Genomic DNA, 72,089 nt, shown 5'->3' with positions numbered 1-72,089 from the left:
TCTTTACCCAATTAAAAATTAAAGAACTCTGAATCTATGTATGACATGTAACCCCCACTTTGAGATGTCCCATCTTTTCAGGTAGAACCAGTGTACACCTTTCATGTGTCTGTGACACAAAGCTCCATGCTTACTCTCAAGGCCCATCAGAAGAACATGAGAAAGTAGTTTGAGGAGAAGGAGAAAGAAGTTTAGTAGATTGGCAGCAAATGAGGGGATGGAGACCCTTGTCAAAATGCCATCATCCTCCTTATAAGTAGAAGAGAGAGCCTGTGAAGGGAGGGTTTTCGGCTTTAGGTTATTTAACCACAGTTAATGATTTCTGATGTCCATCTCTGAGAATATAGTCCTGTGACCTCCACTTCCTGGGTGGTGGCCCATTCCTCCATCTGGACATCCAGACATTTCAGCTGAGTCATCTATTCTAGCACAAAGAGCAAAAGACACCCCCAAACACTCCAGATCACTGGCCTAAAGCAGGGATGCAAGTTTTAGTTTTCAAAAAGGGTAGGGGATGTTTTATAGGGATAGAGAATATTTTTGCCAGTTTTTCTCCTCTGTTACATGTTAATTTGTGATTTTACCTGTAATTCTTATCTCCATGAATATATAAAACTAAACTGTAACCAATTGCCTGGTTTTCATTTCCTCAGGATTGAGGAAATCTTAAGATTATGTAGCTCTGAGCCATGATCATGTTAGTGAAGAGAAATAGGTTAGGTTAAAGGATGAATAGTTAAAAGACTGTGTGAGTAACCTTCCCACCACTTGGCTTAGCAACATTATTTTTCCTTGACTACACCAACCCACAGGAACTGAGCAAACAGTCTAAGGGAGTAATAACCCTGGAAGAAAGATGGTTTCCCATTGTTAAAGTAGAGGTAACGTTGAAGTTGCTGGTGATTAAGTTCTAGATAAAGATGTAATCCACAAGATGCCTTTTCTTTGTAACTTTCTGTAAAAACTGCTGTTTTTGTAACTAAGGCAAAATAGATTTGAGAACCCACTCTCAGTGTTCTCCAGATTTGCGGACTTTCCTGTCATCAAAACTTGCTCAGACCCTCTCTGTCTCTATATCTGGCTGCAGTGACAGGTGGACAAGCCACTTCCAGTTCAGCAACAGTAATTTATGTCCAACTAAGAATAAATCTATTTAAGTTATTTTACAGAGTTTATTTCTTTCCATTAACATTCAGGAGTAAGTGTCTTTCTACATTGCTGTTTTTGTTCTGGCCTGTTGTGTAATTGCTTGTGCATTTGTTGTTTGTGCATGGTGCATATTCACCATGGGATGGGGAGTTCTTCTCACTACAAAAATGAATGTCCTCCTAAAATTCCAGAAAAACACTGTGGGGAGAAAAAGCTCTTGCCCCAATAAAGTCTGCTAAAAAAAATCACTGACCTGGGGCAGATTTATTAATGGGAGGAAGATGATAACAATTTTATTTAACGTATATACACAGGAACCCTCAGAATGATGATTCAGCTCCTCAGTGAGGTACAAAGGTTTTTCAAGAATAGAGCCTTTAACACTGAAAAACAGGTTTTGGGAAGAAGAGAGGAAGAGGGTTAACTATCTAGCAAAAGGACTATCTATCACTTGTCATGTAAGTGAAACCTTATAGGCAGCAACCCTCAGAGAGAATAGATAGTAAATTGTGAGAGGCAGACAGGCTGAATTCCTCATGGACCTTCCAACTCAGGGTAAGGTGTTCAGTCAGGGTAATGTCTACATGACTATCCTTACATGGGGAAATCAGCAGTGCAGGAGAGCTGAGGTCATCAACTAGTAGCTTAGGTTAGAGAAGCTGAGATACCTGTCTGAGGAGATTAGACTTTCTCTCCCCCCCTCTTCTGGTTACACCATTATCTGGCCATCTCAGATGTTCCATAACCCTATGTCCTGTGCTTACCCTTTACTCAACCTTCCTGGGGGCTGTAATCTCCCCTCTGTCACTGTTAACCTTGACTGCTGACTACTGACTGCTGTGCATTCTTGCACATATAGTCTGTTATGCACCAAATAAAAAGATTTTGTGATTCAGGACAGACCTGCATTGTTGTTATGCTGCCACCAAGCACAAGAAACAATGTATGCCCTTACAGGCTTCTGATTTTATGTACTAAGTTTGGTGTAAGTTTCATTATTTCCTCAGTGCCATCTCCCTTGCTGACCACTGTCCCAGGTTGAGGTCCACCAGATGCCTAATGGTAAATTTTATCTTTTCAGACCTTTAAGGTGTCAGAATCTGGTAATCTTTTCTAGGTTGGGAAAGGATATGCCTATACAGAGGTGAATGCCCTCCCTTTGCAAAGTCAGCTTGGTGATGTTGCTTATGTCTAGGAGACTTACAGCAGCTGTCTCAAAGTGTGTCAAAAAATATATTTTTTGAGTAAAATATTTCTTATTTCCTTCAACACTAAAAAGTATACAATTTTATTTATATATTTTCATTAAACAGTAAAAACTATGGCATTTGGGAGTACATATTTATGTGGTAAAGAAAATTCAGAGAATGATTGCTATGAAATCCATTTGGCAAAATATCCAATCAATGTTCTTTAATTATGTCAAGGTCCAGCTAAGGAAATATTAGAAACTATAAGAGGCTAAGGAAAAATAACAAATACATACAACATGGGAGTCTGAATGAGATACTGTAAACAAACATTGTCATGAAGAAAAGAGCTGATGAAATGTGAATTTCCACATTCTAATATTTTATTGTGAACCAAAATAAAATCTTAAGGCTTCCTCCCTGCAGTCCACTGCCAGGACAACCTACCTCTTGGCCAAGCAGTTCCCCTGAGTTGCTAGTCATGAGAAAGGAGATAAAACATGCCTCATAATGACCCCTTCCTTATTAGAGATGCCTTTTGTGACTCATTATGCAACCTGTTAATGAGCTATTAATGACTTTAAGGCTATGTCAGACATATCTGCAGGTCCTCAATATATACAAGAAGCATAAGTATATACATACATAGCAAACCACTTGAGTCTGGGTATATGCCTTGTAGCTTGTTACAGATCTTGATGAATGAACAGATCCTTATCTTAACTCAGCATTCCTTTTCACTGACTCCTGGTCTATTAGACAAAGTACCTCTTTGAGTCAATTGCCTGCTAAAGAATCCTTAAACCCACCTACAACCTGTGGGACCCCCCACTGAGATGTCCCACCCTTTTGGATCAAAGCATTGTATGCCTTCCATGTATCAATTTATGATTTACCTATAGTTACTGCCTCCCTAAAATGTATAAAGCCACACTATAACCCCACTACAGCCAGTCTGCTCACTCAAGGCTTCTTGGGTGTGGCTCTAGGTCATGGTCCTCAAATTTGGCTCAGAATAAACCTCTTTAAATTGTTTTACAGAATATAGCTTCCTTTTTATTGACATTAAGGTTATGTAAAATGTCAAAATTAAGAGAAATTGGGCAAGGGCTACAGGGGAATTCTGTACAGTAATTTTATAACATTTCTGCATGTTTAACAGTAAAGTAGTCCAAATGAAAGTTAAAAATTTTTAGGCTATGCTAATCTTTGCTCTGACACATGTGTGGTGATCAGGGACTACAGGCAGACTCTTCAGTGCTGCCATACTCTATTATTTTTATGTGTTGGCCATTTTATGAATGCTTTCACAGCTATTTTATTTGCAACTATCATTTTGTCATGTTTATGTGTTATGCTGCATTTTGTGATACAGCAAGACATCAACAACTATTTATTGTTTTTTTCAAAAGCTCTGCTATTCCCCTAGTAGTGATGAGTCAATTAGCCCCCTAAAAATAGAAAGTATCTGAACAAATGTCCCCTGGTGCTAGATCAGGTAGTCAGCTAGGTGTGAGGAAGGGGAGAGGGAACAGGGAGTCAGTCATGGCTTCAAGAGCAGTCCTTGAACAAACAGCTCCAAGGAGAAAAAGGAGCCATCAATGTCCCAGGGTTGCACAGACACAAAGCAATCTCCCCTGCTCATTCTATCACAGTTGTAAAATAGTAACATTGCAGTTTACACTCTGGTGGAAAACAGGAGACACTAAGAACAGAAGGAACACTGACCGTCCAGCCTTTAAAATCAGTTCTTGTTCGGGGCTCAGCATGGCTGCTCTTTTGGAACACACCAGGTGGACGGAAGAGTGTGCTCTGCTTCTGCACAAGCCCCTCCTGGGTCTGTCTGCATCACTTGGTCACCTGACAACTGAGTGCACATCCTGAAACTCTTTTCTGTGACTTCAGCAATAACCTTTACGTCAGTGACATGAGCAAAGAATTACTTTCTTTGTGTTGTATCATTTTGAGTAACTTCTTTTCTTTTAAGTTTTATAAAACAAAATAAAAGAAATTGACCAAGAAAGATATGTAAAGCTATAAATGTCTGTTATATTGATAATCACAGAAATACATCTAGACAAAAATAAGAAAGAAACATTTTTAGGCAAATTATTATGCAACTATAAATTGAAGAGTCATATTTCAGGGATTTCATATAATTTATTGTATTTTTTTAATAGCTTCTAGCACATTTCAGAGTGAAAATGGGATATAGTATGTAAAGTCTCAAGCCTGATGCAAGGGATAGCTGCACACTTGACTATGACAGACCAGTGACAGTTCACAACCTTAGGACTCTTACTATTAACAACTCTTGAGGGGGTTCAATGTTGCCTGCTGCACAGAAAGCCAATTAGAGAGACAATGAGGATTGTCAAGGGAAAAAGGATTTATTTCAGAAGATGCATCAACTGGGACGGGGAGGCATAGGCTATTTCAAATCCACCTTCTTGATTAACAGGGTCAGGGGGGTTTTATGGAGGTGAAAATGAGTTATGCAAAAGGGGAGTGAACCCCATTACATGTTAGGGGTGGAGTACAGGGCACGCAAGCACAGTGAGGAATCATGCTAGTACACATGTCCCTTGAACATAAAATGGTGGACAAATCCCTGCTCAGGCAGGAATTGTAGTATTATAATGAGCTAGGCGTTAATATTGTTCATCCTTTCAGCCTCATCCACAGGCTTAGTGGTCCTTGGGCATAATCTGTGGTAGCATACGGCTCATTTTGTCATAATGTCTTTCTCTGGACAAATGGGTAGTGAAAAATATTGCAGTTATCTCAGGACTCAAGGAGGTTCTGCTGCTCCTGAGAAAAAACTCAAAAACAATTGTGTCAGTTGACAGAAAGTTACAAGATTCTGCTCAGCAATTCTTACTGAGAGCTGTTTGTCTCTGCTTTCTCTGAAACTACAGCTGCTGGGCTACTGGTACTGAGATAGCGCTCACTGTCACAGTCCTGTCAATTCAAGGTCACTTCAATGTCTACCTTAGTTGGACTACTTTGGAATATGTGGGAGTTAAGATACTTGAGAATTATAAAATTTTGGTTTATAAAGCTGATTACATTACTAACTAATGTATCAGTGTGCCACTGATTTCTCTGCTATCCGGAGAGTTGGATGTCATAACAAGGACTCACACTTAGGCTTCTCACTCTCAAACCTGAGGCCTCAATCCTGAATGTACCAGGTACTGATGTTAGTGATGATGGTAATATCTAGCAATTTCCAAGAACAGTGAGCCAGGATAGAGCTTCACTTATATTAACATATTTGCTCAGGCAAATGAACAAACTAAGGGACTAAGAGTGAAGTGACTCACCCAATGACGTCCATAAGCAATGGAGCAGCTGGTTTGAGACCCACATCATGTGTGCCTCTGGGAAAGAAGGTGAAAACAACAAAATACCTGCTGAATGCAGACCATATTTAATGGCAAAAGGAAAAAAAGAAATAGTGAACATGGTCAGTCCTTCAAAGGTATTCAGAATATCATTCCATTATCATCTGTGTTATTAAATTATTTTAATGTTAACATGCTATTTTAAAGACTACAAGAGCATGTGGTATTATTTTAGGATAAGTCATGTCCTTAATTTACCACAAGGTGAGAGAATGATGTCAATCAAGGTGGCCCCATAGTAACACTGACCAGATGTCTAGATGGAATCTGAAAATAATCACTTGGGACTTTTCTTTTTTTTTTTTTTTTTTTAATGCAGAGAATATTTTATTACTTGCTCGGGCTGAGGGATGCACATATATATATATATAAAGTTATAAATATATAAACTTTGCATATATATATGGAAAGTTTTGACGAGCTGTATACTCAAGATCAGTACATCTCATACATATCATTTTTAAAAATGATCACACATAATATTTCACCATTTTAAAAGTTCAGCATTATTTCAAATGTTTCAATTTCATGTATAAATGTGGAAACATGCAATAATTACCATTAATAGTGATCATATAACAATTTTAGCTGGAAAATAAGTAATATATGTTTTTATTCTACATGCTGTAGCTATTTTTTTGTTTATTTTGATTTCCCCTATCCATTCTGATCATGGTTTTTGCTTCTGATCTGAAACTTGTCTAAAATAGGGCTAACTTAAGGACAAAAATTGGAAATTGTGCCAAATAGAGAAATGCATTTATAGATTTCTTTTTCCTGTGAAGACAGATCAGCAGGTCAAAGGAAAATGGGTAGAAATATAAATGTCTGAGATTCGGTTGCAAATGTCTGAGTGCAGTGCCTGAGGTATTAATTATTTGGTGAATCAAGAGAGACTCCTGGTGAGACCTGTGCCTGGAGAACTCACAGAAGAACAGTAAGTTGGGTGATGACTGCAACGGAGCTCCCTGCCTGAAGGAAGAACAGCTACAGACTTGGAAGACACCTGCTCCAAGAGCCCCTCTCCATTCTCAACATTCAGCTAACTCTAAGTAAGACAGTGAATGCCCAGGGCACAGAGCCCAGAAATAAGAGGGCTGAGATTCAAACTCTAATCCATTGAACTTCAAGTGTGTGATCTTCACATCACTAAGTAGCCTTTGAAACTGAGGGAGAGGGTGGAAATAATTAAAAACCAATTATATATTAATGGGAAAATATAAAGATAAGTTCATTTAAGAGCTGAACAATTCATCATGGGCATACACAAAGCTGAATGTTTTAGTGAAATCTGTTGGAACTTAGAGAAGATTCACTGAGTACAGCTCTGAATGCTCAGGGCCTGCATGTACTTCTACACTCAGAGGAACTCAGCCATCACCAGGGAAGCCATAACAAAGCTCAGATTACAGAGAGGTAGTTTTGGGGGGTAGGGTTCTCTTTAATTTCTGAACATAAATAATTAGCATTTTGAAGTGACAGGACGTCAGCTTATGATACCAAATGATGCTGTGTTATACAAGAAGCTCCACACTGGTAAGAAGTCTGGTTGTACCACATATAATTGCCCAAAGAGACCAATTCATTGAAACAAACAGCTACTGAGCATCTTTCCTGCTGCAAATTATATGCATTATAAATTAGCAAATCAATATGACAGGTTTTCTTAAAATAAAACATAGTATGTATTGATAATGATAGTAACTGCTTTGCCTTTATTTTGTCATTTTTTTAATCACACTTAATTATAGTTAATATATCAAGTGCTTACTATTTACTGGGCACCATGCTGAATGAATATAGCATAGATCATATATTGTTGTCCGAAAAATATTCTGTTAGATTCATTAATTCAGTGCCAAGGAGAGGGACTTTAAAGGCTATCTTACAACCCAAATATCACTACCTAATTCATTTTTAACTTATCTTCTCTCTTTAAGGTTTTTCCACAGGACTTTCCTGATCTCTTTCCTCAATCTTTCCTTGATTCTACTTGATGGTTTCTACTGAGGAAGTAGAAACCATCAAAAAAGGAGCTCACTTGTCTCACGTGTGCTCTGACCCACCTTCTACTATGGTCAGTGAACTGGTCATGTTCATGCAAAATGTTAGCCTCCTCCCTTTCACACTGGTTTCTACGCTTTCTTCCTCTTTCTCAGAGGCCATCTTTCTGGAAGTTTCCTTCTTTTCTCATTCATCATCAATTCTCTGTTTGTACTGAATTATTCCCTTGAATAGGTAAACATCTTAGTATACAATATCAACAGCAACATAAACTCTACTTTAATATCACATGTTCTTCTAGCTACACTCAATTTTTTTGCTCCTCCTTCCAAGAAATCCCTAAAATTTTGTATTCAATTCATCTTGTCTTCTTCCTCTCCCTTTATTTATTTTTATTAAATCATAGCTGTGCACATTAATGCAATTATGGGGTACAATGTGCTGGTTTTATATATCATTTGCAATATTTTCATCAAACTGGTTAACATAGCCTTTACTGTATTTTCTTAGTTATTGTGTTAAGACATTTATACTCTGCACTTCGTATAGCTTTCATATGAAAGCTATAACCCAACTATGGCCTCTCCCTTTATTTTGCCATGAATACTTTTAAGCTCATCTCCATTGAAATTCTCTTACTAAAGTCATAAATGATCTCCATGTTGCCAAATACAATGATCACATTTCACTTCTCATTTTAATCCAAGCACAAATGCACTTTTGTAGGTGAATATGTCTTCTTTCCTTTAACACTTTCTTTACTTGTGTCTCAAATATTACTTCTTCTTACCTCCTCAAACCCTATTTTCATATTTACTTTTTATTTGACCCCAGCTGAGGTCTCAGGTCTTAGTCTACAACCCTTCCTCTTATGTAACTAATTTCAAATAACCTTGCATCTTTAAATGTTTTATTCTTCCAAGAATGCCAGATTTATCCTTTAAGTTCAGAACTCTAATTTGAATTCCGGTTGACTTGCCATATGACTTAAAAATCTGCCAAGCATTTGAAAATGGTTTAAATAACTGAATTCCTTTTATTATTATTATTTTTTTTTTGAGACAGAGTCTCCCTCTGTTGTCCTTGGTAGAGTGCCATACTTCACAGCAACCTCAAACTCTTGGGTTCAGGTGATCACTAGCTGGTACTAAAGGTGCCTGCCACCATACCTGGATAATTTTTCTATTTTTAGTAAAGATGGAGTCTCATTCTTACTCAAGCAATCAACCCACCTCAGTCTTCCAGATTGCTAGGATTATAGGCATAAGCCACCCAAGCCCAGCTGATAACTGAATTGTTGATTCTCCTACCTTCCACTGTACAAGTTTTCCAAACCTCTGTATATAAATATTTCATTTCCATTCACTTAAGTCCAAACCAGTGAGTTATCCTTCATTCCACATTTGTTCCCACCATACATCAAATGCATGCCCTAAATCCTTTCTGGTCTTCACCTACTCCAAAATTTTTTTTCACATTTTTGATACCTTCTGAGTTTCTTTCCTATATCCACGTTTGCTCCTATTTCGATACTACACACTAGACACAGGGATCATTTTTGAAGCATACATCTCATCATGTTACACCTCTATTGAAAAATTTGCACAGACTTTCCCTTTCACTCACCCACACTCAAAGTACCTACAGGTTCTGTTGTTGCATCATATTGAGCTATGGAACTTGAAGTTTCTGGCCAACGACATCACCAAACCTTCCATGCTGTTATTACACTCTTGTGGGATGTGACACAGTGGTGTTCCTGTTCCTTGAAGCTAAATACCAGAATCTATTCCCTGTAAGTAGCTGTGTTATGTCAGACTTCTACATATTCATACCAGTTCTGTTGCATTCATCCACAACATGTTGTAGCTTAGTACACAGCTGCTGTGCTCAGCTCCACAGACTCAAAGATATTCATAGAACTTACTGTCTATAGGTGTTAATCTTATACTAAAAAGGGTATTAAATTGTGTGATTTATCTTCTTTGCCACATGTGGATTGGCATTGACTTACTTTATTGCTATGAAAGTAAGAGCAGAATTTTTGCCTACAAAAATTTGATAACTTTTAGAGGGTTTTTATTTTGTGTTTAATCATGAGTAAATTGTGAAGGAGACCTGGTTCAGAATGAGAGGTTACTGTGAACACTAATGTTTGTTATTTCCCTCTTGAGACAAGAACCTTGAACAGATTAATTTTTTAACTTCATAATAAATCATTTTTTGATACTTCAAAAGAACAAAAAGGCTTCTATGTAACAGTGAAATATCTTCCCCTTATCTCTTTAGAATCAGAAATCCAGACAGGATAAATTAAAAAATTACCAGGAGTAGGTGTACTTTGATAGATGACTAAATAATCTCCAGAGCACATGGAGTAAGTCTTAGTAATCCTTAACCTCATAGCATTGAACTTCTAAGCATCATTTGTTACTTTCTGACCAGAGGAGCAACAGGCAAATATCTTTTTAAATGCCCCCATGACATCCTTGTTTCTTAGGCTGTAGATCAAAGGATTAAGCATGGGTGTGACAATGGTATAGAAAGCAGACACAACCTTGTCCTGCTCAGGGGTGTGGAATGACTGGGGCAGCACATATGTGTAGAAGGCAGCCCCATAGAAAATGCTGACCACAGTCAAGTGGGAGGAGCAGGTGGTAAAGGCCTTCTTGCGGCCTTCCGCAGAGCGCATGCGGTGGACAGTCAACAGGATGAGTGAGTAGGAGGTGGAGATGATGGAGATGGGGATGAGCAGCATGAGCACACAGCAGATATACATCAGTGTTTCATACAGGGATGTGTCAGCACAAGCCAGTTTGAGAACAGCAGGGATCTCACAAAAGAAATGGTTGATGCTGCGGGAGCCACAGTAGGGGACGTTCATAGTAATGGGGGTAAGCAGAAACCCATCAAGGGAGCCACCAAACCAGGCACCAGCAGCCAACAACAGACACACCTTGCGATTCATCAGGACTGGGTACCTAAGTGGGTTACAGACAGCCACATAGCGGTCATAGGCCATGAGGCCCAGTAGGAAGAACTCTGAGCCAATCATGGTCAAGTAGAGGAAGATCTGAATGCCACAGGCCACAAAGGAAATGGTTTTCTCTTTAGAAACCATGTCTACCAAGAGCTTGGGGACAGTGGTACATATGAAAAGGGTGTCCATAATGGACAACTGGCTGAGCAGAAAGTACATGGGGGTGTGGAGGCGAGAGTCCACCTGGATCAAGAATATCATGCCTAGATTTGCAGTGACAGCCACTACAAAAATAGCAAAGATAACTGTAAATACAATCCCTGTGGCCTTATTGTTCACCAGAAGCCCCAGGAGGATAAAGTTGGAGGATGAACTTGTGTTCCTCATTGATATTACCTCTGACGGCTTCAGGAACGCAGGAGGACACAAAGATCAGACATCAAGAGAACACAGTCAAGATGGAAAAAGTCTACAGTGGAGGCCATACACTAGAGGGTGCTCATCAGAATGAGATTTTCCAGAGTAAAATCTAGGGAAAAGCAAACAGATCAACGAACACATTAGAAAGCAGTAACTTTGGCTCTGTTTCTTCTTGTCAAAAAATACCCCTTTTAATATTGTATCTGTGTACATGCTGCTATAAGTTATATTAGCTGCATAATAAAAGAGTTGCATGCTATACCAGGAGTAGAGTAGTAGATTTTTGACCATATCTGTTCTATTTGTTTTGTGTCTCTTATATCCAGAAGGTTGTCCCATCCGTAGCTGAGCTAAGTAAATACTGGTTGGAGAAGATGATTGATTCATCAATTTACTGAATGGCTAAGGTGAGTAAAATAAATAACTAAAGAAATAAAGTGTTACTACATGAGTTGGGCCTTCTTGGATGAAATGTTCTACAGGCAAAATGGGGACCAAAGACCTCATTCTTGGCAACAGAAAACACCCTCAGATAAAAGGGGGAAAATAAGAAAGTAAGCTGAGTGAGGCAGAAGAAAGATAAGTCATCTAGTTTACCTTTAAATTAGCCACTGCTAAGTTTATTATCTGAGGAGGTTCCCTGCTTTTCCTAGAACTCTGGCCTATGGGGGATACAGCTTAGAAACGTCCCTGCTGGGTCTGTGAACACTGAAGAAAATAATGGTCATAGAAGATACTGTGCCAAAACCTGTCAAGATACATTAACTAGGCTGCTTCATGCCCAGTAAACAGCCAAAGCAAATACCCATTGTATTTGGCTGGGGCAGAGATCAAGGGAATAGCTCAAGCCCTGAAATATGGGTAGGAGGGCTTATATCCCTAATTGCAGAGGAAGACCCTCTGTGATGGTGATGAGAGGAAAATTTCTTTCTCCCACCAATCCTTCAGAGGAGATTGACACCAGTGGCATTTTACTCCATAGTGCATTAGAGGATATTAGCATCTCCCTAAGAATCTGTCTGTCTGTGACTGCAGATAGGAGGCTGCCCTCACACAAAAATAAGGTTCCAGATTTCTTAAGACTGCTCATATCTTTAAGGTTAATGATTACAGAAACAGTAGGAGCTGAGCTGATATGCTCACTCAGAGAAATGGCTGGTCTTTGTTCCCTTCCTCAGCTTACCCTTTGGGTTAATGAGAAAATAGCCTTTAATAAAAGGTGAGTGGAACTGACATTTGGGGCCACCATTAGAATCCCACAGGTGGGTAGTGGTCCTCTGTGTTCCTACCTTTGAAAATTCTATTCTGTGTGTCTTGTCTTTCTCTTTCTTCTCATTTCTAACTTTATATTTCTTCAGTCATTTGATGCCAGGACCCTGCCCCTGGGGAGGGACCCCAGCAATGTCCCTTATATTTTCATTCTTCTTTCTTGTTGAGAGTACCTAAAGTTGGCTCTCTCACTGTTGCTTGCACTTTTGTGTTAGCCTCCTAGCATATCTTTCTTAAAATAGCTTTTACTTTTATTCTTTATTCCCTAACTTATATTCAAATAGCTTTCAGAACTAAATTCTTAAAAATCAGTATATGTGACTAAGCTGATCCCTGCATTGCTCCCCATTGCCTCTGTGGGTTTGGGAAATGGGCCAGAGGAGTTAAAAATAAAATATTGGGAAATTTATCACATTAGAAGCTTGTATCTGAAAAACAGAAAGGGAGTGCATAATCTAATATATCCTCTTAAAGAAATGGAAAAAGAAGATCAATTCAATTCCAAACCTACTAGAAGAAAAGAAATAACCAAAATTAAATCAGAAATAAATGAAATTGAAAACAAGAGAATCAATCAGAAAATTAATAAAACAAAAAGTTGATTGAGTGGAGAGCAAGATGGCGGCCGAGTAACAGCTTCCTTGCATCTGGGCACTGTGAGTCTGGGGATATAAGACTCCAGCCATCTCTGGCTGGTGGAATCTGCCTATAATCATCTCTTTGAGGGTACAGGGAGTTAGTGAGAGACTTCTGGACCCCAAGAGGAGGTCAAAAACAGTGGAAAACTGGCAAGTAATTGCGTGTGTTCAATCAGTCTAATCCTGCCGACAGCTGTAAGTGAAGTAGCAGAGAGACTGCAAAGTGGAAAGGCCTTACCTGTGAACTGTTTTGGTGTTTTTGGACTTGGAACTCAGTTGAACTGCCTTGGGGAGAGCTTGAGCAAGAGTGTGGAGAACTTTGGGCATTGTCTAGGACCCCAGACTGAGCCGCTGAGCCAGATGGACAGAGCTAATAGTGTTTGGCTGTGGGCTGCAGGGAGCCATTGTGAGAGAACTGTCCCAACAAGGTCCGCCCTCAGGGTTGCAGAGCAAGGATCAGGCGGGAGCTAGTAACCTAATGACTGAGCCTAAAGGCAGGGACTGAGCCACCTTACAGCCCTACCCTTCAGGGGCAGTGTGAGACCAGTTTTGGCACACTGGGTAAGTGGATAGCCACTTCAGCAGTGATTCCAGCGACAAGGACTTTCCTGGGAAAGTTTTTGCATAGCAAGTTTAGAAGCTTAAAGTGCCTTTTAAGAGGGCTAAAGAGAGACTTAGGGTGTCTACCCTCTGGGGTTTGAGAAATCAGCGGAGGCCTCCAGTTGTATCAGCATTGTAATTAATATCTCATACCCCAGAAGACCACCTGTTGCCCAGACAATATTCAACAAGATATATATATATATACTGCTTTTTTATGTGTGTGTTGTTTTGTTTTTTTTTTATTTTGATGTTGTTGTTGTTTTGTTTTTTAATTTCAACCTTTTCCGTACAGAGTTTTTTCTTTTCTTTCTCCATTTGTCTAGTTTAAATACAATATCCCATTGCTGCCTTTTTCAATAATTAGAACTTCATCTTTGCTTGTGTTTCTAGCCCTATTAGGTTTTTCACCCAATTTTATCTCATAAAGTTTTCTGTTTGCTTGTCTTGGTTTGATTTATAGCATTTTTGTCTTTCCTCTCTACTTGGTGGAGGTGGGGTACTGTGTCTGATCAGGTTAGCAAAGAGGTGCTGACCTCAAGGGAACCACCCAACCGGGCACCCCCAGAGGGTGGGGTTTTTTAAGGTTGTGTCAAAGTACCCTACTGTATACCTATATTTCTCTGTCTCCCTCTTTCTGTGCCTCTATTATTTTTGTCAATATTCCTTTTACCCACCCCCTCTACTTTCTCTATTTTTTAACTTCTTTTTTTTATTTTTTTATTAAATCATAGCTGTGTACATCAATATTTCTTTTCATTCTTTCCTTCTTTCTTTCATCCCTTCTTGCTTTTCTTTTTTTTTTCTTTTTTTTCTTTTTATTAAATCATAGCTGTGTCCACAATTAATATGATCACGGGGCACCATACACTTGGTTCATAGATCGTTTGACACATTTTCATCACACTAGTTAACATAGATTTCATAGCATTTTCCTAGTCATTTTGCTAAGACCTTTACATTCCACATTTACTAGGATTCACATATACCCGTGCAAGATGCACCGCAGGTGCAATCCAATTAATACCCCTCCCTCCAACCACATCCCCTCTTCCTCCCCTCCCTTTCCCCCTTCTCCCCGTTCTTAGGTTGTAACTGGGTTATAGCTTTCATGCTTTTCAACCTTCTCATACCTCTGGTCCTATACCAAAAGAACTCATCAAAACCTTAGTCCACAGGCATGGGAACTTAAAGAGGCAAGATGAAGTGAAAGGAAAATTAGAGCAAGGAAACAGATAAAAGAAATCACTCAGGAGGAAGAATCTGCAGAAAACTCCAGGCAACATGAAGAACCAGTCCAGAACAACCCCTTCAAGAGACCATGAGGTAGCTACTGCAGAGGATTCCACCTATAAAGAAATGTTAGGAATGACAGAAAGGGAATTTAGAATACACATGATGAAAACAATGAAGGAAATGATGGAAACAATGAAGGAAACTGCTAATAAAGTGGAAAATAACCAAAAGGAAATCCAAAAGCAGAATCAAATAAGAGATGAACAATATGAAGAATATAAAAAGGATACAGCAGAGCTGAAGGAACTGAAACAGTCAATTAGGGAACTTAAAGATGCAATGGAAAGCATCAGCAACAGGTTAGACCATGCAGAAGAAAGAATTTCAGAGGTGGAAGACAAAGTTCTTGAGATAACTCAGATAGTAAAAGAGGCAGAAAAGAAGAGAGAGAAAGCAATACATTCACTGTCAGAATTATGGGACCTTATGAAGCATTTTAACATATGAGTTATAGGAATCCCACAAGGGGAAGAAGAATGCCCCCAGAGGAATGGAAGCCATACTAGAGAATGTTATATAAGAAAATTTCCCAAATATCACCAAAGATTCTGACACACTGCTTTCAGAGGGATATTGGACCCCAGGTTGCCTCAACTCTAACCAAGCTTCTCCAAGACACATTGTGATGAACCTTTCCAAAGTCAAGACAAAAGAAAAGATTCTGCAAGCTGCCAGGAGTAAGCACCAGTTGACCTACAGGGGCAAATCCATCAGAGTGACTGCAGACTTCTCTAATGAAACTTTCCAAGCAAGAAGAAAATGGTCATCTACCTTTAATCTACTTAAACAGAACAATTTCCAGCCAGAATTTTATACCCTGCTAAGCAAGCTTTTAAATTGACAGAGAAATCAAATCATTTACAGATATACAAACATCAAGGAAATTCGCCACAACAAGACCAGCTCTACAGGAAATACTTCAACCTGTTCTACACACTAATCCATCACAATGGATCAGCAGCAATGGATCAAAGTAAAAACTCAGAACTTAAAGGACCTAACCTCCACAGTGATGAAAAAGATAAAACTAAGCAATGGACTCTCACAAAATAAGATGAATAGAACACTACCACACTTATCAATTATCTCAAGAAATGTTAATGGCTTGAATTCCCCACTGAAGAGACATAGATTGGCTGACTGGATTAAAAAACACAAGCCATCCATTTGCTGTCTGCAAGAAACACACCTGGCTTCAAAAGACAAATTAAAACTCCGAGTCAAGGATTGGAAGACAGTTTTTCAGGCAAATGGAATTCAGAAGAAAAGAGGAGTTGCAATCCTATTTTCAGATACATGTGGATTTGAAGCAACTAAAATCAAAAAGACAAAGATGGTCACTTTATATTGGTCAAGGGAAAAATACAACAAGAAGATGTTTCAATTCTAAATATTTATGTACCCAATTTAAATGCTCCCAGATTCTTTTTTATTTATGTATTTATTTATTAAATCATAGCTCTGTACATTAGTATGATCATGGGGCACCATATACTTGGTTCATAGACCGTTTGACACATTTGCATCACACTAGTTAACTTGAAACAGACCTTACTCAGTCTGAGCGATATGATACCCGACAATACCATAATAACAGGGGACTTTAACACTCCTCTTACAGAGCTGGACAGATCCTCTAAACATAAATTAAACAAAGATACAAGAGATTTAAATGAGACCCTTCAAAAACAGTGCTTGATAGACACATATGGAGCACTCCATACCAAAGATAAAGAATACTCATTCTTCTCATCACCCCATGGAACATTCTCCAAAATTGATCATATGCTGGCAAACAAAACAAGTATAAACAGAATCAAAAGAATTGAAATTTTTCCTTATATTTTTCCAGACCATAAGGCACTAAGGGTGGAACTCAACTCTAACAAAAACATTCGACCCCACACAAAGAAATGGAAATTAAACAATCTTCTGTTGAATAACAGATGGGTGCAGGAAGAAATAGAACAGGAAATCATTAACTTCCTTGAGCATAACAACAATGAAGACACAAGCTACCAAAACCCGTGGGATACTGCAAAAGTAGATTTCAGAGGAAAATTTACTGCTTTAGATGCCTACATTCGAAAAACAGAAAGAGAGCACATAAACAAACTCACAAGACATTATGGAGTTCAAAAAGAAGAAAAATCTAAGCCTAATGTCAGTAGAAGAAAAGAAATATCCAAAATCAAATCAGAGATTAATGAAATTGAAAACAAAACAATCATTCCAAAAATTAATGAAACAAGGAGTTGGTTTTTGAAAAAATAAAAAGAGAGATAAACCATTGGCCAGACTAACGAGAAATAGAAAAGTAAAATCTCTAGTAACCTCAATCAGAAATTATAAAGGGGAAATAACAACTGATCCCACAGAGATACAAGAGATCATCTCTGAATACTACCAGAAACTCTATGCCCAGAAATTTGACAATGTGAAGGAAATGGATCAATATTTGGAATCACACTCTCTCCCTAGACTTAGTCAGAAAGAAATAGAGCTCCTGAACAGACCAATTTCAAGCACTGAGATTAAAGAAACAATAAAAAATTTTCCAACCTAAAAATGCCCTGGTCCAGATGGCTTCACTCCAGACTTCTATCAAACCTTCAAGGAAGAGCTTATTCCTGTATTGCAGAAATTATTCCAAAAAATTGAGGAAGAAGGAATCGTTCCCAACACATTCTATGAAGCAAACGTCAGCCTGATACCAAAACCAGGAAAACACCCAACCAAAAAGGAGAATTTCAGACCAATCTCACTCATAAATACAGATGCAAAAATTCTCAACAAAATCCTGCCAATAGATTACAGCTTATCATCAAAAAAGTCATACATCGTGATCAAGTAGGTTTCATCCCAGGGATGCAAGGCTGGTATAAAATATGCAAGTCCATAAACATTATCCACCATATTAACAGAGGCAAAAATAAAGATCACATGATCCTCTCAATAGATGCAGAAAAAGCATTTGATAAAATCCAGCATCCTTTTCGAATTAGAACACTGAAGAGTATAGGCATAGGTGGCACATTTCTAAAACTGATTGAAGCTATCTATGACAAACCCACAGTTAATATTTTACTGAATGGAGCAAAACTGAAAGTTCTTCCTCTTAGAACTGGAACCAGACAAGGTTGTCCTCTGTCACCTTTACTATTCAACATAGTGCTGGAAGTTCTAGCCAATACAATTAGGCAAGACAGGAAAATAAAGGGAATCCAAATGGGAGCAGAGGAGGTCAAACTCTCCCTGTTTGCTGACGACATGATCTTATACTTAGAGAATCCCAAAGACTCAAACACAAGACTCCTAGAAGTCATCAAAAAATACAGTAATGTTTCAGGATATAAAATCAATGTCCACAACTCAGTGGACTTTGTATACACCAATAACAGTCAAGATGAGAAGCTAATTAAGGACACAACTCCCTTCACCATAGTTTCAAAGAAAATGAAATACCTAAGAATGTACCTAACGAAGGAGGTGAGGGACCTCTATAAAGAAAATTATGAAATCCCCAGAAAGAAAATAGCAGAGGATTTTAACAAATGGAAGAACACACCATGCTCATGGTTGGGAAGAATCAACATTGTTAAAATGTCTATACTTCCCAAAGCAATCTACCTATTCAATGCAATTCCTATCAAAATACCAACATCACACTCTCAAGATTTGGAGAAAATGATTCTGCGTTTTGTATGGAACCAGAAAATCCCCCGTATAGCTAAGGCAGTTCTCTAATAAAAATAAAGCTGGGGGCATCAGCATACCAGATTTTAGTCTGTACTACAAAGCCATAGTGGTCAAGACAGCATGGTACTGGCACAAAAATAGAGACATAGACACTTGGAATCGAATTGAAAACCAAGAAATGAAACTAACATCTTACAACCACCTAATCTTCGATAAACCAAACAAGAACATACCTTGGGGGAAAGACTCCCTATTCAATAAATGGTGTTGGGAGAACTGGATATCCACATGCAAAAGACTGAAACTGGACCCACACCTTTCCCCACTCACAAAAATTGATTCAAGATGTATAAAGGACTTAAATTTAAGGCATGAAACAATAAAAATCCTCAAAGAAAACAAAGGAAAAACACTGGAAGATATTGGCCTGGGGAAAGACTTCATGAAGAAGACTGCCATGGCAATTGCAACAACAACAAAGATAAAAAAATGGGACTTCATTAAACTGAAAAGCTTCTGTACAGCCAAGGAGACAACAACCAAAGCAAAGAGGCAACCTACACAATGGGAAAGGATATTTGCATATTTGAATCGGACAAAAGCTTGATAACTATGATCTACAGAGAACTCAAATTAATCTACATGAAAAAAGCCAACAATCCCATATATCAATGGGCAAGAGAAATGAATAGAACCTTCTCTAAAGAAGACAGACGAATGGCTAACAAACGTGAAAAAATGTTCATCATCCCTATCTATTAGAGAAATGCAAATCAAAACCACCCTGAGTTCTATCTAACCCCAGTGAGAATGGCCCACATAACAAAAATCTCAAAACTGCAGATGCTAGAATGGATGTGGAGAGAAGGGAACACTTTTACACTGCTGGTGGGACTGCAAACTAGTACAACCTTTCTGGAAGGAAGTATGGAGAAACCTCAAAGCATTCAAGCTAGACCTCCCATTTGATCCTGCAATCCCATTACTGGGCATCCACCCATAAGAAAAAAAATCCTTTTATGATAAGGACACTTGTACTAGACTGTTTATTGCAGCTCAGTTTACAATCGCCAAAATGTGGAAACAGCCTAAATGCCCACCAACCCAGGAATGGACTAACAAGCTGCGGTATGTGTATACCATGGAATACTATTCAGCTATTGAAAAGAAATGGAGACTTTACATCCTTCGTATTAACCTGGATGGAAATGGATGGCATTATTCTTAGTAAAGCATCACAGGAATGGAGAAGCATGAATCCTATGTACTCAATTTTGATATAAGGACAATTAATGACAATTAAGGTCATGAGGAGGAAGGAAAAGCAGAGAGAGGGACGGAGGGAGTGGGGTGGGGTCTTGGTGTATGCCACACCTTCTGGGGGCAAGACGTGATTGCAAGAGGGACTTTACCTAACAAATGCAATCAGTGTAACCTGGCTTATTGTACCCTCAATGAATCCCCAACAATAAAAAAAAAAAAAAGAAAAAAAGTTGATTGATAAAGTATTGGCAAGATTAACTAGAAATAGAAAATTAAAATCTTTAATAACCTTAATCAGAAACAATACAGGGGAAAAACAACTGATACCACAGAGATACATGATTACTGAGATAAAGAGATTAAGAGAATACATTCAAGAAAGAAAAAGTCTGCAATGGAGGCAACACACCAGAGTGTTCAGTGGAATAAGCTTGGTTTGCTTCTCAACTTGGCAGTTACTTTTGAGTACTACAAAAAACTATGCCCTGAAATTTGACAATGTGGAGGAATTGGACAAATACTTGTAATCACACCATCTCCCTAGACTTAGCCAGGAAGAAATAGATCTCTCAAATATACCAATATCAAGCACTGAAACTGAAGAAACAGTAAAAAATCTCCCAAGAAAAAAAGCCCAAGGCTAGAAGGCTTCACGCCAGAATTTTGTCACACCTTTAAAGATGAGCTTGTACCTGTACTGAAGAATTTATTCCAAAGAATTTATTCCATTGAGAAGGAAGGAACCTTCTACAATACATTCTAGGATGCAAACATCATCTTGATTCCAAAACCAGGAAAGGATACACCTATTGAGGAGAACTATAGACAATTTCATTAATGAATATCAATGCAAAAATACTCAATAAAATCTTAGGTAATAGATTGAAGCTACACATTAAAAAAATTATACATCATGATCAAGTAGGCTTCATCCAAAAGATGTAAGGCTGATTTAACACACACAAATCCATAAATGTAATCCACCATATGAATAGAAACAAAGCAAAGACCATGTGATCCATCCTTTCAATAGAACAGAAAAAGTATTTGACAAAATTCATCATTCTTTTCTAACAAGAACACTTAAGAAAATAGGCATATGTTCACATTTCTTAAGCTGATTGAAGTCATCTATGACAAACTTGCATCTAACATCATACTGAATGGAATAAAACTGAAGCTTTTCTACTTAGAACTTGAACCAGATAAAGTTGTCCTCTATCACCACTATTATTCAACATTGTGTTAGAAGTTTTAGCCAATGCAATCAGGCAAAATAAGGATATAGAGGGTATCCAAAGTGGGCAGAGGGCACCAAACTCTCGCTCTTTGCTGATGATATGATCTTATACTTAGGAAACACCAGAGACTCAACTGCAAACTCCTGGAAGTGAGCAGGAAACAGAATAATGTCTCAGGGTATAAAATCAACATATACAAATTAGTAATCTTTGTATACACCAACAATTGCCAAGTTGAGATGCAAACCAAGAACACAATTCCGTTCACAATAGCTTCAAAGAAAATGAAATACTTAGGAATATACCTAACAAAAGACATGAAGGATCTTTAGAAAGAGAATTATGAAACTCTAAGAAAAGTAATAGCAGGACACATTAACAAATGGAAGAACATACCATAGTCTCGGCTGGGAATAATCAATGTTTTAAATTTCAATACTATCCAAAGCAATCTACAGCTTCAGTGCAATCCCCATTAAAATACCAACATCATACTTTGAAGAAGTGGAAAAAATCACTTCATTTTGTATGGAACAAGAAAAAAACCTTTATAGCAATTTTTTAAAAAATAATAGGCATTGTCTATTATATTTTTCTAGGTAATTTTTCTCCCCTGAGTGGGGAGGAGAAGGATGTTTTTTAAATAGTATTTTTTGAAAGACTTAAAGTAAAATGCTAGCTCTATAATCAGATTTCAATATTCTTATGGTTATGTTTAATATTGTTGTTGTAACATGCCATATCACCCTCTTAAACAGAAGCTTCCCTAAAGGTGAAGGCAGTCTGAAAGTTGCAGGTGACTCTACTTTGGATCTAGGACAGTTATTGCATGAGAACAGACATTTCCAATATGATCATTCACTGCTACAGACAGATCAGATTCTCTAGAATTAGTCATTAGGTTAAAAGTCTTTGACAAATTAAAGGTGTTCGTGGCCTCTATTGCCAACCAGGTGGTCTCCTCAGGTCTCTCCTGGGTAGACTCATAAAAAAACCTTCACCACCACTCCCTTCCCTTACTATGTGTCTGTCACTGTATATCTTACTGTCACAGTCCTCTTACTTACACATCCTGTGAAGTGAAGAGATACCACCAAATGTGAAGCCATTAGTCTGGCTCTACTCTACTGGCCTTGGAAGGCCGAAGGCAGAGGATTGGATCTTAAGTTTATTCTACTCTAGGGCACAAGCACCAGGAAGCCCCTGAATAGGATGGATACTTCAGAGTAGGTCACTTTTTCTTATGCTGTGAAGGCTAAAGTGTAATGTAGAAAGCCACGGTGAAGAAACGAGGTTTCAGGGATCTTATGCAAATTGTACCTCTAGTTGAGAAGTGGATGGTGTAAACATAGAAGATAAAAGGAAGACTCTCATAAATTGTTGGTGGGAAGCTGAAGACATTGTTGTTATTATTGTTATTTTATTTTCTGAGAGAGAGAGAGAAAGTGCCAAGGTCAGTATCAGGAATATAAAAAATAAACTTCCATGCCTAGAATTTTTAGTACAGAAAAACCCAGATGATGGGGAATTTACTCTGGAAAAAAATTCGTCTTTGTGTTATTTGTAATAAGAAAGCACAGTGACCTAAGCATATGCTAACTGGATGCAAGCAAAATAGTTTAGTTTATAGTATTAATACTTAATATATTTCTAAACAGCTATTATAATGTGAGGTGGATGTATATTTATTATTATGATGTGACAGTGTCACTATACTCAACAAAGGTGGCATGTTTACAATCTTCATATAGTATATCTCCTTACTTCTAATTCTCTACCTTCAGACTGCAACCACTTAATACCTACAAAGCATATATAGTAATATTTCTATTTTTAAGGGAAGAGGTACAAATATTAATGATCTTTCAAGTTAAAACCATTATTTGAAAGCAGCCCTGCCTTGTACCAAAATTTTATTGCCCTATCTCCCTTTGAAGAGGTTTTCTCATAGTTTATACCATGGATGGAAAGACAGAAAGGCAGTTGTCCATTAAATCTTCATCAGCTGTTCAGAAGGTGGTGCCCAAAGAAATAGTTACAACCATGCTCAAATGTTTTTCCTAATTTTACCTTTCCAAGTTTATAGAATACTTAATATCACCACTCATTACAGTTGAACACTTTGAAAATTCAGGGGAAGAACATAAGTCATAATGTCAACTCAGATATGTAATCCTAAAACTTGTTCTCACATATAAATTTTCAATCAACATGGAAAAAAGTATCTTTCTGTTTTCCACAGTTAAGCAAATGCCTCTCTGTGTGACTTACCTCCTGTTTGCTTCAGAGAAGAGAGAATATGTCTGAAGAATCTACCAAAAGCCAATCATGTTTTTTTACATAAGCAATAAGAATCAGTGGAGTTGAAAAAATTTAAGTACAGTATTTTTGGCTTCCAGCTTTACCTGTAACATGAAATTTTATGTGAGCTTATAAGTCACCTAGAACTTCAGTGTCTACTGCAACTTGTCATATTAAGAAGCCCAGGAAAAGATTTTAAAACAATTTTAAAAACTAACATTTACTTTAGAGTGCTAAGCCTTCTAAAAATGAAATGGCTTTTATCCATTCATTCCACAAATATTTATTGAAAACATTTCATTTGAGAAAATTTCTAGATGCTTGGGATGCATCATAGAATAAAATAAATACCCATATTTTTGCTTATGTGATGAGTAAAATTTAATAAAATTAAATAAAATTAAAGGGCTGATTAAAAAAATAAAGCAATATGGGATAATCAGAGTTGAAGCTACAGGTATTTACTTATCACTTTTATCTTCTCAGCTAATTGTACAAACCAAATGTATGTAGTCAAAATATATGCAGTCAAAATTTCAATTAAAATAAATAACTGAAAATACATCTGGTTTTAGCTTATTATTTATATATGAATTAATCTATTTGTTTTAGCTAAATAACCTGTCAATGTCACAAAATTATTACTACAGTTACTTTGCCTCACGTTTTGGAGCCAGAATCTGATGTTTCAAACATTTTGTTTTCACTTTCAGACTTCTCAGCAAAACTTCGTTTAAAATAAGTTACCTAACTTGGAGAGTTGTACTGTTGCTTTTTAGGCAACAGAGGTCTGCATTTTCTTCTGTATGCTAAATAATTGTCTAAGGATCTTCAGTTTCTCTGATCATTCCTTGTTTGATAAAGCAGTTAACAAAGTGTTTACTAAGTAGACTTTATGCCTTCCACTATTAAAAATTTATACTGTGAAAATATAAATGTTTATTAATTGTATAAATAAAACAACGGGTAGAGAAAAAGAGTTCCATTAATTCCATATCCACATTACTCACCTGCAGAAAAATCTCACAGGGGGTCTGATCATCCCTCCACATGGGTCATCAGTTCCTTGGTTACACCAGCTTAGCTGGCATCCAACAGAAAATGAACATGGGTTTTATCAGCATGTTCTTCCTGAAAGGACCTTTGTCCCCAGGTCATTATTAAAATTAACAAGCTGGCAGCTGTACATTGTGCTGCCTGCTTCTCTCCTGTGGAAAGTTTTTGTCAGTTACCAGCGACAATGGCTCTAAAACAGCAGACCAGAGGTCAGAAGACATGGCTCTGAGGGCCCCTCTGCTTCTTGCTTGAATGAGGCAGTAATTTGTTCTGAACATCAGCTATTCCATCTTTCAAGGAACCCATTCTTTCCCCAAGTACCAAGTAAGACTTTGTGAGGGTCAGAGTCAAAATTAGATAACATAGCTGAACTTGTTATAGCAAAAGAGCAAAACTGTTTTGAAGATTGTGGACCAGTTTTTTCTTTATTTTCCCCTGTTATCTGGAACAGCACATGCCATGTTGCAAAGGTACAAGTGATAATATTAAAATCAATTTTAGGTTATTATAATTTATAATTTTAATTCCCAAATTAATATATTATTTTTAATAAAGAAGAAAATCTATGGGAAAGGATATTTGCATATTTTCAATCAGACAAAAGCTTGATAACTAGGATCTATAGAGAACTCAAATTAATCCACATGAAAAAAGCCAACAATCCCATATATCAATGGGCAAGAGACATGAATAGAACCTTCTCTAAAGATGACAGACGAATGGCTAACAAACACATGAAAAAATGTTCATCATCTCTATATATTAGAGAAATGCAAATCAAAACAACCCTGAGATACCATCTAACCCCCGTGAGAATGGCCCACATCACAAAATGTCAAAACTGCAGATGCTGGCGTGGATGTGGAGAGAAGGGAACACCTTTACACTGCTGGTGGGACTGCAAACTAGTACAACCTTTCTGGAAGGAAGTATGGAGAAACCTCAAAGCACTCAAGCTAGACCTCCCACTTGATCCTGCAATCCCATTACTGGGCATCTACCCAGAAGGAAAAAAAATCCATTTATCATAAGGACACTTGTACTAGACTGTTTATTGCAGCTCAATTTACAATTGCCAAAATGTGGAAACAGCCTAAATGCCCACCAACCCAGGAATGGATTAACAAACTGTGGTATATGTATACCATGGAATACTATTCAGCTATTAAAAAAAATGGAGACTTTACATCCTTCATATTAACCTGGATGGAAGTGGAAGACATTATTCTTAGTAAAGCATCACAAGAATGGAGAAGCATGAATCCTATGTACTCCATTTTGATATGAGGACAATTAATGACAATTAAGGTTATGGGCGGGGGGAGGAAAAGCAGAAAGAGGGATGGAGGGAGGGGGGTGGGGCCTTGTTGTGTGTCACACTTTATGGGGGCAAGACATGATTGCAAGAGGGACTTTGCCTAACAATTGCAATCAATGTAGCCTGGCTTATTGTACCCTCAATGAATCCCCAACAATTGAAAAAAAAAAAAGAAAATGAAGAAGAAAATCTGGTGACTACAAATCAAATTATCCTAAATAAGAATTTGCTGTCTGGGTACAGTGGCTCATGCCTGTAATACTAGCACTCTGGGAGGTCAAGATAGGTGGGTTGCCTATCTTACAGGTTCAAGACAAGCCTGATACCTCATCTCTAAAAATAGCCAGGCATCATGGTGGGCGCCTGTTGTCCTAGCTTCTTGGGAGGCTGAGACAAAAGACTTGCTTTAGTTCAAGAGTTTGAGGTTCCTGTGAGCTGTGACGCCATGGCACTCTAATGGGGGCAACAAACTGAGATTCTGCCTCAAAAAAAAAAAGGGAAATTTGCTAAGTGGGCATGGCAGCTCAAGCCTGTAGTCCCAGGATTTTAGATGCTGAAGTAGAAAGACTGTTTGAGCCCAGGAGTCAAGACCAGCCTGGGCAAGACCAAAACCCCATCTCTATCAAAATGAAATAAATTAGCCAAGACTAGTGGTGCATGTCTGTAGTCCTAGCTCCTCAGAAGAATACAGGAAGACAGGAATATTTTTTTGTTTTTTTTTTTAGACAGAGTCTCACTTTATCGGCCTCGGTAGAATGCTGTGGCATCACAGCTCACAGCAACCTCCAGCTCTTGGGCTTAGGCGATTCTCTTGCCTAAGCCTCCTGAGTATCTGGGACTACAGATGCCCGCCACAACGCCCAGCTAAGGAGAACAGCTTGAGTTAAGGAGTATGAGGTTATCATAAGCCATGTATGATGAGGCCCCTGTACTCTAGGCCAGATAAAAGAGAAAAGAGAAACTATCTCTTTTAAAAATATAAAATAAAATAAATTAACAAAATTTTTTTTTTTTCTCTGTCTTTATACCCTGGTTTATTTTCTTTTTATTTTTATTGTTGGGGATTCATTGAGGGTACAATAAGCCAGTTACACTGATTGCAATTGCTAGGTAAAGTCCCTCTTGCAATCATGTCCTGCCCCCATAAAGTGTGACACACACTAAGGCCCCACCCCACTCCCTCCCTCTCTGTTTCTGCTTCCCCCCCCATAACCTTAATTGTCATTAATTGTCCTCATATCAAGATTGAGTACATAGGATTCATGCTTCTCCATTCTTGTGATGCTTTACTAAGAATAATGTCTTCCACTTCCATCCAGGTTAATACGAAGGATGTAAAGTCTCCATTTTTTTTAATGGCTGAATAGTATTCCATGGTATACATATACCACAGCTTGTTAATCCATTCCTGGGTTGGTGGGCATTTAGGCTGTTTCCACATTTTGGCGATTGTAAATTGAGCTGCAATAAACAGTCTAGTACAAGTGTCCTTATGATAAAAGGATTTTTTTCCTTCTGGGTAGATGCCCAGTAATGGGATTGCAGGATCGAATGGGAGGTCTAGGTTGAGTGCTTTGAGGTTTCTCCATACTTCCTTCCAGAAAGGTTGTACTAGTTTGCAGTCCCACCAGCAGTGTAAAAGTGTTCCCTTCTCTCCACATCCACGCCAGCATCTGCAGTTTTGAGATTTTGTGATGTGGGCCATTCTCTCTGGGGTTAGATGATATCTCAGGGATGTTTTGATTTGCATTTCTCTAATATATAGAGATGATGAACATTTTTTCATGTGTTTGTTAGCCATTCGTCTGTCGTCTTTAGAGAAAGTTCTATTCATGTCTCTTGCCCATTGATATAAGGGATTGTTGGCTTTTTTCATGTGGATTAATTTGAGTTCTCTATAGATCCTGGTTATCAAGCTTTTGTCTGATTGAAAATATGCAAATATCCTTTCCCATTGTGTGGGTTGTCTCTTTGCTTTGGTTATCATCACCTTAGCTGTACAGAAGCTTTTCAGTTTAATGAAGTCCCATTTGTTTATTTTTGTTGTTGTTGCAATTGCCATGGCAGTCTTCTTCATGAAGTCTTCCCCCAGGCCAATATCTTCCAGTGTTTTTCCTATGCTTTCTTTGAGGATTTTTATTGTTTCGTGCCTTAAATTTAAGTCCTTTATCCATCTTGAATCAATTTTTGTGAGTGGGGAAAGGTGTGGGTCCACTTTCAGTCTTTTACACGCAGACATCCAATTCTCCCAACACCATTTATTGAATAGGGAGTCTTTCCCCCAAGGTAAGTTCTTGTTTGGTTTATCGAAGATTAGGTGGTTGTAAGATGTTAGTTTCATTTCTTGGTGTTCAATTCGATTCCAAGTGTCTATGTCTCTGTTTTTGTGCCAGTACCATGCTGTCTTGAGCACTATGGCTTTGTAGTACAGACTAAAATCTGGTATGCTGATGCCCCCAGCTTTATTTTTGTTACTAAGAACTGCCTTAGCTATACGGGGTTTTTTCCGGTTCCATACAAAACGCAGAATCATTTTTTCCAAATCTTGAAAGTACGATGTAGGTACTTTGATAGGAATGGCATTGAATAGGTAGATTGCTTTGGGAAGTATAGACATTTTAACAATGTTGATTCTTCCCATCCATGAGCATGGTATGTTCTTCCATTTGTTAATATCCTCTGCTATTTCCTTTCTGAGGAGTTCATAGTTTTCTTTATAGAGGTCCTTCACCTCCTTCGTTAGGTATATTCCTAGGTATTTCATTTTCTTTGAAACTATGGTGAAGGGAGTTGTGTCCTTAATTAGCTTCTCCTCTTGACTGTTATTGGTGTATACAAAGGCTACTGACTTGTGGACATTGATTTTATATCCTGAAACATTACTGTATTTTTTGATGACTTCTAGGAGTCTTGTGGTTGAGTCTTTGGGGTTCTCTAAGTATAAGATCATGTCGTCAGCAAACAGGGAGAGTTTGACCTCCTCTGCTCCCATTTGGATTCCCTTTATTTCCTTGTCTTGCCTAATTGTATTGGCTAGAACTTCCAGCACTATGTTGAATAGTAAAGGTGACAGAGGACAACCTTGTCTGGTTCCAGTTCTAAGAGGAAAAGCTTTCAGTTTTACTCCATTCAGTAAAATATTGGCTGTGGGTTTGTCATAGATAGCTTCAATCAGTTTTAGAAATGTGCCACCTATGCCTATACTCTTCAGTGTTCTAATTAGAAAAGGATGCTGGATTTTATCAAATGCTTTTTCTGCATCTATTGAGAGGATCATGTGATCTTTATTTTTGCCTCTGTTAATATGGTGGATAACGTTTATGGACTTGCGTATGTTGAACCAGCCTTGCATCCCTGGGATGAAGCCTGCTTGATCATGATGAATGACTTTTTTGATGATAAGCTGTAATCTATTGGCTAGGATTTTGTTGAGAATTTTTCCATCTATATTCATGAGTGAGATTGGTCTGAAATTCTCCTTTTTGTTTGGGTCTTTTCCTGGTTTTGGTATCAGGGTGATGTTTGCTTCATAGAATGTGTTGGGGAAGATTCCTTCTTCCTCAATTTTTTGGAATAATTTCTGCAGTACAGGAATAAGCTCTTCCTTGAAGGTTTGATAGAATTCTGGAGTGAAGCCATCTGGACCAGGGCATTTTTTAGTTGGAAGCTTTTTTATTGTTTCTTTGATCTCAGTGCTTGAAATTGGTCTGTTCAGGAGCTCTATTTCTTCCTGGCCAAGTCTAGGGAGAGGGTGTGATTCCAAATATTGATCCATTTCCTTCACATTGTCAAATTTCTGGGCATACAGTTTCTGGTAGTATTCAGAGATGATCTCTTGTATCTCTGTGGGATCAGTTGTTATTTCCCCTTTATCATTTCTGATTGAGGTTACTAGAGATTTTACTTTTCTATTTCTAGTTAGTCTGGCCAATGGTTTATCTATTTTATTTATTTTTTCAAAAAACCAACTCCTTGTTTCATTAATTTTCTGAATGATTCTTTTGTTTTCAATTTCATTGATCTCTGATTTGATTTTGGAGATTTCTTTTCTTCTACTGAGTTTAGGCTTAGATTGTTCTTCTTTTTCCAATTCCATAAGGTCTCTTGTGAGATTGTTGATGTGCTCTCTGTCTGTTTTTCGAATGTAGGCATCTAAAGCGATGAATTTTCCTCTCAAAACTGCTTTTGCAGTATCCCACAGGTTTTGGTAGCTTGTGTCTTCATTGTTGTTATGCTTAAGGAAGTTAGTGATTTCCTGTTTGATTTCTTCCTGCACCCATCTGTTATTCAACAGAAGATTGTTTAATTTCCATGCCTTTGGGTGGGGTCGAGCATTTTTGTTAGAGTTGAGTTCCACCTTTAGTGCCTTATGGTCTGAAAAGATACAAGGTAAAATTTCAATTCTTTTGATTCTGTTGATATTTGTTTTGTGTCCCAGGATATGATCAATTTTGGAGAATGTTCCATGGGGTGATGAGAAGAATGTATATTCTTTATCTTTGGGGTGGAGTGTTCTATATGCGTCTATCAAGCATAATTGTTCTAGGGTCTCATTTAAATCTCTTATATCTTTGTTTAATTTCTGTTTAGAGGATCTGTCCAGCTCTGTAAGAGGTGTGTTAAAGTCCCCTGTTATGATGGTATTATCAGATATCATATTGCTCAGACTGAGTAAGGTCTGTTTCAAGAATCTGGGAGCATTTAAATTTGGTGCATAGATATTCAGAATTGAAATGTCTTCTTGTTGTAGTTTTCCCTTGACCAATATAAAGTGACCATCTTTGTCTTTTTTGACTTTAGTTGCTTTAAATCCACATGTATCTGAAAATAAGATTGCAACTCCTCTTTTCTTCTGAATTCCATTTGCCTGAAAAATTGTCTTCCAACCCTTGACTCGGAGCTTTAATTTGTCTTTTGAAGCCAGGTGTGTTTCTTGCAGACAGCAAATGGATGGCTTGTGTTTTTTAATCCAGTCAGCCAATCTATGTCTCTTCAGTGGGGAATTCAAGCCATTAACATTTATGGAGATAATTGATAAGTGTGGTAGTATTCTATTCGTCTTATTTGGTGAGAGTCCATTGCTTAGTTTTATCTTTTGCATCAGTGTGGAGGTTAGGTTCTGTCCTTTGATTTCTGAGTTCTTACTTTGCTGCTGATCCATTGTGGTGGTCAGTGTGCAGAACAGGTTGAAGTATTCCCTGTAGAGCTGGTCTTGTTGTGGTGAATTTCCTCAATGTTTGTATATCCGTAAATGATTTGATTTCTCCATCAATTTTGAAGCTTAGCTTAGCAGGGTACAGAATTCTGGGCTGAAAATTGTTCTGTTTAAGTAGATTAAAGGTAGATGACCATTGTCTTCTTGCTTGGAAAGTTTCATTAGAGAAGTCTGAGGTCACTCTGATGAATTTGCCCCTGTAGGTCAACTGGCGCTTACTCCTGGCAGCTTGCAGAATCTTTTCTTTTGTCTTGACTTTGGACAGGTTCATCACAATGTGTCTTGGAGAAGCTCGGTTAGAGTTGAGGCGACCTGGGGTCCGATAGCCCTCTGAAAGCAGTGTGTCAGAATCTTTGGTGATGTTTGGGAAATTTTCTTTTATAATATTCTCTAGTTTGGCTTCCATTCCTCTGGGGCATTCTTCTTCCCCTTCTGGAATTCCTATAACTCGTATGTTGGAACGTTTCATGAAGTCCCATAATTCTGACAGTGAACGTTCTGCTTTCTCTCTCTTCTTTTCTGCCTCTTTTACTATCTGAGTTATCTCAAAAACTTTGTCTTCTACCTCTGAAATTCTTTCTTCTGCATGGTCTAACCTGTTGCTGATACTTTCCATTGCATCTTTAAGTTCCCTGATTGACTGTTTCATTTCCTTCAGCTCTGCTATATCCTTTTTATATTCTTCATATCGTTCATCTCTGATTTGATTCTGTTTTTGGATTTCCTTTTGGTTATTTTCCACTTTATTAGCAGTTTCCTTCATTGTTTCCATCATTTCTTTCATTGTTTTCAACATGTGTATTCTAAATTCCCTTTCTGTCATTCCTAACATTTCTGTATAGGTGGAATCCTCTGCAGTAGCTACCTCATGGTCCCTTGGCGGGGTTGTTCTGGACTGGTTCTTCATGTTGCCTGGAGTTTTCTGCTGATTCTTCCTCATGAGTGATTTCTTTTATCTGTTTCCTTGCCCTAATTTTCCTTTCACTTCCTCTTGCTCTTTAAGTTCTTGTGCCTGTGGACTAAGGGTTACAGGACCAGAAAGGTGAGAAGGTTGAAGAGCAAAAAAGGGATGAAAGAAAGGATGACCGAGTGATAAGAAAAAAAAGAAAGATAGAGAAAGGAGAGGGGGTAGGGATAAGGAATATTGACAAAAAGAAGAGAGGCACAGAAAGAGGGAGACAGGGCAATATAGGTGTACAGTAGGGTACTTTGACACAACCTTAAAAAACCCCACCTTCTGGGGGTTGGGTGCCCAGTTGGGTGGTTCCCTTGAGGTCAGCAGCTCTTTGCTAACCTGGTCAGACACAGTACCCCACCTCCACCAAGTAGAGAGGAAAGACAAAAATGCTATAAATCAAACCAAAACAAGCAAACAGAAAACTTTATGGCGATAAAATTGGGTGAAAAACCAAGTGATAGCGGTAGAAACACTAGCAAAAATGAAGTTGTAGTTATTAAAAAAGGCAGCAATGGGAAATTATAATTAAACTAGAAAAATTGAGAAAGTAAAAGGGATCTGTATGGAAAAGATTGAAATTAAGAAACAAAAGAACATCAACAACGTCAAAATAAACAAACAAAAAAACCCAACCAAACAAAAAAAAAAAAGAAAAAAAAATACACAACGAAAAACAAAGCAGTTTGTATATGTTGTTGAATATTGTCTGGGCAACACGTGGTCTTTTGGGGTATGAGATGTTAGTCACAGTTCTGATACGACTGGAGGCTGCTGATTTCTCAAACCCCAGCAGGTAGACACCCTAAATCTCTCTTCAGCCCACTTAAAAGGCACTTTGAACTTGTAAACTTGCTGAGCAGAAGCTTTCCCAGCTTTCTCGCTGGAATCACTGCTGAAGTGGCTATCCACTTACTCAGTGTGCCAAAACCGGTCTCACTCTGCCCCTGAGGGTTAGGGCTGCAAGGCGGCTCAGACCCCACCCTTAGGCTACTTGGTTGCTGGGTTACCAGCTCCCACCCGTTTCTAGCTCTGCTACCCTGAGGGCGGAGCTTGCCGGGGCAGATCACTGACAATGGATCCGTGTGACCCACCGCCAAACACTATTAGCTCCGTCTGGCTCAGCGGCTCAGACTGGGGCCCTAGACAACGGCAAAAGTTCTCCGCACTCCCACTCAGGCCTTCCCCAAGGCAGTTCAACTCAGTGCCAAGTCCAAGGACATCAAAAGAGTTCACAGGTAAGGCCTTTCTGGTTTGCAGTCTCGCTGCTACTGAACTTACAGTTGTGGGCGGGTTTAGACGGGTTGAACACACGCGACCACTTGCCGGTTTTCCACTGTTTTAGTCCTCCTCTTGGGGTCCAGAAGTCTCTCGCTGACTCCCTGTATCCTCATAGGAGTGATGATAGGCAGTTCCCACCAGCCAGAGATGCCTGGAGTCCTATCTCCCCAGACTCACGGTGCCCAGATGCAAGGATGCTGTTACTCGGCTGCCATCTTGCTCCGCCCATCTGAAATTAACAAAAATTTTTAAAAGGAAGAATTCACTGGCTTGGCATAGTCATTCACAGTTATAATCTCTGCACTTTGGGAGATCAGCCTGTGCAACATAGGCGCTACAATTTTTTAAAAATAAATTAGCCAGATATGGTGGTACATGCCTGTAGTTTCAGCTATTCAGGAGGCTGAGGTAGAAAGACTGCTTGAGCCCAAGAGTTGGAGGTTATAGTGAGTTCTGATAAGGAGACTTTGTCTAAAACAAACAAACAAACAAATGAACAAAAAAGAATTTTCTGAGATGACTGGAGAGAGGATTGGAGGAGAAAAATCCCTGGTCATTCCGTTTTAGAGTAGGACTAGTCTCATGCATGAGGAGAGTAGGCACCACCACATGTATGATGAAATTTAAAAAGTTTTAAATTATATGAAAGTAGGGCATAAAAAAAGAAAAATGTACACATAAGTGGCAAGATTGATAAATCATAATAGCGTACACACATTAATGTAGCCACCACTGAATTTGTTGAATGGATTCTTAACAACATCAAGTAAGTTTCCTCCATCACAGACCCAGTCACTAAGGCCTATGATATCTCTAGGAACTTGCCTTATTTTCCAGGACTAAATATCAATCAATGTGTACATTAAATGCCCTTGTTAAATGTGCAAACGGTAAACCTTTGAAATATAAGAATAAAAGTACTATGGGATATTAATAATAGCAACTTGGGTGATGGAAGAGAAAACATTAATGTTCTGGGTAAAGCAAAAATGCAAAGTGTGAATGGAAGCAATTTTATGGAATGGAGGAAGACCAAGAAGGGTATAATCTAAGGCCGGAGGAAGGAGAGGAGAGAAGGCATTAGAGATACAAGGAAATTAAAGAGTTGGAAGTCAATTGAAATAACAGTGAGGATATTTCATAAATGAATATAAATACATTCTGATCAGTTTCCACACTTGAGGAAATTCTTCCCACCAGGGTATTCTTTTTCTAGTGGTTTGTTTGATTTCAGATTAAAGATCCAAATTGACCTAGTGATTAGTATGTTGAAGGGAATGTTATTTACCTATGTTAGCATTGATGGAGGGAACATTTTCCCTTCTATCTCCATATCAACATTAGAATAACAAGTCTTTGTCAACTGTATAACCACTCAAAAATTAGTACAACATTTTCTAAACCTTGTATTGATGGAGAGAATAAGCAGCAAGTGAATGAATAATTCTTTTTATTTGTCATATTTCAGGTCATTAGACATAGGAAAATTTAAAGGTAAAATAATGTGTGATGGAAGGTCCACGTGGTCTTCAGTTAGTACTCTATCAAAGTTGTACCAAAACACCACAGCTAAACCTAACTAACTAAGAAAGGAAATGTTTGTCTACCAGCATGCCAATAATGAGCTTTAAAATAAGAAAATTAAACAACAAAACCCTGAGTGCTAAGTTAGCTAATGAAATATCTTGATTATTTCATTGCACATTTATCAATAACCATTTTGTTAAAGCATAAATGGAATTTTTGCAGGTTTGCTGCAGTGCTATAATTTTAATGACAGAGTTAATTTTCAATTGGTCAATCAATCTTTATTAATCTTGAGGCATATATTAGCCTCCAAGTGATTAAAGACATTGTAAGGATTTACAATGCAATTTCAGAGGTAAGAAAATAAACACATTGATAAAATGTAACTAAGAATACATAACCCAAGATACAATCATGTAGTCTTCACAGAAGTTTCCTAAGTAAATCTGTTACACTATTACATGTGAAAGTATTTTACTTGTATTGAATGCTTGAAATTAAATCATCCACATAGCAAATGTTCTTCGCAATTTCCATTTCAAAGTTGGCCAACAATGCAGATACAAAGGTCTCATGGAATAGAGAAAAGCATCTTTTGGGGGCACTTTAAAGAGATTCTTGCACTCTCTTGGGATGACTTATAGTCACTGAGACTGCTGTCTGGAAGATGTTTGTCCAGGCATCTAGACAAATTGGCCAATGCAGCGATGTTTGCTGCCGTTCACTGTAAGTACTTAGATGATGCTTGCAACAAGATGATTTTTTTCTATTAATAATTTTGAACTTTCAACACAACACTGAATATTCTTCAGAACTAAGAGCCTATGGAGCCTATCTTCTGGAAAGACCACACCACCTGCCACAGCAGCACGGACATTTGGCGGACAGTCCCTCTAACATTTCCGACGCTCAGCCCCCACTCTGCTTCTCAGGGAGAAGACACATCTCCTGAGCACCTTCCTCAGAGCCGCAGCCACATCTTTATTTCTCAAGCTGTAGATGAGCGGGTTGAGCATAGGGGTGAGGATGGTGTAGAAGGCAGACACAACTTTATCCTTCTCTGGGGTGTGGTAGGAGCCGGGCAGCACGTTGGTGTAGAAGGCTGCCCCAAAGAAAATGCTCACCACTGTGATGTGGGAGGAGCACGTAGCAAAGGCTTTGCGCCGACCCTCGGCTGAGTCCATCCGGTGGACGGTGAGGAGGATGCGCGCATAGGAGACACAAATGATGGACCCCGGGACTAGCAGCATCAGCACGCAGCACACGTACATCAGGGTCTCATAGAGTGATGTGTCCACACATGACAACTTCAGCACGGCTGGGATCTCACAGAAAAAGTGATTGATCTCTAGGGACCCACAGTAGGGGAAACTCATGGTGATGGGAGTCAGCATAAATCCATCCAAGGAGCCACCAACCCAGGACCCCACCACCATGAGCAGGCAGGTCCTGCGGTTCATGAGCACCGGGTACCGGAGAGGGCTGCGCACAGCCACATACCGGTCATAGGCCATAAGGCCCAGCAGGAAGAACTCTGCTCCAATCAGGGTCAGGTAGAGGAAAATCTGAAGTGCACAGCCTAGGAAGGAAATGGTCTTTTCCTTGGACAGGAGGTCTTGCAGCATCTTGGGGACAGTGATACAGATGAAGACAGTGTCCATGATGGACAGCTGACTGAGCAAGAAATACATAGGCGTGTGGAGGTGGGAGTCCACATGTATAAGCAGAATCATGACCACGTTGGCTGTTATGGCCACCACAAAGATGGAGAAGACAACAGCAAAGACAACCCCAGGGAATCCTGGGTAGGTGATGAGGCCCATGAGGATGAAGTCAGTGGAGTTCTGAGGTATAGCCTCTGAGGTCATGTTACATCCTAGCTCCTTGGACTGTGAGACAGAAAACCGGTGAGTTAGTTAATAACCCAGTGTTTAGGAAGGGCTCACCAGGAATACTATGTCAGAAGAAATGAAAGAAAGAACATCAACTTCAGAATTATTTCAAATCCTAGTTTCAGAATTAATGATCAGTATGACACCCGACATATTAGTCTGTAAACTAACTCAATGTCATCACTCTGTGAAAGATCTTCCTAGGTTTATACTTTAGGCTATATGGAAGATTTAAATGTAATAATTCATACAGTACCTCTTTGCAATCTGCTTTATTTTTACTTTGGACATATTCTGTATACATTTTATGGTGTTATCACTTTAGATTGAAAATTTCCTGAGAATAGTAACTGCTTTATTCCCCATTTTATCTTGCAATAAATATACATGGGTTTATTTAATATAATATTGCTCTCTGCCATTGAGGCTAGGCATGGTGGCTCATGTCTATAATCCTAGTACTTTAGGACACTGAGGCAGGAAGATCCCTTGATGCCAGAATTCAAGACAAACCTAGGTCACAGAGTGAGACCTCATCTTTACCAAAAATTTTTACAAAAATATCTGGGTGTGGTGCTACTTGTGCCTATAGTCCTAGCTACCAGGAAGGTAGGAGGCAGGAGGATTGCTTGAACCCAGGATTTCAATAGTGAGCTATTATCACACCACTGTATTCTATCCTGGATGACAAGGTAAGATCCTGTCTCAAAAGAAAAAAAAAAAAAAGAAGAAGAAATAGATAGAAAATTACTATGGAGTCCATAAATCTGAATACCTTTAACTTTTTTAGCTATTGTTATTACCACATAGCTTTGTGAGAGTTTGGGACAGCAAAGCCATACCACCAACTTCATCTGGGCATCTAGTTCCCCTCGGTCTTTCTGTTAGACACTGTGCTGCAAGAGGAGTTCATGTTCTAGGCATGGAGCACTTTAAGCACTTGGATATATCTGTACCCAAAGGATAACATAGAGGAAATAAATCTTGAATGAGAACCACCGGGAATCCTGCTTGTGAAGCAGGATTCCAGGTTTCACCTTGGTGATCTTTCCGGTTGACACAAGGGACTGTGCTAAAATTTTATGACTAAGTATAGCATTATACAATGTAATGATGACCTAAGCTCTCTTAAACAATTGTTTAGCAAAAATGTTGGCAAAGTTTCTCTGATAGAGTGGCATTCTGAACTTACGATGTTATATTACCCTAGGAATCCATTGTTCCTATGGGTTTTTTTCTCTTTATAATTCTCTATCATCTTTCATGTTTATAAGCAAAAATAACTGAAAATGGTAAAGAAATTGCTAAATTTAGAGGAAATTAAAAAACACAGTAGGATTAAAACTCACTTTGAACTAAACAGAATAAATTCTTATGGTTTTTATTCTCAAGTATGTCAATGTAAATGTGCCTCTTTGATATGTCCAGGGATATTGAAGGATAAACAATTCACTTTTATCATCATAGTACACAGTATAGTGTTCCTTGCCCCATTTCGGTGGCACAATTGCTAAAGAAGTATATTTCTATAAAATGTTTTGGCCACCTATAAATGAACCAGAGCTTTTAGCTCCACAATAGTCAAATGTGTGATCTCTGAAGAATCAAGAAGAAATACGTCCCCTCACGGTGAGGCAAAAATAGGAGAGATAGAGAGGCTTTTTAGTGTCCTTTTTAGTGTTCATCAAAGAGGGAGGTACAATATATTATTAGTATTCCAGATACATGAGTAAAGTTCCAAAGGAAAAAGTAAAATGCAATTTTTGTGTTGATATGTGCTAAAACTTAATTTTTTCACAGCTTACCATTTGAGGGAGAGGCAAAACAAATACCTGAGCATCAAATATTAAACTTTGACAGGCTTTACAAAAGTTAGCTATGTTTGTCTTCTTTAATATGTGAAAGATTTTATTGAGATAGCCACAGCTTTGGCTCTGCATTAATAGGTCAAAATATTATCTTCAGAGATACACACACACTGAAATTCTCCCCATGCACCCTAGAACTTTAGACTAGTAAAATTCCATGTATAGGGCTTTTACAGTAACTGGCAAAAAGTTAATGCAAATAGACAATAACTTTATCTTGGTCAGCTATCTTTTGTCACCTAGATGCATTATGGATTTTATATATTAATCACTGTAGTATCAAATCAGCTTACAGTAATCCCTTTAACAATACACTCTGTGAAAATTACCTAAAAAAATAAGCAATTATTTATCAATCAAAACACAGGCTAGGACATTTTGTTCCATATAAATACCCAGATTGCACCTCACCCAGTATTTAAAAGAGGAAGTCGTCTCAGAGTAATTTACTTCCAACAAAAAAATTCCCTGGTCCAGATGGCTTCATACCAGAATTTTATCAAAACTTCTGGGGTTTGAACACAATAATTAAGAAAATGCCATGAAGACTATGCTAACCAATTCGGTGAAAATATTTCAGACTGTATATGGAATCAGCACATTGTACCTCATGATTGCATTATTGTACACAGCTATGATTTAATAAAAAAAAAACTTCAAAGAAGAGCTTATTCCTATACTGCAGAAATTATTCCAAAAAATTGAGGAATCTTCCCCAGCACATTCTATGAAGCAAACATCACCCTGATACAAAAACCAGGAAAAGACCCAACTAAAAAGGAGAATTTCGAACCAATTTCACTAATGAATATAGATGCAAAAATTCTCAACAAAATCTTAGCCAACATATTACAGCTTATCATCAAAAAAGTCATACATCATGATCAAGTAGGTTTCATCCCAGGGATACAAGGGTGGTTTAATATACACAAGTCTATAAATGTTATTCAACATATCAACAGAAGCAAAACCAAAGACTATATGATCCTCTCAATAGATGCAGAAAAAGCATTCGATAAAATCCAGCATCCTTTTCTAATTAGAACACTGAGGAGTATAGGCATAGGTGGCACATTTCTGAAACTGATCAAAGCTATCTATGACAAACCCACAGGTAATATTTTACTGAATGGAGTAAAACTGAGAGCTTTTCCTCTTAGAACTGGAACCAGACAAGGTTGTCCTTTGTCACCATTATTATTCAACATAGTCCTGGAAGTTCTAGCCAGTACAATTAGAGAAGACAAGAAAATAAAGGGCATCTAAACAGGAGCAGAGGAGGTCAAACTCTCCCTTTTTGCTGATGATATAATCTTATACTTAGAGAACACTAAAGACTCAACCACAAGACTCTTGGAAGTCATCAAAAAATATAGTAATGTCTCAGGATACAAAATCAATGTCCACAAGTCAGTTGTCTTTGTATATGCCAACGACAGCCAAGATGAGAGGCTAATTAAGGACTCAACTCCCTTCACCATAGCCCCAAAGAAAATGAAATACTTAGGAATATACCTAACAAAAGAGGTGAAGGACCTCTATAAAGAAAATTATGAAACCCTAAGAAAGGATATAACAGAGGACATTAACAAATGTAAGAACATACCATGCTCATGGTTGGGAAGAATCAACATTGTTAAAATGTCTATATTTCCCAGAGCAATTTAATGATTCAATGCCATCACTATTAAAATACCAACATCCTACTTTCAAGTCTTGGAAAAAATTATTCTGCATTTTGTGTGGAACCAGAAAAAAACCCGTATAGCTAAGGCAGTTCTTAGTAATAAAAACAAAGCCAGAGGTATCACCATACCAGATTTTAGGCTGTATTACCAGGCCATAGTGATCAAGACAGCATGGTACGGGCACAAAAATAGAGACATAGACATTTGGAATCGAACAGAAAACCAGGAAATGAAACCAACAACTTACAGTCTCCTAATCTTCGATAAACCAAACAAGAGCGTCCACTGGGAAAAAGATTCCCTATTCAATGAATGGTGCTGGGAGAATTGGATATCCACATGTAAAAGATTGAAACTGGACCCGTAGCTTTCTCCACTCACAAAAATTGATTCAAGATGGATAAAGGACTTAAATGTAAGCCATGAAATAATAAAAATCCTCAAAGAAAGAATAGGAAAAACACTGGAAGATACAGGCCTGGGGAAAGACTTTATGAGGAAGACTGCCATGGCAATAGCAACAACAGCAGTAATAAACAAGTAGGATTTAATCAAACTGAAAAGCTTCCATACAGCCAAGGAGACAACAACCAAAGCAAATAGACAACCTACCCAATGGGAAAGAATATTTGCATATTTTGAATCAGAAAAATGCTTAATAGCCAGGATCTATACAGACGAGATCAGTGGCGTTCAGGGTGGTATGGCAGTAGACACCAGGATCTATACAGAACTTCAATTAATACACAAGAAAAAAAAAAGAAACAATCCCAGACATCAATGGGGAAGAGAGATGAATAGAATCTTCTCCAAAGATGACAGACGAATGGTGAGCAAACATATGAAAAAATGCTTATTATCCCTAATTATAGAAATGCCAATTAAAACCACCCTGAGATATCACCTAACCCCAGTGAGAATGGCCTATATCACAAAATCTCAAAACTGCAGATGCTGGCATGAATGTGGAGAGAAAAAAACACTTTTACACTGCTGGTGGGACTGCAAACTAATACAACCTTTTTGGAAGGAAGTATGGAGAAACCTCAAAGAACCCCACCTATACCTTCCATTTGATCCTGCAATCCCATTATTGGGCATCTATCCAGAAGGAAAAACAAAAACCTTTTATTATAAAGACACCTGTACTAGGCTGTTTATTGCAGCCCAATTTACAATTGCCAAAATGTGGAAACAACCTAAATGTCCTTCAACCCAGGAATGGATTGGTAAGCTGTGGTACATGTATACCATGGAATATTATTCAGCCATAAAAATGGAGATTTTTCAGCATTTGTACTAACCTGGATGGAGGTGGAACACATTATTCTTAGTGAAACATCACAGGAATGGAGAAGTATGAATCCTATGTATTCAATTTTGATATGAAGGCAATTAATGACAATTAATGACATGGTGGGGCATGGGGGAAGGAGAGAGCAGACAGAGAAGGAGGGGAGGGGTGGGAAAGGAAAAGAAGAAAAAGAAAAAAAACAACAAAATAAAATAAAATAGTGACTAATTCTCACATAAATTGGATTTAATTTTGACCAAAGTACATTACTTAACCATTAATTTTTAATTCAACTTGTTAATATGTTGTTTAGGATTTTGCATCCTCATTTATAAGTGACATACGTTTGTAATTTCCCCTTTACAATAATATATTTTCTCCAATTTTAATATCAGGTGTACCCAGATCAAGTAGAATGATTTTGAAGTATTTTTTCTTTTTCTATTGTCTATAAGATTTGGCACGATCTGTTTTTCAAAATTATCTTTTACTTTTATTTATAAATATTAGTTGTCTATTTTTTGAGACTTTGGAAAAAAATAAGAAGAAGTTAACTGATGACTCCATACTGAATCTCAGAGTCAAAGCATTTTATAATAGACATACTCTTATTTGACAAGGTGAATGTACTTTCTTTGCATTATTATTATTATTGCTTAATATTTTGATGTAGCAATTGTCTGATTCCTTTTCTGAATGTATTTATGTTCATTTATTCTTTACAAGGTTTTTGTTTCTATTCCTTATCTTAAACATTGTTATTGTTATTAAACTTTAAGCCTTTTTTAATTTTATGAAGGCAAAAAAATGGAAACCTAATAAACAAAAAAAAAAAGAAATGAAAACTTTTCCAACTTCCAGATCTTGCCTTAGAGTAGATTCTGGAAGAGTAGAGTACAAAGAAAGAGAGAAAAGGTGTTTTAGCCATCTTCCTTATTTTCATATAACCAGAGTCTCAGTGAGTGAAAGAATCCCGAGTTAGACAATGTTGTGTATGTGTTACTGGACTGTGTTCATTAGTGAGTATGTGGGGTGTGTGTGTGTTTGTGTGTATGTGTATGGCCTGTGTGTGTGAGAGTGTGCGAACTTTGGAAACAGACCTTGCTAAGGAATATCACGCACTTACTTACAAGGCTTATTTACCACAGAAGAGCAATTTACTCACGCCAATAAATTAAATATTTAGAAGCTTATATAATGCACATTCAAATGCACAATTAATACCTTTCCGTAGTCTATTGGGTAGTAAGCAGTGATATCAATATCTGCATTATGAACAGAATGCAGAATGATACTGTATGAGTTATTTCTTTTTGTATCAGTTGAGACTGTTGCTTAATGTAATGCGCTTTGGTTCATTCACACATCTAAAATAATGGCTTGCATTCTCCTCAGGTCACCTTTCCTCTGCTGTCGCAATTCTTCTTTTTTTTTTTTTAGAAAGACTCTCTAAGTTGCTCTTGGTAGAGTGTCGTAGCATCACAGCTCACAGCAACCTCAAACTCTTGGGCTTAAGTGATTTTCTTTCCTCAGTCTCCCAAGTAGCTGGGACTACAGGCGCCCATCACAATGCCTGACTACTTTTTTGTTGCAGTTGTCATTGTGGTTTAGCTGGCCAGGGCTGGGTTCATACCCACCAGCCTCAGTGCATGTGGCTGGCACCATAACCACTGTGATACAGAAGCCCAGCCTACTGTCATATTTCTTCACTGCTCAAAGCCCTTATGTTTTCTCCTATTTCCCTTAATAACTAAAAAAAAGAAGAAAACCAAAGCAAAACAAACAAAAACCTCCCACCCTTTTATCTGCATAATGTCACCTTCAGGCCTTTCTGCTGTTTAGTACCCTGTCTCCAGAATTTGTTCAAATATAACCTAGAATACCCTGAACCTTAGAATTTTTTGTTTGATTTATTGATTTAATTTACAAACTTAAAGGTGCTCCCCTCCTTCTTTCCTTCTAAAGCAGATGAAAAGCAAAATCCACCCCCCTTAAAAACATAACCCAGAACACTCTGAACTCTGAGATCATGCCTTATAGTATCACCCCAGATTATCACATAATTGCCTGCCCGGCCAGAGCATGGCAGGGCAGAGAGATGAAGCTAAGGTGGGGAGGAGAGTAGGACAGGGATTCTTCACTTCTGGTGTGTGCATGTTTGGAGCTGCAGGGGGGAGAGATGGATGAGTTTGAGAAGAGACATTTATCCTACCTGTGTTCTGCCACATGGAGAGATGATTTAAAAAGAACAAGGAGGGTCTCTGCAGGGAGCGAAGTGGTAGAAGCTATGTTTCAGGACATTAGCACTAGAGTTGTTCTGGGAGAAGCCATAGAAATACAGGCCTAGTGGTGACCCTCACAGCAGATAGAGATCACATGACATTCTACCAGCAAGAAAAAGCTTAAAGCAGCCCATTTTGACATCTTCCCCAGGAATCTAGCTTGACTGGAGCTGTGAGCAGTAAGTTGCAGGGATCCTTCTGCTAATCAGAAGTGATCCCAATTCTTGTCCCAATGATTAACAATAATAATTAAATGGTTATTAATTATTTAAATTATAATTTGATAAAGTCATAATATTAATATTTTAGTAAAGAAAATATTCTTAGGACAATACTTGCTTCTCTATTAATAGTATACACCCTTGACACCTATCCATTAAGTTCTGGGAATTCCTCATAATGGATGAGGCAGCACATTCTACCAACCATCAGCTCTTAAGGTGCATTTTTCCTCTTCAGTAAATGCACTCACACTCTTCCTAAACTATTACCAGGTTTCCTTTAGCTCCCCTTATCTCACCTGTCTGATTGCCAAAGACTAAATGTAGGCATTTATTTTTCCTAATCCTGAAAAAATCATACCTCAGTCATTAGCAGATAAGATCCCATTAGCATGGCCTTCTAGTTACAGAGTGATGCCTAAAGAAAGGTCTTAAGATTTGGGTAATGTTCTGATTCTCATAAAAATCTAAGATCTTACCTCAGAGCATCTGAGTACAAAAGCCTCAGTAATGCAAGAGTGGAATGGCACACTTCTTAATACTTGGGTATGGAGTGAGGTGAGGTGAGGTTAAATGAAGGCTTTTCATTAATAATATATCACCATATCCCCTGGGTTTGCAATTAATCCAAGTTTACTGGGCTTATATTGAACATTAGAAGAAGCCCATCCCTTGTGGTCAGAGGGTGAGGTTGTTTTTTTTTTTTTTCCCCCAAGTGTAAGACTGGAATTGTTTCTTGATATTTTAGCAGACATTTCTTATCCACTCCTGGCATCTCTCTCTACATTAAAAAAATAATCTGGGGCTGAGGGACAGGCTCACTCTAATATTAAAATTTATAAAAGGGACTATGACATACTGAAAACTCTCTTTCTTCCAAGCCATTGGCCTATTATTTTGAGTAAAAATTAAGTTAAAATTATATTTTAAAAAAATGTATTTTGTACTTAACAGAAATTGTTTTTCAGAATTTTTTATTTCATGGGTATTATTGAAGAATATCAAATTCAGCAAGAAAAAATGAGATATGAGAAATAGAGGATAAAGGGAAATAAGAAGAATGAAGGAAAGGATGCGATGGGTGGAGAAAAAAGAATGTATTACTCCAAATAGGGATTGCTAAATGATGAGTCTACACTCTAAGACAAAAGATGTTGATGTGAACAGTGAGAAGGCAGGCATGACTCTGAGTACAGGAGAAGGGAGCTGCCTCTGAAACAGAGAGAACACTGAGACACAGAGTTGGAAAGAGAATTCTCTCTACTCATCTGACTCATTATGCAGGTGGAACCTAAATATTGGAGGAATTCTGTGCTATTTCAGATAAAAAATGATCAAAAAGCAAAGAGGTCTGTTGAGTAGTGATGCAGATTTGTCTAACTTTTCCATTTGTTTTTCCTTTTCCATTCTTCTGACTTGAACTAAGTGCATATATAATTCTGACCGAGACAAACACATCTGTGTTATGTTTCCATGGAAAATCTCTCTGTCAGCCACACCATTTACCCGCCCCCCACAAAGACCCTGAAATTCACCTGACCCTGAATATCCTGCTAATCTAGGAACATTCAAACCCCATGCACTACTGGGGAAGAACCATATTGCATAAAGACAGAGGTGGGTGTTGTGAAAATAGAAAAGGTGAAAATGAAAAAGTACATAAGCTAGGGAGAGAAAAATACGAGAGAGAGGGGTTTGGAGGCAGAGGCAGGGGTTGTTAGTTGAGAATTGAAGAAGGATGGATGGAAACCAATAAGAGGGAAAGAAGAGAAAGAAAGGGATGGAAAAAAGGAGAAATTGCTTAAATTGGGGAAAATTAAGTCCACTAGTGATAAATATGACATAGATTTGCTGACACTACTTTAGAAGGTAGAGAATGGGCTGATGTTACTATCTACACAATTTTTATTTTATTCATATTTATACTATTTGAGTGCCAAAGTTGTGTCAAAACTAAGCTGGAAAAAAAAAGTGTATATGCACAAGAGGACAGGCCTGGTGATAGATGGCCTCTTTTGGTTCACTGGGTTGGGAAAAGAGGAAATCAAGCCCCACTAACTTGGCTGTGTAATTTTCTTTCAAGAAGAAACTTGCTTTATGTTAGGTTGTGTTTTCCTATTTAACTTCTGAAGTTAGGGAGAAATCAGTGTTGTGGGACCTCCCAACTGCTTGCAATAGATTAGAAGCAATCACTATTATTTTATTGCAGGTATGTCAGACTAATAGCAGTCTTTGGAACCTTATCTATCTACTTTATTAAATGTCTCCTATTGGCAGGAAAAAATACTGAACGATTCTTTTGCCTCCTTGTGTAAGAAAGAATTCTTCTTTGAAGGCAATATCAAGACATAAGACCACCCCTGAAATAAAAGTGGGTGCAGAGTATGAGCGAGCTCATTATCCTAACCCCCATAATGAATTTTCAAAGTTAACATTGCTTTCTCATCATTTATCTCCTTTCCCCTCAAAACCATTGCTCTGAGGTTAAAAATTGGGTTAGAACATTTTAATTTAATACATTGAAAAACAAGGTTTCAAGAAATTAAATTAATTTAATTGTTCAACCAGTTAAATTAAAAGTATGTATGTTAATTTCCATATAATAAATCAATTTTAAATTAAGTTAAAAACCGTTGAATTTATTGTTCAACCAGACACAATAAAATCTAAAGTTAGAGCCTAACAACATCTACGATATTAAGCTTCTCCATAATGAGAATGCAATTGTCCTAATATGTCTATTTTTGTTTCTATGCTGAATCCATTAAAAAGATATACTCACTATTTCTAAATCATAAAACAGCTAAAACTTCTAATTGTGATCTAAATTATTCCCTCAATGTCAGTGGTGGTGAAAATGAACTTAAAAGAGGGAGATGGACTGGGTTGAAAAATCCTAGGATGTCAGGACTTGATGGAGTCTAAAAGTTGACTCCAACTTCTGGTTTAATCTGGACATCATTGAGAGAAAATGGGACATTTATGGATAAGAAACAATGTCATCTTCCAGTCACATGTCTTCTTTGGAAATGCAAAATGGAAAATAATGTGCCTTTGACAGGTCTGTAATGAGACATTTCCCCTTTTCTTTGCCCAATGTAAAAGCATTTTTCTACATCATGTATCAACTCCTGAAAGACTTGTCTACACACATTTGAATTCCCAAATACTTACAGATTTAAAAAAATGAACTTATAGATAAGTACATTTCCTTTTTGTAATGCAAATCATTTTGTTCTTAGCTCATGTAAGTCGCAAGATACAAAAATAAGAAAATGGAAAGACTTAAAACAGAATTCTTTCTAAGGAAACAGGAAATAAACAAAATTTTCTCTACTTCATCAGAATGATATTGTTTGGCTTGGTGACCATAAGTCAATGGTTAGGGCACTGGCCACATACACTGGGGCTGGACGTTTTGAACCTGGCCCAGGCCTTCTAAAACAACAATGACAACTGCATCAAAAAAATAGCCTGGAGTTGTGACGGGCACCTGTAGTCTCATCTATTTGGGAGGCTGAGGCAAGAGAATCGCTTAAGCCTAAGAGTTTGAGGTTGCTGTGAACTGTGATATCATGGCACTCTACCGAGGGTGACACAGTAAGACTGTCTCAAAAAAAAAAAATAAAATAAGAATGATAATGGTTAACATAAAACAAATTATTAAAATCATTAAACGTAATAGGCTAAATTAAAATTTTTAAAACTGAGAAAAAGTGAATAATGTATGTTAAGTTCCATATAATAAATCGATGTTTTACTGACAAAAATGTCTCATTACTTTGCAGGAGGAACTTTAAAAATAAAATATATTAGGCCATCATACAATTTAAATATGGCAAAAGGGATATAATTTAAAACCACCCTGTTTGTTCGTATTAAATGTCATTAAAAAGTCAGAGAAATGAAGGATAGAAATGTAGGAGCCGCCCATGTTGCAGCTTTTTTTTTTTTTTTTTTACAATGAATCCATTATTCTGGGATGATTTTTTTAAAAAACATTATGAAAGAAAAGTAAAGGGAGATATCAAGGTGCTGGTCTCCTCTAAACATTTTTGTCTACAAACTGTATGGACAAAATTAAGTTGAAAAATTATGAATTACAGCATTTTTCCCAATAATTAATGATCATTTGAATTAAATGCTTATGGAAAATAAAAAAAAAATCAGTCGTAGAAAAATCAGTTAATTATTAAAATATTACAGTAGTTCTCCCTTACTTGAGGTTTCCCTTTCTGCAGTGTCAGTTACCACTCCTGTATGAAAATATAAAATGGAAAATTTTGGAAATAGTTCATATGTTTTTAAGTTGTGCACTGTTCTGAGTAGCATGATGATATCTTGTACCATACAGCTTCATCCAGCCAGGGACATGATTCATCTCTCTGTCCAGTGTATCCAAATTGTACTACATTCCCCACCCATTAGCCACTTAGTAGCCGTCTCAGTTATGAAGTCAAATGTCAAGGTCTTGCAGTCCTTGTATTCATAAAGTCCTTATTTCACTTACTAATGACACCAAAAGAGTAGGGATGCCGAAAAAGAAGCTATATGAATTTGAATATGCCAAAAAGAAGCTATAAAATGTTTCCCTCACCTTTCATGGGAAAAGGTGAACATTCTTGATTTAATAAGAAAAGAAAAAAATTGTACGCTGAGGTTGCTAAGATCTACAGTAAGAACACATTTTCTATCTTTGAAATTGTTAGGAAGGAAAAATAAATTTGTGCTGGTTTTGCTGTCATACCTCCAAATGCAAAGGTGACAGCCATGATGCATGATAAGTGATTAGTTAAAAAGGAAGAGGCATCAAATTCATGGTTGGAAGACATGAATAGAAGCATGTTTCAACTGACAGCAATCTTGTTGGGTATTACTGGTGATTTCAGGCATCCACTGGAGGTCTCAGAACGTATTCCCAAACATAAGATGGTCACTATATTTGAAATATAATCAAAGTAATATTTGACAAGTCTATTTCCTGTAATGGTCAACTGGCAGACTGTCTAAAGAGAGGGAGTTGTGAGAAGTCACAGGAGGAGCTGAAGATGACCATTTCTTTTGCCAAGACTGAACAGAGCCAGTTACAGGATACCCCAACTTTGTTACTGCTTTATTCAAAATTGTTCCTTGTTCAGAACCCTGATATTTTTCAAAAAATGACCAAATCTTCAAAATTCCAGTTCACTTTTTTTTTTTTTTGTAGAGACAGATTCTAGGGTGCTGGCCCCATATACTGAGGGGGGTGAGTTCAAACCCAACCCCGGCCAAACTGTAACAACAACAACAACAAAAAAAATCCAGTTCACTTTTTAAATCCCATGAATGTTCCACAGCTGCTTGTCTTTAGACAGAGACTATTTAGATTCCAAGGTGATGACACAGTCCTGCATTCCTATTTTCAAACTCATAGCAGTATATGCAATTTCTTTAGAAAGTGATTACCTTTCCTGGGGACACACACCTCCCCAGAGCCTTGCGTAGGGCCCCCGTGACATCCTTGTTCCTGAGGCTATAGATGAGTGGGTTGAGCATGGGTGTGAGGATGGTGTAGAAGGCAGACACAGCTTTGTCCTGGTCGGGGGTATGGTAAGAGTGGGGCAGTACATATGTGTACATAGCAGCCCCATAGAAGAGACTGACGACCACCATATGTGAGGAGCAGGTGGCCACAGCCTTTCGCCTTCCCTCTGTCTCATGCATCCTATAAACAGTAATGAGAATTCTTGTGTAGGATGCTGAGATAACAGAGAAAGGGATGAGGAGCATCAGGATACAGCAGACATACATGGCTGTCTCATAGGTAGATGTGTCCATACAGGAGAGCTTCAGAAGGGCAGGGACCTCACAGAAGAAGTGGTTGATTTCCCGAGAGGCACAGAAGGGGAACTGCATGGTGACTGGGGTGAGCAAGAATCCATCGATAGATCCTCCCAACCAGGCTGCTGCCACAATCAATGAGCACACCTTGCGGTTCATAAGGATAGGGTAACGCAGAGGGTTGCAGATGGCTACATAGCGGTCGTAGGACATGAGTCCCAGGAGGAAAAACTCAGCTCCTGCCAAAGTCAGGTAGAGGAAGTGTTGGGCAGTGCATCCTGCAAAGGAAATGACCCTCTGGCTCATCACCTGATCAACCAGCATCTTAGGCACAATGGTGGAAATGTAGAGGATGTCCATGAGGGAAAGCTGGCTGAGAAGGAAGTACATGGGGGTGTGGAGGCGACTGTCTATGTGGATGAGAATGATCATGACAGTGTTGCTGGCTATGGAGATCACAAAGACCACGAGAATGAGGGCAAAGAGAAGCCCAGGGAAACAGGTGCTGCTGAACAAACCCAAGAGGACAAAGTCTGCATACATGGAATAATTACCCCATTCCATAGTTCTGTAAGGGATACAAAAGAGAAAGACAGATGTGATAGGGAAATTTGGAAAAATATCTGTTCCTGAAACATTATGATGTGGTCATGGACATATCAAAAGATAAAAATCTCTAACATATTCAATAACATAGAGAAGGAAGGAATCCTCCCCAACACATTCAATGAAGCAAATATCATCCTGATTTCAAAACCAGGAAAGAATCCAACAACAACAACAACAATGACAAAAATATAGACCAATAAAATTAATAAAAATCTTTTCAAAAATATTCAATAAAATCCTACCAAACAGAATACAGTGACACATTAAAAAAATTATACATCATGATCAAGTGGGTTGTGTTCTAGGGATGCAAGGTTTGTTCAACCTACGTACATCCCTAAAAGTAATTCACCACATGAATACAATAAAATACAAAGATCATATGATTCTTTCAATTGATGTAGAAAAGGCTTTTGACAAAATCCAACATTGCTTTCTGACAAGGACACTTACGAAAATGGACAAAGACAGGACATTTCTTAAACTGATATATGCCATCTACAATAAACCCACAGTCAATATCATATTGAATGGAGTAAAACTGAAAGCATTTCCATTTAGAACTGGAACTAGACATGGATGCCCACTGTCACCACTGCTATTCAACATAGTGCTGGATTGTTGCCCTTGGTAGAGTGCTATGGTGTCATAACTCATAGCAACCTCAACCTCTTGGGTTCAAGTGATCCTCTTGCCTTAGTCTCCCAAGTAGCTGGGACTACCGGTACCTGCCACAGTGCCAACTACTTTTAGAAATGAGGTCTCTCTCTGGCTTAGGCTGGTCTCAAACTTGTGAGCTCAGGCAATCCACCAGCCTTGGCCTCTCAAAGTGCTAGGATTACAGGTATGAGTGCTTAGCCAATTCTGTATATTCTAATGGACACAGAGAAGGCTAAACTCTTGCTCTTTGCAGATGACATGATCTTATACCTGGAAAACCTCAGGGACCTCAACTACAAAGCTCTTAGTAGAGATCAAGAAATATAATAATGTCTTGGGATACAAAATCAATATCCACAAATGAGTAGTTTTCATAAATGCGAATAATAGTCCAGCTGAGAATAAAATCAAAGACATATCTTTCACAGTAGCTTTGAAGCAAATAAAATACCTGTGACTATAGGATGTGAAGGATCTCTATAAAGAGAACTATGAAAACCTAAGAAAAGAAATAGCAGAAGACATATACAAATGGAAGAATATACCATATTTGTGTCTGGAAAGAATCGATGTTATTAAAATGTCCATACTACACAAAGTGATCTACAGATTTAATGCAATCCTCATCAAAGCACCAAAATCACACTTCGAAGAACTTGAAAAAAAAAGTACATCATTTCATATAGAATCAGAAAAAAAAACAAATAGCCAGTATAATTTTAAGAAATAAAAACGTATCTGGAGGCATCATGCTACTAGACTTCAGGTTATACTACAAGTCTATAGTGATCAAAAAAGCATGGTACTGGCACAAAAATAGAGATATAGACCTATGGAATAGAATAATCTAGAGATAAATACAGTCACATATTGTCATCAAATTTTTGATAAACTAAACAAAAGCATGACTGGGGAAAAGAATTCCTACTTAATAAATGGTTCTGGGAGAATTGGTTAGCCACATACAGAAGACTGAAATTAGATTCACATCTCTCAGCATTGACAAAACTTGACTCTTTCTGGATAAAAGATTTAGATTTAAGGCATGAAGCAATAAAAATTCTAGAAGAGAGTATGGGAAAAAGTTTGACAATATCAGTTTGGGAAAATATTTTGTGAAGAAGATCCGCTTGGCAACTGCAGAAACATCAAAAATAAATAAATGAGGCCGGATGCAGTGGCTCACACCTGTAACCTAGCACTTTGGCAGGCCAAGGTGGGTGGATTGCCTGAGTTCACAGGTTTGAGATAAGCCTAAGCCAAAGTGAGACCTTGTCTCTAAAAAACCCCCAACTAAAGAAACCGCAACTAAAGCAAATAGACAGCCTTCAGAGTGGGAGAAGATATTTTCATACTATGAATCTGACTAAGGGCTGATAACTAGAATCTAAGGAGATCTCAAATTAATCAACAAGAAAAGAGCAAACAATCCCATTTATAAGTGGGTGAGAGACTTGAATAGAAACTTCTCTGAAGATGACAGATGAGTGGGCAACAAACGCATGAAAAAATGCTCATTACTAATCATCAAAGAAATGTAAATCAAAGCCACGCTGAGATGTCATCTAACTACAGGGAGAAAAACTCTCATCACAAAGTCCTGAATCTGCAGATGCTGGCATGGACGTGGAGAGAAGGGAACAGTTTTGCACTGATAGTGGGACTGCAAACTAATACAACATCTATGGAAAGAAGTATGGGGAATCCTCAGAGCTAAAAATCAATCTTCCATTTGGTCCTGTAATCCCATTACTAGGATCTACCCAGAAGAAAAAAATCGTTTTACCACAAGAACATTAGCACCAGAATTTTTATGGCAGCTCAATTTACAATTGACAAGATGTGGAAGCAACCCAAGTACTCAGCAACCCATGAATGGATTAATAAACTATGGTATATGTATCCCATGGAATACCATTCAGCCATAAGAAAAGATGGAGACTTTACATCTTTCGTATTTACTTGGATGGAGTTGACATACACTCTTCTTAGTAAAGTGTCTCAAGAATGGGTAAAAAAGTATCTAATGTACTCAATACTAATATGAAACTAATATAGAAAAAACTATACTTTTGCGTGAAAGAAAAAACACAGATATATTCTAGCTAACGGGAGGGAGTGAAGGGAGAATGAGGGAGGGTGAATGACAGGATCTCACTTAATATGCACAGGGTTAGGGTGTTTAGTACACCCTGTGGGTGAAGGGGTCAAGTACAACTTGAACTTTACCTTAAAAATGAAAATAATCTAACCTAAACATTTATACTCTCATATTAATCTGAAATTAAAAACAAAGTCAGATAAGGGCTTCAACAAGTTTATGTACAGTGTCAGGTGAAAAAACTTACTCTTCAATTGTCAGGTTCCATATGGAAGAATCTTTATTCCAGTAACACTTATAGGCCTCTTGTCCCCCACTTCATTCAGTGTAATATAGGAGAGTAAGGGAGACTAAGGAACTCATGTCTAGGAGAAACCTGGGCATAAATAACTAAGTTTCCTCCAGCTTCTTTTCTAATTGGTCTGCCTGACAGAGGGTGCCTTTTGGGCTGTTGAGAAGCTTGACATTATGTTGGTTAATTTAACTCCAATGTGAATATTTTCAAAAATGTAAATTACAGTTATATCCCATCTTGAACCTTTTATCCATCATTAATAAATCTGAAAAACAAAAAGAAAAACAAAAACAAAAAAGAAAAACCAACCAACCAAATAAAAATACATAAATCTCATCTCTTGAAATTCAAAACTTTTTTTTAAAAAAAATAGCCTAAATAGGATTGTACTCTGTCTCATTATAACATTATTCACTTGATGATAATATGTTTGACTTCCCGACCGTTGCTTGCTAATTTAGAAGTTGTGATGAAGCAATTTTATGTCCTTTTGGCTCCACCCTAGATGTCTCTCCCTCCACTAGGATCTTGTTCTCAGAATCCACTTTGAAAACCACCAATCAATAGCATGTAGTCTGCCTGTGGAAGGATAATCACATTGATTTTATCTAATTTACAGCATTCTTTATATTTTTTTTTTGCAGTTTTTGGCCAGGACCAGGTTTAAGCCTGCCACCTCTGGTATATGGGGCCAGCATCCTACTCCTTTGAGCCACAGGTGCCACCCTAATTTACAGCATTCTTCTCCCATTTGTTCCCTATAGAGCTTGAGAGATTAACTTGTATCTAGCAGATGTTGGGTACTTGAAACTAATGATTATATTTTGAAGAATAAAGCACAAGAGCTCTGAACTCTGGGAAACAATCTGATAATTAGTAGGGAGAAAGCAATCAAGGGGAAGAATAATGTTTAGGGTCAAGCAATGTTTTTTCCTTCTTTTAGTGGAAAACAACTGATTAAATAACATACAACTCAATCAGCACAGTTAAATGAGATGGGAGCAATAATTAATATATAACTTTTTAGTAGAAAAAAGAGGAAAAAAAATTTAAACAATTTAGAAATATTGTTTCCCCAAAGAGGAACTTTTCTATTAAAGGTGAAGTTAGATTTTGCATATGTAGCTATATCAGCTGAATAATATTTTGCCATATTTATGAACACTTTTGGATTATTTGGACAACTTCTCTCAGCATCATGTAGATCTGCAGTACACATATGGAAGCTGTGAGCCTTATGAAACTGTGGAGTACACAACACAGGACTGTTCTTCATTGAGATGTGCTATAAGTACAAAGACATATATCTGTATATATAAAACATTTGTTAAAACTTTTTATTTTAAATACACGATATAATCATAGTATTTTGGATACATTAGGATAAGTATTATATGTTAAAAATAGTTTCATTTGTTTATTTCTACATTTTTAATGTTTCTGCTACAAAATTTAAAATTATTTCTATGTCTTCTCTGAGATTTCCACTGGAGAGCACTAGCCTAGAGGTATCCCTTTCCCAGAATATGACAGCTCCAAATGTCTCCATCCAAACAAGTCCCCCAGAAATGAACGCACTCCAAATTAGACAGAATTGAATAAAAACTTCAGGTGTAATACCAAATTATCAAAATAATTATGTAATGTGTATACAATGACCTACAAACACATAAAAAGAATGTTTAGTGGTTCGTGAAGATTATATACCTTTCTCAACAACATTAACTAGAAGATGGCTTTATCCATTGTATAGATGAAAAAAAATAAGTGAGTCCTAAAGGGCGTAAGTAACTAGATTCCCTACAGCACGTGGCTCTAGTTAACCAGAGATAGTACAATTGCTCTATGCTGTTTCCCAATAAACCAGAATGGACATTAATTCCTGAGACACCCTGGGTAAGTCAAAGGTGTGAGTTCTACAGGCCCCTAAAAGAATGTATGAACATGTCCCCTACCTTTAAGGAACCTAGAACTAAGGCACAAGGGCACTTTAAAAATAGTTTTGTTAGGACATCTGCACTTTTGACTTCTTCCTTCCCACTGTAATGAAAAATGTGAAAAAGTCAGAACATGTGAGAAAAGAACAATGGATGTGATGAAAGCTGAAGCTCAGTGACTGGTACACAGGAAATTTACACCAAAGCCCCTCTGTGCATTTCACCACAATTATGCCAGGAAAACATAACTAAAAAAGTGAATTCTCAGCAAGGCTTTTATTGTTGAGACCCACCTCTCCATACATTTTTCTACTTTCTCATTTTTTGTTAATGTACAGTTTTACATCAGAGCTTTTCACTAGCTGTTTTGCCGATGAGTGTCCTGGTTCTATTACAGTCCTCCTGCCCGCCCCCCACCCTCTTCTTTTACTATGTTAAACCACTTGGGAAATTAAAACTAAATAGTTCAGCAGCACTCTACATGGAGAGAGGTAAATGCCCATTCAGTCCTGCTTCTAAATAGCTTAATAAGAGCAAGGTCCTTGGAGGACTGTGCTTGTTATTTTTCTATAAATCCAGAGGATGGTAGATGGTCAACGGAGGCCAAGCACTGTGACTGTTGGTCTATATGGAATATTGAATAAGCCCAGGAGTGACAACTGGGCTCAAAAATCTGCCTATCAGGGTAGAGGTATCCCCAGCCCTGACCATAAGTATTCCTGGCACTGAAACTCACTAATGAGACCCTGGAGACCTCCACAGAACTCCTCACAAATGGGAGATTTGGGTGACCCCATTATTACTCAATAATTATTCAGATTTTAAGAGCTACTTCTGTCAGTCAGTATCGATCCATGCCCCAGATTTAAAAATTACAGAGTAGTGTAATAATATTCAATAATATTTGGAAAATAAGAGGAAAAGAATTAACTGAAATCTCTATGACACCCTACAATAACTATTTTTACATCTGTGAATAATTTTAAACTTTGATATACTTTCAATTATATATATGTGCATAAAACACCTTTCATATGTAGATGTGCTGTCTTTACACAGAATATAGCAATGACTGAATGATAATGACATGCATTTACTTAATTATTCTTCAGTTGGTTAACATTCACATCATTTATGTTTGCTTACAATATACAATTCTATGAGGTTAATTCTTTGGGATGGCCCATGGAAGAAAGGTTATTTGGCCTCAGAAACCTATTACCAAGTTGTTAAAAAAAGTTGTTGACCAGTGATGATGACCAGCAGAGCACATCGGTGGTGCTGGGCTTGCCCCAGCAGTTAGCCCTGGTAATAAAACTTGCATTAGTATGAATTTCTTTCATTATTAAGAAACTTGGACATATTACTATGTGCATTGTTTTTGTCTTTTGATTACTTATTTTTGGATTTGATTGTACATGACCATTGTATGACCTGTGCCCTTTTCTATATTGATAATTTATCAGAACCAATAGATTTTCTTTATTGAATAAGAACATCCTTTGCATGTAATATTTCTTGCAATTTTTTTTACCTAAACTATCATGTGTAATTGTAAATTTTTATTCAAGGCCAAAAAAGTTAAAATATTTATGTAGCTAGGACATTATTTTGTCCCTTTATCCTGTAAGTTTATTTTGAAAAGTTATTCTCTGTCTAGGTGTATGATTAATATATAATTCTACTTTTATTTCATTTATAGTTTTAAAAATGTATAATATTTTAATATGTCTAGAATCTATTTTATCTTTGTTAAAAATTATAGAACTACCAGTTTCTTTATAAGGCCAAGTATATATTTTTTTTCCTTTAAGATCATGACAATGAGCTCTAATTTCTAGTTCTTCAAATAAGCAAATCAATTATAGTGTGAGTGATGAATAGAAATGACTTTCTCACTGAAACAACTTCTTTATGTTGATGTGGTAACACTTCATCATGGGTAAAATTAATTTCATTAATTGAATTCTATAGGTACTAAAAAACAGATGGATGTTAGTTGAGCCTTAATTAATACTGTAATAGCAATGACAATTCCCTTTTGGAATCTCACTGTTCATGTCTTTCCTCTGTATACAGCAGAATGAATAGTAGATAGCCAGTTTTCTTTTTCCTTTTCCTTTTTTGATGTTTTCATTACCCTGCCAGTCTTTGGTCTATACTAAAGATAGGCACACTCCTTGGTGACCACTTTGGAAGATGTTTGAGAGTGCTACAAGTCTGAACTAGACAGGCCATGAGGATAACTGATGTAGACAGGGAATGTCTTGGGAAAATGTGCTTAAGTGGTGACCCTCACTATGTAAACTGTTGAATCCTCTCTAAATTGATCCATTATGTATCCTCCACAGAATATTTCCATATGGAGTCTCACTCATAATTGAGGCAAAAAAGGTTTTTTCTAATATAAAATCATTTAAGGAATGTTTAGAGTAGTAGAGATATTTTACTTAAAGCAAAGGGACTATCATTCATTTTGAAAGAAGACCAAGGGCACAATCACCTTCTCAGTTTTATCTTGAGAAAAATTAAACCTGAGGTTTCCCCTGTGTATTTCCTGCCTTTAAATCACTTTATCTTTGACCTTTCATATGTAATATTGTGAACATTAAACATAGTTTAGGATTAGAAACTCAGTTTTTCATCCTATCTTCATCATTTTCAATCTTCTGAATGTCTAACAAACCACTCACATACTCTCTGCCATGGGTCTCCAATAATTTCTTTTGTTGTTGTTGTTGTTGCAGTTTGGTCGGGGCCAGGTTCAAACCCACCACCCTCGGTATATGGGGCCGGCGCCCTACCCACTGATCCACAGGTGCCGCCCGGGTCTCCAATAATTTCTAATTATCAAACAAGAAACTGCAGTACAGTAGTTTCTTGGAGTAAGATATGGAGGATTTTTCTAACAAAACCATTTTTAGAAATATACATGTATATGAATTACCTGAGAAGGTGAAATACTACACAAATTCACAAAAATTCTCTCCCATTAAACATTTTAAAATCATGTAAATGAAGATGCCGTTCCGACAATGGAAATTTTGTTGAATCTTTACTTTGAAACAAATGAAGTTTCCTGAGCAGAAAAATCAATTACATTCTGATGTACACGGTAGATAATTAAGTCCATCCTAGCAGATGAGAGAAGAAATGAGGTCAAAGGATAAAAAGTTTAGATGAGTAAGGTTGATCTACAAATACCTAAAATTAGAACTCTGAGACATATCAAATTCAATATTTCCAGTATTGCCTTAAATTTAACCAGTTTTCCAGAAACTGTAGAATCTGACAATTAAAACATCCTATGATTGACTAATATAAACTTCTCAAAATTACTTACCTTACACGGAGCTTCCCCAAACCTGATGATCTGAATCTGAAGATCAAGTACCTACTGTTCAAAGAAGTATCTTATAGAAATAAAGTAGTTGTAATTGTTCGGCATTGGTTTTTATTCAGTAAGTGTGGGCAACAAAGAAGGCACAGATTAGACCTTCCAAACTGAAGACTTTCCGTATCCTGAAGTGAAGCAAAGAGGAGAGGAGAGAGTATAGGAATTAAAAAATAAAGAAGGTCAGTGGCTTGAGCATGGGATTACATCTTGTTTCATAGAAGAAGGATCAGTCTCTAACTCAAAAGAGATCTTTTGAAATATGTAAGGATAGAGGGACAGATTGAGAGGCTAGAAAGCCACAAACCCAAATCTTTAAATTTCTAATGATGATGAAGTAGGGGAAGTTGACAGCAGTTACATCATGTAGGCTGTTAAAACAAAATAGATCTACTTACTTAAATAGAATAGCTTGCATCATGGTGGTGGACCAGTACTCCCATTTGGAGAAAAACTTACATCAGAATATCTGTCCCTGGGGGATCTTTGTCCCTAACCTACAATTACAAAGTTCATATAAGTGTGACAACCTTTTTCCCCTTACTTATTTTTTAATTTAGAAAAATGTAACCTTTCAAATTATAAAGAATTGCACAAATTAAACCCCTAGGTAAATTAGATAATAGACAAAATCAACTCAAATTAAATTAGATTTTCCTTTACTTTATTCATGGAATTGTTTTGGTAGGTTTTTTCATTTTTTACATTTCCAATCATTACACATTTGTCTCTTTAAAGAATAGAGAAAAATCCAAACTTCCTAAGAAAGGATTGTCTGCTAAATCTACTGCATTTGAGGCCCACCCCAAATGGTATGTGATCATCTTGTCTTTCTTATAACTTGTAGTATATTACAAGCAGATTTGCAACCTTGCAAAGTATTTAAAACATATAGTCAATGAGTAAAAGGAATAAGAAAGCCATAGGATGGACTTATTTACTTACTTTATGGGCAATAAGATCACTTTTTCTCTCTTTTCTTACATTTTACTTTGGGGGAAAAACCTTAGATTTTAGGCTTTGCTGTGATGTTATTTACCACTTTATTATCTCACTGTAACAGAGTAGTCACCTCCCCTATCATAGATATATAGAAGCATAGAACTGAGTGTGGGGGGTATGTAAGTGAGAGAATGGTCTGTGAAAAAAATTCAGCAAAAATGTTTTCTGTCTCTTTAAATCTTCCCCCACTATTTTTTTGGGGGGGAGCTGAGACCTGAAGGGCAGGGGAATGTCTTTTGTTCTTTGTGCTGCAGGAGAGGTTCCACTGAACTGAGCAGTGGCCTGGTGCCTAGCAGGTAGAGGTCGCTTTGTCTTTTGCAAAGATGGGACAATTAAAATTATTAATTGTAGTTGAAATACAATAGCCTAGAACTGAGGGCTTTCCCTTTAAAAGCTCTGCACTTCTGCTTTTATAGAAGAGGATGGCATTTTTTAGAGACATGAGTCTCCATCCTTCTCCTTTGCTGGAAAGTTAATAAACTTCTCTTTACTTGTCATAAAATCTCTTGTCTGTGTTCTTCTGCCTTCTCTCCAGGGCAAGTTTAAAGATTTTGATAGAATCCCCTCTTTAAGAAGTTTAAAACTAAAAGTAAGAAATTGAGGCAAAATTAACATAAGTAGAGTATTTATTTGGGTTCAGCTTGAAGATTGTAGCCCAAGAGCATAAATTCAACTTGCCCAATATGTACTCCAGTTAGCAGTTACAAGTGTATTTTTAGAGAAAGGAGAGGCAATTCCTAGGTTGTTTACCTATTATTTTTGTTAAAATAACATTGCCTTTTGTATCACAAATTCCTGGAACAGTTAGGCAGCTAGTCAGGAGCAAACTGCTTTTGAGCAACTGCTCCCAGGAATTAGTGAAGTCCCATGCTCATGTCTGTATAAGCCTGAACAATTTTGCAAACCTCACAGAGCTCAGACTGCTATGAGCTACTTTCTCTTCTAATGTGGAATTCACAGTTACATCACTCTTGTATTTCAATGAGTGGGAGTTAGAATTAATATTGTATATTTGGAGAGTTTTCTTTAAGGTTAATATTTCTTTAAGAATTAATATTGTATAATTTGGGGAGCTTTCTTTAAGGAAAAGACTACTGTTAGTCTTTCTCTGAATCTGGCAGGTCTGGACTTCACTAAGCAAAGAAAAGAACTCTCCTTGCTTTTCTGGTTCTGTTAAAACATTCCTTCCAGATTACAGAAGATTTCCAGCAGATGAACTTTGTTTCCTTGTGCCATACCCCAAGTTATTGAGCTGCACTTACTCCACACCCCAATTGCTTTTCTATAAAAGCCTCTTACCCTAACTCAGGGCTAACACCAGGCATTCTGCTCACAGATGCTCTTAATAAATCCCTGCTATGAGCTCTACTCAGCCTGGTTCTTGGTAGCATCTTCAAACTAATATTTGGTGCTAAGTTTAACCACAGAGAACCTGCAGGAAGTCTCTCTTTTTCATTGCTGGCTCTGCATCCACCACCAGGTCACTGCAGCTTCTTGTCCATTTTCTTTTTCAGCAAGTAGCTCTGACTTTCCCTCCCAGGGGTTCTTATTTGTTTTCTGAAGTCCTACCATTGGTCAGGAATCCCTCTCTCACTGGCCCCTGGGCCCACTCCTGGACTTTCTCTAACTTTGGGGATATCTGGATTAGACAATGTCTTCTAATCTCTCTGGGTAGTCTGACTGAGACTGGGGTGCCCTTTCTCCCCTGGTCTGCCCTGAATGTCCTTGTCCTCACCTAGCCCTCTCCACAACCTAGACACTCTCGGTCATGCACCCTTTAGTACCTAAGCATCTCAATTTCTTCTGTAACACAGCTGGGCCTAAATACAAATTTAATAATGACCCTCAATGGCCTGACAATGGCATCCTTTTATTTAAGTATCCTTTGAGACCTTGACAATTTTTGCCACTATAATGAAAAATGGTCAGAGTCCCATGTTTAGGCCTTCTTCACTCTTTGAAAATTTCCCTCTCAGTTTCCTCCTCCTTGTTTGCTTGACAATAGTTAGTCACTGTCCCTAGTTTGCTTCTTTATAATTGCTACTCTAGAGGGCACAGCTGGTAGTTTTTGAGATTTATTTGTATTTATGAAAGATCAAAACTAAAGTGAACATGTAACAATTCATGGCTAGCCTTAAAAATTCTCTTGACGGGCAGGGAGCAGTGACATCGCGGACCCCCGGCCCGGCTGTGGCTGTGGCACCGTGGCAGGGTAGTGGCCACGGCGGCGGCTGTGCCCGGCTGTAGCAGAGGCAACAGCGGCAGCCCTGAGCAGGGTGAGATGGACTCAGTGGCAGCAGCGTGGAAGCCCGGCAGGACCTGGAGCTTCACGCATGTTGCTGGCACTGAGGCGTCTGCCTCTTGCTTGGCTTCTAGCTCACGGCCCTGGCTGGGCAGGGCAGAACACTCCCAGGGAGGGGCAGAGCTGTAGGGGGTCCTCAGACTGCAGCTCTTGGGCCACATGAGGCGGTGTGATTGTATTTGTTCCCGTTTTGCTTTTTACTTCAAAACAAGATTTTTAATCACAGGCAGCACCTGTGGCTTAAGGATTAGGTCGCCGACCTCATAAACAGGAGGTGGAGAGTTCAAACCGGGCCCCAGCCAAAAACAAACAAACAAACAAAACCCAAAAAAGGGCATCCTCCTAGATCTCTGGAAGAGCTGCACAGGGACCGGTGATAGGCACCCTCCCGGACCTCCATAAGAGCTGCCCTGGGACCTGGGATAGGCACCCACCTGGACGTCCAGAAGAGCTGCACCAGGACCATGATTGGCACCAACATGGACATCCAGAAGAGCTTCCCCACGACCAGTGATTGGCACCCTCCTGTACCTCCCTAGGAGCTGCGCTTGCCAGGACCCTGGTAAGAGCTGTGCCCCACCCACCAGACCTACCCACGCCCTGACCAGGAACTTGGTGAGCCGGGCAACCCCACATCCGCCCTTCTGTACCCTCCCTTTCTCCACACTGGCCCACTTGTCTGGCCAGGGACTCAGGTAGCCGCATGCCCTCTGGAGCCTCCGTGCCTCTGCACAGAGCCCTTTTCCTGGCCAGAGGCTGCTGGAACTTTGTGTCATCTGTGCCAAAGTCATTGGGTGCCAGGCACTCCCAGAACCACGTGCACCACCCCCCTGCCCTGATGCTGGATCTGGAGCTGCTCCCACAACCAGAACTCCCTGGCTGGGGCACCCCAGAAGAGCTATACAGGGTCACTTCCTACAAAGATCCAGCAACAATAGAGTGATCCCCCTGGGGTCTAATCTTGGAGAGATACCACCCCAACTCTGAGGATGGCCAGAGGCAAAGGTGAAAAACAATCATGAGATGAAATCAAGGGAAAAACTCTGGCAATATGAATAATCAGAGTACATCAACTCCCCCAAGGAACAATGGGGCAGACACAGCACAAGATCCCATGCACAAACAAATAGCTGAGATGTCAGAAATTGAATTCAAAATCTGGATACCAAATAAAATCAAATTAGAATTCCAAGCAGTAACCCAAAAAATGTCTCAAGAATTCAATGAATTCAAAAACCAAATGACCAAAGATTTTGACACATTGAGACAAGAAGTTGCAGCCCTCAAAGATCTGAGAAACACGGTAGAATCCCTCAGTAACAGAATGGAGCAAGCAGAAGAAAGGATTTCTGACATTGAAGACAAAGCTTTCAAATGCTCCCAAACTCTCAAAGAGGAGGAGAAATGAAGGGCAAAAACAGATCACTCTCTCAGAGAGCTCTGGGACAATTAGAAGAAAACCAATATTCGTCTTATAGGGATCCCTGAAAGCAATGAAGTGGCTTCACAAGGCACAGAGTCTCTTCTTCATGAGATTATGAAAGAGACCTTTTCCAGACATGCCAAGAGATTCTGAAATTCAGATAGCGGACAGTTTCAGAACCCCAGCACCACTCAGTCTGAATAAGACATCCCTCAGACACATCATAATCAATTTCACTAAAGTTAATATGAAGGAGAAAATTCTGGAAGCAGCCAAACAAAAGAAAACCATTACCTACAGGGGAAGAATATTAGAATAACTGCAGATCTCTCTGCTGAAACCTTTCAAGCTAGAAGAGGATGGTCATCGACTTTTAATCTCCTAAAACAAAATAACTTTCAACCCAGGATCCTGTACCCAGCTGAACTGAGTTTCATTTATGATGGAGAAATTAAATACTTTAATGACATTCACATGTTGAAGAAATTTGCCACAACTAAACTGGCTCTCCAGGATATTCTCAGACCTATCCTCCATAAAGACCAGCATAATCCTCCACAACAAAAGTAAACCCACCCAGAAAATTTTGATCAAATTCCAACTTCCACAGTTGCAAAAAAATTAAAAATGTCCACCAGACTCTCGAAAGGCTTATCAATATTCTCAATTAATGTGAATGGTTTAAATTGTCCTCTAAAGAGGCACAGGTTGGCTGACTGAATACAAAAACTCAAGCTAGATATCTACTGCATACAAGAATCGCATCTTACATTAAAAGACAAATATAGACTCAAGGTGAAGGGATGGTCATCTATACTCCAGGCAAATGGAAAACAGAAAAAAGCAGGTGTTGCAATCCTACTCGCAGATGTAATAGGCTTCAAACCAACCAAACTAAGGAAGGATAAGAATGGACACTTCATATTTGTTAAAGGTTATACCCAATATGATGAGATTTCAATTATTAATATTTATGCACCCAACCAGAATGCACCTCAGTTTATAAGAGAAACTCTAACAGACATGAGCAACTTGATTTCCTCCAGTTGCATAGTAGTTGGACATTTTAACACTCCTTTAGCAGTGCTGGATAGATCCTCCAAAAAGAAGATAAGCAAAGAAATCTTAGATTTAAGCTTAACCATTCAACATCTGTACTTAACAGACATCTACAAAACATTTCATCCCGAGAAAACTGAACACATTCTTCTCATCAGCCCATGGAAAATACTCCAAAATCGACCACATCTTAGGCCACAAATCTAACCTCAGCAAATTTAAAAAAATAGAAATTATTCCTTGCATCATCTCAGTCCATCATGTAATAAAAGTTGAACTCAATAACAACAGGAATCTGCATACCCATACAAAACATGGAAGCTAAATAACCTTATGCTGAATGATAGATGGGTTATAGACGAGATTAAGAAGGAAATCACTAACTTTTTGGAACAAAACAACAATGAAGACATGATTTATCAGAACCTCTGGGATACTGCAAAGGCAGTCCTAAAAGGGAAATTTATAGCACTGCAAGCCTTCCTCAAGAAAATGGAAAGAGAGGAAATTAATAACTTAATGGGACATCTCAAGCAACTGGAGAAGGAAGAACATTCCAACCCCAAACCCAACAGAATAAAAGAAATAACCAAAATCAGAGCAGAATTAAATGAAATTGAAAACAAAAGAACTATACAACAAATCAATAAATCCAAAAGTTGGTTTTTTTAAAAGATCAATAAGATAGATAATCCTTTGGCCAACTAAACCAAGAAAAAAAGAGTAAAATCTCTAATTTCATCAATCAGAAATGGTAATGATGAAATAACAACAGACACCTTAGAAATTCAAAAAATCCTTAACAAGTATTACAAGAAACTTTACCCTCACAAATATGAAAATCTGAAAGAAATCAACCAATACTTGGAAGTATGTCACCTACCAAGACTTAGCCAGAATGAAGTGAAAATGTTGAACAGGCCTATATCCAGTTCTGAAATAGCATCAACTATACAAAATCTCCCTAAAAAGAAAAGCCCAGGACCAGATGGCTTTATGTCAGAATTCTACCAAACCTTTAAAGAAGAACTAGTACCTATATTACTAAATCTCTTCCAAAATATAAAGAAGGACTACTACCCAACACATTCTACAAAGTAAACATCACCTTGATCCCTAAACCAGGGAAAGATCCAACAAGGAAACAAAACTATAGACCAATATCACTAATAAATATTGATGCAAAAATACTCAATAAGATCCTAACAAACAGAATCCAACAACACATCAAAATAATTATACATCATGACCAAGTGGAATTTATCCAAGGATCCCAAGGCTGGTTCAATACACATAAATCTATAAATATAATTCAGCACATAAACAAACTAAAAAATAAAGACCATATGATTCTCTCAATTGATGCAGAAAAAGCTTTCGATAATATCCAACATCCCTTCATGATCAGAACCCTTAAGAAAATTTTTTTAAACTAATAGAGGCCATCTACAGCAAACCCACAGCCAATATAGTATTGAATGAAGTTAAATTGAAATTATTTCCACTTAGATCAGGAACCAGGCTAGGTTGCCCATTGTCTCCATTGCTCTTTAACATTGTAATGGAAGTTTTAGCCATTGCAATTAGGGAAGAAAAGGTGATCAAGCGTATCCATGTAAGGTCAGAAGAGATCAAACTTTCACTCTTCACAGGTGACATGATCGTATATCTGAAAAACACTAGGAATTCTACTACATAAGTTTTAGAAGTGATCAAGGAATACAGTAATGTCTCAGGCTACAAAATCAACACCCATAAAACTGTAACCTTTATATATACCAAAAATAGCTAAGCCAAAAAATCAATCAAGGACTCTATTCCTTTCACAGTAGTGCCAAAGAAGATAAAATATTTGGGAGTTTATCTAACAAAGAATTTGAAAGGTCTCTACAAAGAGAACTATGAAACTTTAAGAAAAGAAATAGCTGAAGATGTTAACAAATGGAAAAACATACCATGCTCATGGCTGTGAAGAATCAACACCGTTAAAATGTCGATACTACCCAAAGCCATATATAATTTTAATGCAATTCCAATCAAAGCTCCATTCTCATATTTTTTCTTTTTTTTTTTATTAAATCATAGCTGTGTACATTGATATAATCATGGAGCATCATTCATTAGCTTCACAGACCGTTTACCAAGTTTCACATATACCCTTGTAAGATGCACTGCTAGTGTAATCCCACCAATCCCCTTTCCTCTACCCACCACCCCACTCCCTCCCCTCCCTTTCCCCTTTCCCCCTATTCTTAGGTTGTAACTGGGTTATAGCTTTCATGTCCAAACCCTAAATTAGTTTCATAGTAGGGCTGAGTACATTGAGTACTTTTTCTTCCATTCTTGAGATACTTTACTAAGAAGAACATGTTCCAGCTCCATCCATGTAAACATGAAAGAGGTAAAGTCCCCATCTTTCTTTAAGGCTGCATAATATTCCATGGTGTACATACACCACAATTTATTAATCCATTCGTGGATCAATGGGCACTTGAGCTTCTTCCATGACTTAGCAATTATGAATTGAGCTGCAATAAACATTCTGGTACAAATATCTTTGTTATGATGTGCTTTTTGGTCTTCTGGGTATAAGCCCAGTAGAGGGATTACAGGATTGAATGGCAGATCTATTTTTATTTTTTATTTATTTATTTATTTATTCATTTATATATTTATTTTTATTAAACCATAGCTGTGTACATTAGTATGATCATGGGGCCCCATACACTTAGTTCATAGATCGTTTGACACATTTTCATCACATTAGTTAACACAGCTTTTGTAGCATTTTCTTAGTTATTTTGCTAAGACATTTACATTCCACATTTACTAGGATTCACATATACCCTTGTAAGATGCACCGCAGGTGTCATCCCATTAATCCCCCTCCTTCCCACTCCCTCCCTCCTCCCTCCCCTCCCTTTCCCCTTTCTCCCTATTCTTAGGTTGTAACTGGGTTGTAGCTTTCATGTGAAGGTCCTACATTAGTTTCATAACAAGGGTGAGTACATTGGGTACTTTTTCTTCCATTCTTGAGACACTTTACTAAGAAGAATATGTTCCAGCTCCATCCATGTAAACATGAAAGAGGTAAAGTCTCCATCTTTCTTTAAGGCTGCATAATATCCCATGGTGTACATATACCACAATTTATTAATCCATTCATGGATCGATGGGCACTTGGGCTTATTCCATGACTTAGCAATTATGAATAGGGCTGCAATAAATATTCTGATACAAATATCTTTGTTATGGTGTGATTTTTGGTCTTCTGGGTATATGCCCAGTAGGGGGATTACAGGATTGAATGGCAGATCTATTTTTAGATCTCTAAGTGTTCTCCATATCTCTTTCCAAAAGGAATGTATTAATTTGCATTCCCACCAGCAGTGCAAAAGTGTTCCCTTTTCTCCACATCCGCGCCAACATCTCTGGTCTTGGGATTTTGTGATATACGCTAGTCTCACTGGAGTTAGATGGTATCCCAAAGTAGTTTTGATTTGTATTTCTCTGCTGATTAAAGATGATGAGCATTTTTTCATATGTCTGAAGGCCGTGCACCTGTCTTCTTCAGAGAAGTTTCTCTTCAAATCCCTTGCCCCGCCTGTGATTGGATCCCTTGTTCTATTCTTGCTAACGCGTTTGAGTTCTCTGTGGATTCTGGTTATTATGCCTTTGTCAGAGACATAACCTGCAAATATCTTCTCCCATTCTGAGGGCTGTTTGCTTGCTTTACTTACTGTGTTCTTGGATGTGCAGAAGTTTTTAGTTTCATCAAGTCCCAGTAGTGTATTTTTGAAGCTGCTTCAATTGCCTGGGGTCCTCCTCATAAAATACCCAGAACCATTTCCTCAACGGATTTTTCCTACACTCTCCTCTAGTATTTTTATAGTTTCATGTCTTAAGTTTAAATCTTTGATCCAGTGAGAGTCTATCTTAGTTAATGGTGAAAGGTGTGGGTCTACTTTCAGTCTTCTGCAGGTTGCTAGCCAGTTCACCCAGCACCATTTGTTAAATAGGGAATCTTTTCCCCACTGAATGTTTTTAATTGGCTTGTCAACGATTAAACAATGGTAAGTAGCTGGATTCATCTCTTGGTTCTATATTCTGTTCCAGACATCTACTTCTCTGTTTTTGTGCCAATACCATGCTGTTTTGATCACAATTGATTTGTAGTATAGTCTGAGGTCTGGTAGCGTAATTCCTCCTGCTTTGTTTTTATTTCTGATTAATGTCTTGGCTATTTGAGGTTTTCTCTGATTCCATATAAAACGAAGTATTGTTTTTTTCAAGATCTTTAAAGTATGACAGTGGAGCTTTAATAGGGATTGCATTGAAATTATATATTGTTTTGGGTAGTACAGACATTTTAACAATGTTGATTCTTCCCAACCATGAGCATGGTATGTTTTTCCATTTGTTAACATTTTCAGCTTTTTCTTTTCTTAGAGTTTCAAAGTTCTCTTTGTAGAGATCTTTCATGTCCTTTGTTAGATAAATTCCCAAACATTTCATCTTCTTTGGCACTACTGTGAATGGGATAGAGTCCTTAACTGCTTTTTCAAATTGACTGTTGTTGGTATATATAAAGGCTACCGATTTATGAATGTTGATTTTGTAACCTGAGACACTGCTGTATTCCTTGATCACTTCTAAGAGTTTTGTATTAGAGTCCCTAGTGTTTTCCAGATATAGTATGATATCATCCGCAAAGAGCGAAAGTTTGATCTCTTCTGACCCTATATGTATACCTTTGACTGCCTTTTCTTCCCTAATTGCAGTGGCTAAAAGTTCCATTACAATGTTAAAAAGCAATGGAGACATGGGCAGCCTTGTCTGGTTCCTGATCTGAGTGGAAATGATTCCAATTTAACTCCATTCAATATGATATTGGCTGTGGGTTTGCTGTAGATGGTCTCTATCAGTTTAAGAAATGTCCCTTCTATACCGATTTTCTTAAGTGTTCTAGTCATGAAGGGATACTGGATATTGTCAAAAGCTTTTTCTTCATCGATTGAAAGAATCATACGGTCTTTGTTTTTTAATTTGTTTATGTGCTGGATTACATTTATAGATTTACATAGATTGAACCGGTTTTGAGACCCTGGGATAAAACCAACTTGGTCATGATGTATAGTTTGTTTGATGTGTTGCTGGATTCTGTTTGTTAGGATCTTGTTGAATATTTTTGCATCTATATTCATTAGTGATATTGGTCTATAATTTTATTTTCTTGTTGGGTCTTTTCCTGGTTTGGGGATCAGGATGATGTTTGCTTCATAGAACGTGTTGGGTAGTCTTCCTTCTTTTTCTACCTTTTGGAACAGGTTGAGTAATATAGGTACTAATTCCTCTTTAAAGGTTTGGTAGAATTCAGACGTGAATCCATCTGGTCCCGGGCTTTTCTTTTTAGGGAGGTTTTGTATGGTTGATGATGCTATTTCCGAACTTGATATGGGCCTCTTCAAGATTTCCACTTGATTCTGGCTAAGTCTTGGAAGGTGATGTGCTTCCAAGTATTGGTCAATTTCCTTTAGATTTTCATATTTCTGAAAACAAAGTTTCCTATAATATTCATTAAGGGTTTTTTGGATTTCTGAGGAGTCTGTTGTTATTTCATCTTTGTTGTTTCTGATTGATGAGATTAGAGATTTTACACTTTTTTTCCTGATTAGGTTGGCCAAAGGTTTATCTATTGTATTGACCTTTTCAAAAAACCAGCTTTTTGATTTATTGATCTGTTGTATTATTCTTTTGTTTTCAATGTCATTTAATTCTGTTCTAATTTTGGTTATTTCTTTTCTTCTACTGGGTTTGGGGTTGGAAGTTTCTTCCTTTTCCAGTTGCTTGACATGTGCCATTAATTTGTTAACTTCCTCTCTTTCCATTCTCTTGAGGAAGGTTTGCAGTGCTATACATTTTCCTGTTAGAACTGCCTTTGTGGTGTCCCAGAGGTTTTGATAGTTCGTGTGTTCATTGTTGTTTTGTTCCAAAAAGTTGGTGATTTCTTTCTTAATCTCATCTCTGACCCAGCTATCATTCAGCATAAGGTTATTTAATTTCCATGTTTTGGTATGAGTTTGCAGATTCCTGTTGTTACTCAGCTCAAGTTTTATTCCATGGTGGTCTGAGAAGATGCATGGAATAATTTCTATTCCTTTAAATTTACTGAGGTTAGACTTGTGACCTAAGATGTGATCAATTTTGGAGTAAGTTCCATGGGCTGATGAGAAGTATGTGTATTCAGTTTTGTTGGGATGAAATGTTCTGTGGATGTCTGCTAAATCCAAATGTTGGATGGTTAGGTTAAATCTAAGATTTCTTTGCTCAGCTTCTTTCTGGAGGATCGATCCAACACTGCCAAAGGAGTGTTGAAATCTCTGACTATTATGGAGCTGGAGGAAATCAAGTGGCTCATGTCTGGTAGAGTTTCTCTTATAAATTAAGGTGCATTCTGGTTGGGTGCATAGATATTAATAATTGAGATCTCATCATATTGAGTATTACCCTTAACAAATATGAAGTGACCATTCTTGTCCTTCCTTTCTTTTGTTGGTTTAAACCTATTGTATCTGCAAATAAAATTGCAACACCTGCTTTTTTCTGATTACCATTTGCCTGAAATATGGACGACCGTCCTTTCACCCTGAGTCTGTATTTATCTTTTAAGTTAAGATGTGACTCTTGTATGCAACAAACATCTGGCTGAGTTTTTGTATCCTATCAGCTAACCTATGCCTCTTTAGAGGACAGTTTTAACCATTCACAGTAATGGAGAATATTGATAAGTCTGGTGAAGTTTTGGGTATCGAGTTTTTCAAAAGTCCAATGGGCATTTTTAATCCTTTTGCCAGTGTGGAAATTGGAGTTTGATCCGAAGTTTCTGAGTGAGTTTACTTTTGTGGTATAGGATTGGGTTGGTCATTATGGAGGATAGGTCTGAGAATATCCTGAAAAGCTGGTTTGGTTATTGCAAATTTCTTCAACATATGAATGTCATTAAAGTATTTAATTTCTCCATCATAAATGAAACTCAGTTTAGCTGGATACAAGATCTGGGGTTGAAAGTTATTTTGCTTTAGGAGATTAAAAGTCGGTGACCACCCTCTTCTGGCTTGAAAAGTTTCAGCAGAGAGATCTGCAGTCCTTTTAGTATTCTTCCCTTTGAAGGTAATGGTTTTCTTTCTCCTGGCAGCATTGAGGATTTTCTCCTTCATATTAACTTTAGTGAAGTTAATTATGATATGCCTCAGGGATGTCTTATTGGGGTTGAGTCATGCTGGGGTTCTGAAGCTGTCCGCTATCTGAATTTCAGAATCTCTAGTCATGTCTGGAAAATTGTCTTTCATAATTTCATGCAGAAGGGCCTCTGTGTTCCGTGAGGCCACTTCATCTGTTTCTGGAACTCGAATGATTTGGATATTCTTCTTAGC

The 72,089-nt window shown here is 37.8% G+C and overlaps 3 protein-coding genes across 3 annotated transcripts; all 3 read right to left on the bottom strand.

The window, feature by feature from the left end:
• Positions 1 to 10,120: 10,120 nt before the first annotated feature.
• LOC128572958 (olfactory receptor 2T11) lies at positions 10,121 to 11,160 on the bottom strand. The gene has a single exon (XM_053573122.1). It carries the CDS (start codon positions 11,115 to 11,117, stop codon positions 10,167 to 10,169), a length of 951 nt encoding a protein of 316 aa, XP_053429097.1. The 5' UTR covers positions 11,118 to 11,160; the 3' UTR covers positions 10,121 to 10,166.
• Positions 11,161 to 35,701: 24,541 nt separating this feature from the next.
• LOC128572862 (olfactory receptor 2T2-like) lies at positions 35,702 to 36,691 on the bottom strand. Its single transcript, XM_053572988.1, has one exon. The coding sequence runs from the start codon at positions 36,675 to 36,677 to the stop codon at positions 35,703 to 35,705; it is 975 nt and encodes a 324-aa protein (XP_053428963.1). The 5' UTR covers positions 36,678 to 36,691; the 3' UTR covers position 35,702.
• A 12,702-nt stretch (positions 36,692 to 49,393) lies between these two features.
• On the bottom strand, positions 49,394 to 50,447 carry LOC128572887 (olfactory receptor 2T27). The gene has a single exon (XM_053573017.1). The coding sequence runs from the start codon at positions 50,436 to 50,438 to the stop codon at positions 49,485 to 49,487; it is 954 nt and encodes a 317-aa protein (XP_053428992.1). The 5' UTR covers positions 50,439 to 50,447; the 3' UTR covers positions 49,394 to 49,484.
• Between the last annotated feature and the right edge of the window lie 21,642 nt (positions 50,448 to 72,089).

This window comes from Nycticebus coucang, chromosome 20 (genome assembly GCF_027406575.1).
Source record: "Nycticebus coucang isolate mNycCou1 chromosome 20, mNycCou1.pri, whole genome shotgun sequence".
NCBI classification, from domain to species: domain Eukaryota; kingdom Metazoa; phylum Chordata; class Mammalia; order Primates; family Lorisidae; genus Nycticebus; species Nycticebus coucang.
Note: the sequence above shows the minus strand (reverse complement) of the source record. Positions and strands in the feature narration are given on the sequence as shown.

Coding starts and splice junctions, on each gene's coding strand:
- LOC128572958 (XM_053573122.1), bottom strand. CDS start 11,117: ATGAGGAACACAAGTTCATCCTCCAACTTTATCCTCCTGGGGCTTCTG.
- LOC128572862 (XM_053572988.1), bottom strand. CDS start 36,677: ATGACCTCAGAGGCTATACCTCAGAACTCCACTGACTTCATCCTCATG.
- LOC128572887 (XM_053573017.1), bottom strand. CDS start 50,438: ATGGAATGGGGTAATTATTCCATGTATGCAGACTTTGTCCTCTTGGGT.